At 36.3% G+C, this 53,705-nt stretch overlaps 9 protein-coding genes and 1 long non-coding RNA gene across 17 annotated transcripts; 6 read left to right on the top strand and 4 right to left on the bottom strand.

Annotated features, from left to right (window-relative positions):
- Positions 1–10,088: 10,088 nt before the first annotated feature.
- LOC103864252 (triosephosphate isomerase, chloroplastic) lies at positions 10,089–12,085 on the top strand. The gene is made up of 8 exons (XM_009142010.3): positions 10,089–10,413; positions 10,540–10,566; positions 10,655–10,724; positions 10,825–11,033; positions 11,120–11,252; positions 11,334–11,507; positions 11,588–11,670; positions 11,758–12,085. The coding sequence occupies exons 1-8, from the start codon at positions 10,228–10,230 to the stop codon at positions 11,812–11,814; spliced, it is 939 nt and encodes a 312-aa protein (XP_009140258.1). The 5' UTR covers positions 10,089–10,227; the 3' UTR covers positions 11,815–12,085.
- A 203-nt stretch (positions 12,086–12,288) lies between these two features.
- Positions 12,289–14,448, bottom strand: LOC103864251 (translocon-associated protein subunit alpha). 2 transcript variants are annotated; one of them, XM_009142009.3, is made up of 8 exons: positions 14,235–14,448; positions 13,594–13,758; positions 13,471–13,521; positions 13,288–13,376; positions 13,110–13,187; positions 12,823–13,026; positions 12,639–12,710; positions 12,289–12,550 (listed from the first exon to the last, which is right to left on the bottom strand). In XM_009142009.3, exons 1-8 carry the CDS (start codon positions 14,296–14,298, stop codon positions 12,497–12,499), a joined length of 777 nt encoding a protein of 258 aa, XP_009140257.1. In that variant the 5' UTR covers positions 14,299–14,448; the 3' UTR covers positions 12,289–12,496. The 2 variants fall into 2 exon arrangements, with proteins under 2 accessions (XP_009140257.1, XP_033145798.1); XM_033289907.1 differs by having other exon boundaries at positions 13,471–13,758.
- Positions 14,449–15,158: 710 nt separating this feature from the next.
- Positions 15,159–23,520, bottom strand: LOC103864250 (protein XAP5 CIRCADIAN TIMEKEEPER). Of its 7 annotated transcripts, XR_004457366.1 has the most exons (13): positions 22,219–23,491; positions 21,877–21,942; positions 21,732–21,796; positions 21,533–21,648; positions 21,261–21,324; positions 21,102–21,178; positions 20,957–21,018; positions 20,748–20,879; positions 17,814–17,875; positions 17,605–17,736; positions 16,050–16,103; positions 15,897–15,962; positions 15,750–15,793 (listed from the first exon to the last, which is right to left on the bottom strand). XR_004457366.1 is itself a non-coding variant. In XM_009142008.3 (12 exons), the coding sequence occupies exons 1-12, from the start codon at positions 22,387–22,389 to the stop codon at positions 15,520–15,522; spliced, it is 999 nt and encodes a 332-aa protein (XP_009140256.1). In that variant the 5' UTR covers positions 22,390–22,498; the 3' UTR covers positions 15,159–15,519. The 7 variants fall into 7 exon arrangements, 5 of the variants coding, with proteins under 5 accessions (XP_009140256.1, XP_033145795.1, XP_033145794.1 ...); XM_009142008.3 differs by lacking the exons at positions 17,605–17,736; positions 17,814–17,875 and adding an exon at positions 15,159–15,570 and having other exon boundaries at positions 15,719–15,793; positions 22,219–22,498; XR_004457367.1 differs by lacking the exons at positions 15,750–15,793; positions 15,897–15,962; positions 16,050–16,103 and adding an exon at positions 17,215–17,455 and having other exon boundaries at positions 22,219–23,494.
- A 2,431-nt stretch (positions 23,521–25,951) lies between these two features.
- On the top strand, positions 25,952–27,646 carry LOC103864248 (proline-rich protein 2). Its single transcript, XM_009142006.3, has 2 exons — positions 25,952–26,235; positions 26,528–27,646. The coding sequence occupies exons 1-2, from the start codon at positions 26,085–26,087 to the stop codon at positions 27,445–27,447; spliced, it is 1,071 nt and encodes a 356-aa protein (XP_009140254.1). The 5' UTR covers positions 25,952–26,084; the 3' UTR covers positions 27,448–27,646.
- A 292-nt stretch (positions 27,647–27,938) lies between these two features.
- LOC103864417 lies at positions 27,939–28,853 on the top strand. The gene has a single exon (XM_009142167.2). It carries the CDS (start codon positions 27,939–27,941, stop codon positions 28,851–28,853), a length of 915 nt encoding a protein of 304 aa, XP_009140415.1.
- Positions 28,854–30,599: 1,746 nt separating this feature from the next.
- Positions 30,600–32,572, top strand: LOC103864247 (probable magnesium transporter NIPA6). The gene is made up of 7 exons (XM_009142005.2): positions 30,600–30,996; positions 31,078–31,134; positions 31,267–31,646; positions 31,750–31,887; positions 31,954–32,046; positions 32,138–32,255; positions 32,334–32,572. Exons 1-7 carry the CDS (start codon positions 30,876–30,878, stop codon positions 32,429–32,431), a joined length of 1,005 nt encoding a protein of 334 aa, XP_009140253.1. The 5' UTR covers positions 30,600–30,875; the 3' UTR covers positions 32,432–32,572.
- Positions 32,573–32,594: 22 nt separating this feature from the next.
- On the bottom strand, positions 32,595–33,649 carry LOC117133567. Its single transcript, XR_004457444.1, has 2 exons — positions 33,438–33,649; positions 32,595–33,337 (listed from the first exon to the last, which is right to left on the bottom strand). It is a non-coding gene; the product is annotated as an uncharacterized LOC117133567 (long non-coding RNA).
- On the top strand, positions 33,451–38,860 carry LOC103864246 (pentatricopeptide repeat-containing protein At2g21090). The gene is made up of 3 exons (XM_033290054.1): positions 33,451–35,564; positions 35,672–35,753; positions 35,811–38,860. The coding sequence occupies exon 1, from the start codon at positions 33,674–33,676 to the stop codon at positions 35,462–35,464; it is 1,791 nt and encodes a 596-aa protein (XP_033145945.1). The 5' UTR covers positions 33,451–33,673; the 3' UTR covers positions 35,465–35,564; positions 35,672–35,753; positions 35,811–38,860.
- A 2,007-nt stretch (positions 38,861–40,867) lies between these two features.
- LOC103864245 (phenylalanine ammonia-lyase 3) lies at positions 40,868–44,295 on the top strand. The gene is made up of 3 exons (XM_033290053.1): positions 40,868–42,059; positions 42,304–42,957; positions 43,072–44,295. The coding sequence occupies exons 1-3, from the start codon at positions 41,692–41,694 to the stop codon at positions 44,144–44,146; spliced, it is 2,097 nt and encodes a 698-aa protein (XP_033145944.1). The 5' UTR covers positions 40,868–41,691; the 3' UTR covers positions 44,147–44,295.
- An 8-nt stretch (positions 44,296–44,303) lies between these two features.
- On the bottom strand, positions 44,304–48,255 carry LOC103864244 (RNA N6-adenosine-methyltransferase mettl16). The gene is made up of 5 exons (XM_009142000.3): positions 45,209–48,255; positions 45,021–45,128; positions 44,818–44,934; positions 44,663–44,732; positions 44,304–44,538 (listed from the first exon to the last, which is right to left on the bottom strand). The coding sequence occupies exons 1-5, from the start codon at positions 46,307–46,309 to the stop codon at positions 44,477–44,479; spliced, it is 1,458 nt and encodes a 485-aa protein (XP_009140248.1). The 5' UTR covers positions 46,310–48,255; the 3' UTR covers positions 44,304–44,476.
- Between the last annotated feature and the right edge of the window lie 5,450 nt (positions 48,256–53,705).

Raw genomic sequence — 53,705 nt, 5'->3', positions numbered from 1 at the left:
TTAAATGATGTATTTGTAGTATTTAAACAAAAATTTATATTGAAAATTAATCTTTGCAGTTTTAATAAAAATTAAAATTAAAAATTTAACAAAACATTATGATATAAATTTTATCCTAATTAAAATAATATAGAGGTGAGTCATAATTGTTTCCATTTTCAAAATTTTAGCATCCCTTAAAAACAAAGAAAATAAATTTATAAATACATAAGATATATAAACATATTTGGAACTATAATATCTACTAAAATAAATTTGTTAAAGAAAAATAATATTGCGCTGTTGTTGTTTATTTCTAGAGCTTGACACGTGACCGTATAAATATTTGCTTTCACTTTAAATTTTTTCTTTGTACTAATGGTATAATATATATTTGTAAATTAAAATGTATTACATAATTGTTAATATAACATTTTAAAGCATAACAATTTTATTTATTACTTTGAATAATTATATTTTGTGATTTTAATTGTCTATTATATCACAATGTGTCATATTTTTTTTTTTTTGTCATCAACTTTACAGACTCATGTTGACTCTGTAAACCAAACTGGGAGATCTTGATCCATGTGAACTACAAAAGACGTTTTCTTCCTAGCACTGCGGGCTAAGCTATCTGCCTTCTTGTTTTGCGTTCTTGGTACATAGATAATCTCTGCTCGGAAAAAATTCTCTTTCAGGCTGTTTATATCTTCCAAATAACTTGCAAATGCTGGCCATTCTTCTGGTTCTGAAACCATCTTCACCAATTGAGAACAATCCGTTGCAAACGTAACCTGAAATTGTCGTAAGTTTTTCATACATTCCATTGCCCATAATAAAGCTTCCATCTCCGCATGAAGAGGAGTAAGGGAAGCCCGAACATTTCTTGCACCCATCAAACCCGCAAATCCTTCTAGAGTATTGTACCATCCTTGACCTGAAAAAACCTCATTCTCTTTCCAGGATCCATCCGTAAAACACCATCTTCCTGAAATTGACGGAAGAATCGTAGCCTCTACCTGTGGACTCCTCTTATGATCAGTCAGTATTTGTGCCTCAGCCCAGAGTTTTGATTCTGTTTCTGCCAGTTTAAGGGTATCCAACGGATCCACATCCAAATTACTAAAGACTTTATTATTTCTTCCTTTCCATATATACCATAGTATCCATGCAAACTGATGATCCTCCATCTGTGGAACAATTCTCCAAAAGAGATGATCCATATTCACAAAGAGAGAACTTATTGGAAACATATCTGGATTTGTTGGAATCTTTGAAAGAGCCATGTCTGAAGTGCAGGAGGACATTCAAAGAATACATGGTTGATCGATTCCTCCTCAGCTCCACATCTTGCACAAATGATATCTCCGGGTATCCCTCGCTTATGCAGATTCTTCTTGACTGTTATACACCCTGTCACCAATTGCCATAGAAAATGCTTAATCTTTGGTGGGCACCGTATTTTCCAACAATATGCCTTCAACATATCCACTGTGGGTCCAAACACTAATTCTGGCTTTTCCTTATCTGGGTATATCCTTTCAACCTGATATCCAGATTTAACCGTGTATTTTCCATTATTTGTGAAATGCCATCCATCTTTGTCTGCCATCCGAGTTCTACTCAATGGTATACTTTCTATTAATTTCACATCCTGTGGGTCCACCAAAGCCTGAAGCACCGGCGAATTCCATCTTCGCAAATGAGGATCAATAAGATAATCCACTGTAAGGTCTGGGTAAAGATTGTGTTGATTTTTATTTGCTGGTCTCGGGCGAGTGGTTGTGAGCCAAGGATCATTCCATACGGATATAGAAGATCACAATGTGTCATATAAAAAATTCAATATTTATAACTAATTGGACTTATATTATGAAAGCACTATACTAATAATATATGAATAAAGTATTTTATATTTTACTTATATTTTATATAAATTGATTATGATGTGTAATTTTATTATTTTATTATTTATTACTAACAAATATTAAAAATATTTAATATGTTAATATAAAATATATTAGTAAATCCATTTTGGTTAACATTTGATTAAGCACATATACTATTTAAATTAGGAAAAAGATATTAAATGCTTAAATCTATTTTTTAAATTAAAAAAATACAAACATACTTAAATATATGTTCAATAAATATTACTATAGCATTTTAATGTAAATAAATGGTAAAATTAAGGGGTATTTTTATTTTGTACTTTTCTTTTAATAATATAGATAGTTTTATTAATAAGTGGAGTATGAGCATGAGCATTGAGTGAGTTACCATCACTGAAAACTTATGAGAGAGCTAAAGTACGACACCAACACGTCAATGGCGTTTTGTTGATTCACAAAGGTAGCGTTAATAATTGCTTATTTAAAATCATATTTAATTTTGACCCCCAAAAATTAATATTAACCATTATAATCCCACCATATATTTGGTCCAAACAACCACCTTATATAATATGCCAAGGTATTTAATATCTACTTTATAAATTTATAAGTATATGTATGGTTCTTGGTCTTTATAAATGTACATTTTTTGTTAACCGTAAACACGTAGTTAACCAATATTGTTTAAAAGCAATTTTTCTTTAAAAAGAACACGTAGACTACGTGTTTAGGAAATCACACAATTTAAGCTAAGTGGTTATTCCATGCTCCCTGTCACACATATCACCGCTCACCTATCACTTACTTACCATATCTCACTTATATATAGATCATAATATTATTTACATCTTGCATATCCCTTCATATACAATTCTACATCTTGCAAAGTAAAATCAAAATGCTCTTGAAAGACGAACTATGGTAAACTTACGGCCGGATGTTATATCCTTCAAAAAGCACGTCACAGTCTATAGGTTTGACATACATCTTTTGTTTGGGTATGTCAATTCCAATGTTGTGTCCCTGAAATGCGGTAATCTCGAATAAGTTTTCTCCGTCTGCTAGTCTTTCTTTTACTCTCAGACATAAGACGTAGGGGAGAACCCAAGCAGTAGCGGCCCTCAGCTCTCAGTCCCCCACGTCTTCTGTATGAACGTAAACGAAACACTAGCAGACAGATCAAATTTATTTGGGATTGCCGCATTTCAGGGACACAACACTGGAATTAACATACCTAAACAAAAGATGTATGTCAAATTATAGACTGTGACGTGCTTTTGAAGGATATAAGGACGAGCTAAGCCATCCAAATCCATAAATTTGATGTTCTTGTTTCTACAAAGGCTAATTTCTTATGTTTTTCTTCTTCTTAGTATCATCTTATTTTACTCGTTCCTTGAGTGAAATACAACCAATGTCTTTTCTACAAAGGCTAATTTATACGAAGACTAATTTCTTATGTAAATTTGATGTTCTTGTTTCTACGAAGGCTAATTTCTACAAAGACTAATTTCTTAGGCTTTTCTTCTTCTTAGTATCATGTCATTTAATGTTGATTTAATTTAATTTCATTTATGACATGGATCATTTAATGTCGTATAAATCAACATTAAACAAAACAAAAAAAAATCAAATATCATCAATTGGAATTTAACAAAACAAAATTTAATTTCATTTATGACATGGCTACTGAATTAATGTTGATTTAATTCAATTTAGCAAAATAAATATGACATGTATAATTTCATTTAATGTTGATTTATATTATTGGCAAACTTATTAGAATATGATAATAATTCATATATTACATTCAATATTTATATTTCTTTTTGGTAATTTTTTTTTAAATATGATAATAACTCATACATCATCTACAAAATAAATATATTCATAATAACATTTCAAATTTTGAAATATTATTATTTTTGTATAATTGTACAATTTGTATTACTAAAAATTTCAAAAATTTCTACAATTTAAAAAAATAATAATATCTAATCATAAGATCATTAGTTTCTTATATATCTACAAATTTTATAAATATTGTATAGGCTAAAATTTTGAAAATTATACAATTTTATATCATTTTTATTAGTTTCATACAAATTGATTTAATATATATCAAATCTATATTAAATATTAGTAAGAAAATAATAAAATCTATAATATTTAATAAAATTTATTTTTAAATATAAGTTAGATTTAAAAAAAAATTTACTGCACATGGTGCAGGAAAACACCTAGTTATTTGAAAGAAACTATAAAATAACAGATAGAATACTATGGTCCTTAAAATCTACTACTATCATTTTGTATATACCTCCGGCCCAACTACGAAGTATCCCTGCCAGCTTATAACTACCATTATACTTCAAAGAGAAAATCCTATTACAGCCTCCTATTAAAACACTTTAGTATTTTTTAATGAAGTCTGTGAAACACTCTTTGATCAAGCACAAGTCTTGTGGAAATTTATACAAAGACAATTACAAATTAGGGTTTAGTCTCAGGTGGAATGTTGAGCTGAGACAATCTCAAGTTACACAACTCCTGATGAAAGACGGAGAGTAAGCTAGCTTCCAAAAGCACAAGAAAAATGGTAGAGAAATCGTATACTAAACAAGAAAAAAAAACTCAAAAGGCTTGGGTTGCAGAAGCGTAAAAGTAATGAATGTTTGGACTACTTCTGATATTAGAACCATCGGTGCCCATACTCTGTAAACCATTTCTATTTTTGATATTCGTCAGAAATTTCTGTCTTGTTGGAAATTTGTATGTTGGAATTTCTTCGAAAATTTATCAGATAGCCTGAGAAAATTCCGACGAAATTCTTTCCCGACAAGATAGAACCGACGATCTTTTCAGTTGGAAATTTATTGAAAATAGATTTTTCAACAAATTTCCAACGAAATCCTCCATAATAATTAGTTTGTTTTCTTGAAGTGATATAAGAAGAATCTGTTTGGAGTGTTCTTCAAGGGAGATTAACCTTGGAGGCGGCTTAAGGGAAATATTGTAAAAGAAATAATCGACATTACGTAATAAGGGAGATTGATTTATTCGCTGAAGAATACAAAATGAAAGAATCTATTGTAGATTGTTGGGTCTAAGTTTTCCTCTAAAGTATAAAGAGGGTGTGGACATCGAATGTGTTGGTTAACACACAAAAAGAGCTTTTAGTTGAGAGAGTTTTGGTGAATCCTTTTTAGGTGAAGCTAAATACTAAGGGGTTGGAAGTGTGAGTGGTTCAAGAGACCTAATACTAGTCTTTGAACACAAGTGTCTAGTTCAACAAGTAAATGTTCGTATTGAACTTGATGAAGAATTGCTTTTACATGAAACTTGTATGTTCGAAATATTAATCTAGTCGTATTGAAATGAATTTTCATTGTGTTATTTTGTTTTCTAGTTCATGTATAAGATAACTCACATTTACATATGACCCTTCAACTTCTTACACATTTCTGCTTCTACAGATATTACTAAATTAGTTTATATTTTCATCCCTATTCAAAAACTCGCCCAAATCATTGATAAAAGAGACGATTATTCGTTCTTCGTTATCTCACCGTGGTGAATCAAAAGTGGGTAGACTTTGTTACTACCGTTGGAACCTTACCTCTTTATGATTAAATTGAAATTAATAATATGAAGTCAAATATGTAAAGGGAAAACATACACACCAAAAATAAAATTCCAAACAAAAAAATTACTCTCTCTCTAAAAGATATATAAGAATAGAGAGAGAGAGAGAGAGAGAGAGAGAGAGAGAGAGAGAGAGAGAGAGAAAGAGAGAGAGAGAGAGAGAGAGAGAGAGAGAGAGAGAGAGAGAGAGAGAGAGAGAGAGAGAGAGAGAGAGAGAGAGAGAGAGAGAAAGGGAGAGGGAGAGAGAGAGAGAGAAACTCACCTCTTTTTATTTAATCTCTTGTTTTTAAATAAAAAGAATATTTTCAGCACTAAACAAATATTATCTACTTCATATATTAAATAAGTTATTTGTATTTAGAATGCATCCCAAAATATTACTTATTTTGAGAATACTTTTAGAAAATTTATTACCCAGATCTTTCATTTAACTAATATATGTATTTAAAACATGCTAAAAGGTAAAAATTTGGATGTTATTTAGAGCATAGCGATTAGTCGCCAACCCAAACCGGATTCACTTTGATGACCTTTTACAAACCACAGACGGTATACAGTTAAATCAGGATATCATATGGAAAAGTTGTACCCTGATTTGGGAATGCAACAATATACTTTTGGACCGGACACAAAGACTCTTATAGCTTTCTCATGGAAACTTCAATGTTATCCGAAATTATAACACTTTGTTTGACAGGTTTTATCGGGCATTTTACCGGTTATAAAGAATATTTGGGCTCGGGGTATTGAATGTGATCACTCAGTGTCCAATTTGTGGAGACGAGGAAGAACCAGCAAGCAATGTGATTTTTGAGTGTCCAATAGCACTTCAAACCTGGGTGCTTTCAAATATCCATTTCATTCTAGGAATTTCTCGAGTCCCTCAGTCTTTACCAATATGGACTACTTATTTTGGAGGCTCCCAAATGAACCGAATTTAAGCTATTAGCCATGGATAATGTGTTATATTTGAAAAAAATTAAAATGATAAATTCTTTATAATAAAACAAAGACGCCACCAGAGAAATTCTACGTATAGCTGAGATTGAAAGGACATTGTGGACGGAAGCGCAAATCAAGGATTTTTCAGTTGTGAGAGAATATACCACTTCCTATGGGAGTCTTTAGTTCAGCAATGCGAATTAGTGCTATCTTGATGGATCCTGCAATCTATTCAGAACAAGGATGGTTTTGCAGGAAAAAAGGAGTAACCGAAACTATGATGGGTGGCATGAGCATGATTATCCGTAGGAGCTTATCACATTTACATGCAGAATGTGAAGCGTTGATTTGGACGATTGAGTGCATGAAGACCTTTTATATTTCAGAAGTGGTGTTTGCAACATATTGTTGTCCACTAGTGAAAATGGTGTCTACACCGATAGAATAGTCGGCCGTCATTACACATATGGAAGGATTTTTGTGATGTAAGACGTTCTTTCCTTCTTTTGATATCTGACATATTTCAAGGGCAATAACTACATTAGTGGACAAACTAGCATGCAGTGCTCAGAATCTGCCTTCTGCTATGGTTTATGTCAATTCATTTCTACCGTACTGGCCATCAAGCTTGGATTCTTTTTAGTGTAGAATAAATTAGCCTTTTGTTGCAAAAAAAATGAACACTCAAGGGAAGAAAAAACATTGATAAAATCCGCAAACTGTTATCTCTTTCTTATTAGTCCTACTATCTGATTTAATTATTTAAAATTCAACTGTACAATTGCATTTTAGTCTCAGACTTGTATGATGTATTTGTAAACTTTGATTCCTAGTTTTGAGAAACTCTGTCATATGTTTTTCCACAGCATACTATCTATAATTTATGTCTCCACCTATAAAGGAGCATCACAGTATTAGATGGGTTTGTGAATTAAGTCATATACATTCCTTAAATTATCTTTCAAACATAATCTCTCCTTTGTCATCCGTGTCTGAAATTATAGCCGTCAAACTAACTAAACTAACTAAATCAGAATATCAAGTGGAACGGATTTATCCAGACAGAGAACGGCCACCTTTACTGATTGGGCCAACGATTGATGTCTTGAAGGCTTACTGCTGGAAAATAAGGTGCCCACCAAAGCTAAAACATTTCTTATGGCAATTAGTGACAGGGTGCATAGCGGTACGGAAAAATTTACATGCAAGGGGAATGCAAGGGGATATTGGTTGTGTACGATGTGGAGCTCCCGAGGAATCTATAAACCATGTGTTTTTTGAATACCCTCCAGCTGTTCAAGTTTGGGCCCTTTCGAAAATACCATCAAATCGAGATGTTTTTCCAACGAACGCCCTCTTTACAAACATCGATCATCTATTCTCGAGAGTTTTTCCGCAGATGGAAGATCATCAGTTTGCATGGATACTTTGGTACATTTGGAAAGGTAGAAATAATAAGGTTTTCAGTAATTTGGACATGGATCCTATGGACACGCTAAAATTGGCTGAAACAGAATCCACATTGTGGGCTGAGGCACAAGTAAAGAATGACCAGAGGACACCATCACCATCAATAGCTACGGTACTGTCGTCGATCCCAGGAAGATGGTGTTTTACGGATGGCTCGTGGAAGGAGGGTGTTAATTTTTCAGGACAAGGTTGGTTCAGTACTTTGGAAGGTTTTGATGGTTTGTTGGGGGCTCGAAATGTGAGGGCTACTCTCTCGCCTCTCCATGCAGAAATGGAAGCATTATTATGGGCAATGGAATGTATGAAGAACTTGCGTCAATTTCAAGTTACGTTTGCAACGGATTGTTCTCAACTGGTGAAGATGGTTTCGGAACCAGAGGAATGGCCAGCTTTTGCAAATTATTTGGAAGATATCAAGATCCTGAAGGAGAGCTTCACCCGATCAGAGCTCATCTATGTACCACGGACGCACAATTCAAAGACGGATAGTCTAGCACACAGTGCTCGAAATCAACCGTCTTTCGTCGTTCACATGGATGCAGATCACCCAGTTTGGTTCACAGAGTCAGTATGAGTCTGTATTTTGATGACAAAAAAAAACTAACTAAACATATAATCAAGATTAATATATACAATCAGTTAAAAAATAAGTATAACAAAATATAATTTCAACTTGAAAAATAATATATAAAAAGTTAAAATTTAAAAAAGACAGGTTATCATATATACACAAATTTCAACTAAAACATGAGTGAGAAACATATACTAGGTGTTGTGCCAGCACATGCGAGCATAATTTTTTTATTGATACTTAATTATAATTTGTTATTAGTTTAAAAATAAAAAGGTCAATAAAACTTTAAATTTATAATATTTTATGAATATTTCAGTTTCTTAATTTTTATATTTCATTGATTTAAAAACATTATTTTAGGATAACAACATTATTGTTTTTTTTTATTTTAGATGTGTTTTTTTATTTTTAATCAATTTTTATTACATTAATTTACAAACAATTATCTAATCAAATAAACAAATATAATTTTGTTTAACAAATAATTATCAACAATATAAACAGTATATTATATTATAATAAACTGGTTTCCAAACAATATATTTTTATGATATTTATTTTAAAATAATTCATTCCCAATAAAAATATTTAGAAAAATAAAAACAAATAAATATTAAAATTTTCAACTTAAATAACAAATAAATGTTCTTGCAACCGAATAATATGAATTAAAAATAAAATACCACGAAAAATCACATTAAGAGACAAATATAAATCAAATTTATTTTTATTGCTTATATACCTCGTTTTAGTATTTTAATACTAAAATAAATTTACTAATTTTAAAAACTATGCCATGATGTATTGCGTCTATAAAAAAATTAAAAACTATTATTATATGCGCATATATATTACTAATTATAAAAATTAAAAAAAAATAAGAAAGAATATGTAGATAAACACAAAATAAATACAGGGAATTATCCTCTCTTTTTTTCCAAAAACGTTTTCTATTTTATTTTTTAAAGATAATTTGTATAATATTTAATTTATAATCAATTAAATAATAAATTATATAATTATTCATTAAAAATATCAAAAATTATTTAGTCTATATTAAAAATATAACTCAACCTAAAATCATGGAGAACATGACAAATAAGCAAATTCACTTCTCAAATAATAGTATAGATATGCATCTAAGTTGAAGCTCCATATCAAAGTCATATACTATCACAAGGATCAATTTTTAACACAAGCATACAGAAATACAAAACTTCATTTAGTTCAAGTAACAGCTTTGAATACACACAAAACATGACATCAAACCAATCCATTGTTATTACTGTGTAAAATTAATGAACACACAAATATTACAATCCACAACAGAACATATATAACACAATTCTTCTATAAGATATACAACAACAAACAAACACACTTAGATATCAAAGACCAACCACTAATAAAATAAATATAGGTTTAAAATGGATAAAAAATATTTTTTCCCTCTCAAAATGGGCCTATCGGGAAGGGCTTCCATCCGAATTGAAAGAGCGTGAGAGCCAGACGTCCTTAGGCGCATGTGACATGGATTCCAAACTCTAGAACAACTCTGGTTATTAATAAAAAGACAAAAGTAACCTTTCATGAGAAACGCAGGAGCACCACACCAACCCTCATCGCCGTCTATCTCTGTTCTGCTTGAGAGAGTCATAGTCTCGTCTCTATCGCCTTTCTTTCCAACTCACTACACGCCAAAGCTTAATACCTTCTCTCTCTATGGCTTCCTCTCTCACCGCCGCTGGTACTCAGCCCTCTGCTCCTTCTTTCTCCGGCCTCCGCCGCACTTGCCCCAAGCTCGACGCCGCCGTCTCCTTCTCCCACCGCGTCAACTCCTCTATCCGTCTCGTTTCCTCCTCGCAGCGGTCTCCTAGAGGCGTTGTCGCCATGGCCGGATCCGGAAAGGTGCTTTCATCTCTATAAAGAATCATATGATTCAATGCTTAGCTTTGGTTTCTCGAGAGAACATGTTTTAGTTTGCTATCATCATGTCTGATCCCTACTTGGTTTGGTTTCTCTCTTATGTTGCAGTTTTTCGTTGGAGGAAACTGGAAGTGTGTAAGTACAATTGTCCCTAAGGAATCTTTCATCTCTCTTTTCTCTCTCACTGAAACTAACAGTCTCTTGTGGCATGTATGTGTTCTAGAACGGGACTAAGGACACCATCACCAAGCTTGTCTCTGATCTCAACACTGCCACCTTGGAATCAGATGTTGGTGAGACTTTCTGCTCTACTCTTCCTTCCTATCATTTAAATCCCTATGTAATGTTATTTAATGGGAGGACCATTTGCTTTTTGTTAATGATATGTGGTAGATGTGGTTGTGTCGCCTCCATTTGTGTACATCGACCAAGTCAAATCTTCCTTGACGGACCGTATTGAAATATCTGGTCAGAACTCTTGGGTTGGTAAAGGTGGTGCCTTCACTGGTGAAATCAGCGTGGAACAGCTCAAAGACATTGGCTGCAAGTGGGTCATTCTTGGCCATTCCGAAAGGAGGCATGTCATCGGTGAAAAGGATGAGGTTAGTTAATAAAAATTTATAACTAGTTAGTTTGTTCATTTAAAAAAAGTTTTGTTAAGGCAATGTATGCTATGTTCTCTCAATAGTTTATCGGGAAGAAAGCTGCTTACGCGTTGAGTGAGGGTCTTGGAGTAATAGCTTGTATCGGGGAGAAGCTAGAAGAGAGGGAAGCAGGCAAGACTTTTGATGTTTGCTTCGACCAATTAAAGGCCTTTGCTGGTATTTTCACTCTCCTATTTTCCCTTTTTTTTGGTACTACTTTAATAATGTTTCATTTATATATTTGTGTGGGTTTTTCAGATGCAGTGCCTAGCTGGGACAAGGTAGTGGTTGCATACGAGCCAGTATGGGCAATTGGAACTGGCAAAGTTGCATCTCCTCAGCAAGCACAGGAAGTCCATGTAGCTGTCCGTGATTGGCTCAAGAAGAATGTCTCTGAAGAAGTCGCTTCCAAAACGAGGATCATATACGGAGGTGCGTTTTAGTTTAGTTTAGTTGTCCACCCCCATGAAGTCAAACTGTATGATCTGATTGTTTTCATTTACAACTGTCAGGTTCTGTCAATGGAGGCAACTGCGCAGAGCTTGCCAAAGAAGAAGACATTGATGGTTTTCTTGTCGGCGGTGCCTCCTTGAAGGTTAGTTAGTGTTAGTTTAGCTGTGAATACTGCGGTTGGTTGGTTGGTTGAATATAATGTAACCCCACGTTTGATGTGTGACTATAGGGACCTGAGTTTGCGACCATTGTGAACTCAGTCACGTCAAAGAAAGTTGCTGCTTGATTGAGACAACTTTCCGCACGTCTCCACGGAACGGATGAGATGATGAAATAAAAGGGAGGTTTGCGAGCTTGTCGTTGTTGTGTTCTCACTTGTTCTTGAACTAATAATGAAAACAAAAATTGATTCATGAGTTCTGGTTTGAAGGGAGTTTAGTTCTGCAACAGAGAAAAAAGGTCTTTGGTTTAAGATCTTGTAACTTATAAAGTGTTTAAATTATTTACTTGTGAATTTATTTTCTATAAAATCTTAAAAACAATTCTCAAGCCACACATTTAAAAGTGTAATAAGCCCTCTCAACGGAGGTCAGTGTTGAAGTCTTTTGTGATGAATCTTGATAGTTAAATTGTCTTCTCAAGAAGAATTGTATACAATCAATCCTTTTGTTAATGTTGTTTTCTTTTTTTTTTTTTTTTTTTTTTTGCAATTGTCTAGTGTTAAATTCAAACTAATGTGGTCCACTTCTTTCTTGTAAAGGGGAGATCTAATGACTAAATCATTGTAAGTTGAGCTGAGTAGAATACGTATGACAAGAAGAAAGATTGTCTAGATGGTACAATGCATGAACAAAAAAAAAAGTCTGTTTATAAACTCTAAACTTCCTCGAGACTGAACTTAAAACTCTCTCAAAACGCCCAAAAGACCGAGTCTATAGTAACTGCAAAGAGGCAAAAAGGCTCTTTTTCTAGTTCTTCTTGCTCTTTGATTTCCCAGACAATGACTTGGCCAAATGAGTTCCCTGAAGGCACAAACAACACACACACTTCAATCCCAACGAAGAGGAAACAAACTCTAAAAACGAGAGAGAGAAAGAGAGAGATGCAAACCTCGAGCCACTCGTCCATTGATGCGTCCGTAGACCTTGTTCCTACTTCCACCTTTGACACCTTTTTGGTTTTCTGGAAACAGAGGGAGATTTGTCAGATAAAATTCCACAAAATAAGATTAAACACACACAATTTGAAATGTTCAAAACAGGTTGTTGGGAATAGCATTGGTGATGGGTTTTACCTTGGTGAGACGCTGAACTTGGCTGTATGCCCATAGACCGAGGAGGAGGAGGAGAGCAATCCCAAGTGTTATGAGGAAGACAGACTCACCGCTGAGAAGACCTCCGGATTCAACAACCTCAATGGTTCCATTGTAGAAGACACTCTGGTATGGCTTCCCTTCCACGTCGTAGATGACATAACCCACCAGATCAAATGCTCCAGGCTGTGCAAAATTAAAGCAAGACGGAGTTAGTTTACTGTTATTTATTTAAAATGTGTGTTTAGTTGTGGGGGGTGTGTGTGTACCTGTAGGTACTGGCTAACAGCAAAGACGTAGGGGAATGTTGCTTGAACAGAAGTTGGGATGGAGGCATTGTTGTATCTCTGCAAAAATGAAAGGAGGTGGCGGCATGAGAAGATGGCAAATTATGTTGAAATTACAAAACAAGAAGAGACGAAAGGTGTTTTGGAAGAGGAAAGTTACCTGCAGGGTAAGATTCTGAACCAACAACTTGTGATCATAAGGAAGATGGACGCTAGCTCTAATTCCCATCACACCAACGGTAGGTTTCCCTGTAATGTCACACACACAGAGGCGATATTGGGTATATTTAGAAGATTGTTTTTGTTAACAAGCAACAGAAACACACAAAGGGGGAACAGGTACCATCGTTTTTGAGAGCAACAAGGAGCTCAGTCTCTTCACCCGCTGGAACCACTGCAGCAGGAGGAAAACAAATGGGAATTATCTTTAAGGAATCCCAATAAACAACGGGGGAAAATGTGTTACCTCTGGCACTGTTATGGGGGAAAACACAGACAGTTTCAACTCCTGGAGCTGAGGTCAAGTTGATATCCAAGTCCTGGTCATCTTCGTCAGCAGCAGAATCACTGTGTTCTCCGACAACATCGTCAACAAGACTGGAATGATCATCGTCCGCTTGACTTCTAGCAACTGTGAAACGGGATAGTAATAAGAAACAAAACGCATCAGGTCCATTCTATTAAAAAAAAAAAAGAAGAAGAATACAAATCATTGATCTAACGATATATCCTGATACATAGAAGAAGTTGTAATTCAAAACGTTACAGGTAATTAGAAAATTTTCGTGAATCAAAGACATGCAGCACGAATACACTATAATACAAAATCTTACGCTAATTGGCAATTCGATCTAAGATACATGTTAGATTTGTAAATATCTCAACGACAGTCTTGCGATTGGCAGCAGCAACACACATAGAACGACAGATTGTTATTATTGTTATAAGTCGCGAGCAATCGGATCAATAACTAGGATTCAGGATCTAGATCCGTTCAGGAACATCAGATCGGAACCAACCCCGAAACTAGAAGAATGCGACGATTTTTAAAAACGGATCTAGATCCACAACACAAGATAACCAATGAGAAAGAGAAGGAGGGGAGACCTTGGAGCAGAGGAGATGCGAGGAGAAGGAGAGCCAGAAACAAAACCCTAACATTCATCTTCATCTTCTTCTTCGCCTCTCTCTTTTTCTTTTTTCTTGTTTCCCTCTGGTCAACGGCAATTTCACAAGGAGAACAACAAACACTCGTCCTCGATCGATGATGCTATTTATGCTAATGCAACCAATAAGATAATTATTATTATTTCTGAATGAAAAAAATCACAACCATAGAAACTCGACGAAACGACAGCGTTTCCCCTTTTTTGTCTTTCATTTGAGGATTTGTTACTTTGTTTATAATAATATACATCACACAATTACTTATAACCAGAACGAGTCAGCTCTGGTGGTAAAGGGGTTGCGGCTGTAACTTCCGCCACCCGGGTTCGATTCGTGCTGGGAGGGACTATTTACATTGCTTGGGTTCCCGGCAAAGAGGTGAAAACATCACACAATTACTTGTTTCTCTTATGGATAATTACATAACTACGATGTTTATCTTCTAAAATATTGTAGGTCTTCTATATGGAGTGAGCTTGTTCTCCTTGGGTGCAAATATAATGGAGTATCGATTCGGGTAACGTAGGATCCATCTTTGTGTTCCTATATGATATTAAATTATTTTATTGTATGTGTAGTTTAATTTTCGTAAGATCAAAATCATGTAATTTCATTTGGTTAATGAAAGTTGTAGTTGAACCAAAAAAAAAAATATTGTAAGTCTTCATAAAATTATAACTTTAGGTTGTATCTTTAAAATATAAATTGGTTCATTACTCATGAAATAAACACACATAAATATATTATTTTTTCTCACAGCACGTTTCTCAGCCTTTGAAGCTTTCGATTTCCTTTGGTGCTCTTCATCTCAATCTCTCTAATCCTCTCGATTTCCATTAAGGAGGTGTTAGTAACTCACGCTTCTTAAATAAATATCAAATCTGTTACTTTATGTCAAAAGTATAATCATCTGAAACATTCTTTTAATATATGTGCATGCCCCCTCCCACTGTAAGTCTCTAATCACAACATCATCTCACACAAATACTATTATCATATATGAAAAAGAATAACAAAACTAAACAAGTTTTTTTTTTTTTTAAGTAATAAAGAGAGGTCATAAAGAAATGGTATCAAGGAGGAGCGACAATAAGCATTCTTAAAAAAAAAAAAAATAGCATTCCACTGCTACTACTATCTGATAATTCATCATCATGTGAACAAAGATTCCAAGTGATCCATTCATCCATCAATAAAAGCATATGTTTCTGCTCCAAATTATCAATCAATCCCCATGGACTGTGTACCGCTCCCATTTCTTCGCCGGGTCGTATATCTGCCCCCCAAATATTATTATTAGGAAGAAGAAACAAAAAGATTGTAAGCCAAGAATTTTGACTTTTAACATTCTCCAAGACATACATTATTATTATTATTATTATTATTATTATTATTAACCGAGAAAAGGGTTAGTAGTAGTTTACCTCCCATCTGGAAGCAGGAAATATATGTTTGTTCTTCTCGTACCAATGCCTCTCCACCACTTTACCCGCATGCGACTTCCAAGCACACATAATTTTTTTTACAGTGTTTTAGAAACCAGTAGTACTATCATCATCATCATCAAACTACTTTGTTTTCTCATGGAATTAGATCACATACCTCGTCTTTCTCGATCGTTGCATCTGCAATTGTTCTCACGTCTTCATGCACATCAAAGTGAAACAGCTATTAAGAAGAAGAGCACGAGGAGTCTTAGCTACTACAGTGTTTTCTAAATAAAACTTGATGAAAACATTGTGAACAAGGCATTACCGGTCCACTCTTCCCCCTAGCTTTGTTAATGATCAGCTCGTAGAAACTGTGTTGCTGCATTTTTGCAAATAAACACCAACACACAACATCCCCTTGTGTTATCTTTTATGTTCTAGATAATTGATGTTAGGAGTTTTCAAAGCTCTTAAGACAAATGATGTAGTATAAAAGATTGTCGAACCAGTTCTGAAAGATATCAAAGCATCGAGAATGCAAGTATTCACTTAATCTAAGTGCAACCAATGATTTAGATGGGTTTTAAGCTATGACTAAAACTAAAAAGCAATAACTGAATGATACTTTCTTGACTATGAGAAAAGAGAACTCATGGACATAGGGATTAGACCTTGGATGATCAAGTTTCGAACTAAGGATGGTAAACGATCAATCAAACTATCAACCTTAAGCTTAGACACAATCCTAAACAAATTCTATGTCTAGATGAATGTTCATTTACTAACACATTTCAAACATCAAATGTCTTTGGTTGAATAATATGAAAGCAATCATTACTAACAAGTCTAATGGCTATCTTAGCACCTTTAACAACAAATGCCTTTGGCAAAGTATGCTAAAAGCTTAGAAGAGTTGTCTCGGCCTCAAACACTTTTCGGGTGGAAAATGCCTAAGGGTCAACTTCTGAGAGACCAACTCAGAGGATGCATTATGAATACTCTACTAGCAAGGAATAAAATGATCTACACTAAAACATCCTAGCTCTAACCTAATCACCCTTAATCTCTCTAAACCATGAATTCAAAAGGTGATTACTTACTAATCTCCATGATTCCTCTTAAACTCATGTTAGATTTCAGATAAATCATGTAGAGAAATACAAAAAATAGATATAAGAACACAGAATTGCAATAACAAATTGATCAATTGATTCAAAAAGATAAACTTTCCAAAGGTTTTTGGTGATTTTCTTAAGAACAAAAGATAATCTCCTCTTGGTGGCTTACCAAGTATTAAAACATAGGTTTAGAAAGTAAAAACGTGCATAATGAAATGACCAAAAGGCCCTTGAGAAATCATAAGTTCGAGTAAAAATAAGACGCGCAGCGACCTCGGCTCGTCGCTCCGACAAGTCGCTCCGGGCTTCAGGAGCGACCTGGATGGGTCACTGCGAGAGGTCGCTCCGGGTCCAATTTCGTGTCTCCAAGAAGCAAAAGAGCGAGCGACTTCGGGGCGTCGCTCCAATGAGGTCGCTCTGAGAGGATAGCCACAGCGACTTCACAACGTCGCTCCGGTGAGGTCGCTCTGAGAAGATAGCCACATCGACTTCACAACGTCGCTCCGGTGAGGTCGCTCCCATGCACTGCTCGTCCCAAGATCACTTTAAACACTTCTTTTAAGCTCCAAATGTACCCAAATGTCTCCAAGAACTCCATGTGGTACTCCAATACCTGATAAGGACTCATGTATGCAAAATGCAACCTAAACATAGTTAAACTTTAATCTATATGATCAAAATGCACATGGGTAAATGAATAAAACAATGGAAATATGCAAGATATCAATAATCAAACTCGATATGCGTTAAAATGGTTCTCACATGTGGGATTATAAGATCTTCTTTTACGTATAGCAAATTCTCAACTGATGTCGTCCGGATCTCCCTGAAATCTGGGGCAAGCTGCTGTTGAACTGCCCTTAGAAAATTCCCAATTGCGTCACCCTTTCGGACCTGTATAAATCATAAAGGGTAAGAATATATGACCTAAGCTCAAACCAGCAAGACAAAAGATGTTAGCTTGTGCTTGCCTGGATAACTCGTCTATGGCCCGTCCCATCCCAGTAACTGTAAGTAATCTGAAGAGGCTCGTCTGAAAACACACACACACACACAAAAGTACTTGTTAGACAATCTTCCTTGAATAAAATATTATTAATGGAAATTGGGAACAACTTTTAATTTGCTCTTGTTCACGAGTCCACTGCTTCTTTAGCCTTTCGCGTTCAGCTTGTTCCTCTGCCTCCCGCTCACTGAAACAGCCACAGCTAAAGTTTAAGACTTGCCGCAAAAGAAGATAGGCCCACAGGTAAACAAGAGGGAACAAGATATCACCTGTCAGGCAGGAAATTGGTTTCGACTGAGGGGTCCTTGCCAAGTTTTCCGAAGCGCAAGTTAGCTGTCAAACCCCCAGCCTCCGCCTGATGCTCTTGGTTTCCCCCTCACTGCTGCGCAGCTTCAGCGTAAGTGGAGGAACCCACCCACTCAACCCTCCACCTCCGGTAACAAGTCCCCATCCCTCACTTCTTCTGATAGTGAGGTCGAGATTGACGAGGTTGAGAGCCAACCATGGTATGAATGCTACGGTTCAGCATCTGGCGGTTACTACACCACCTGACGACGACGATGCTGGGGCATCTGCCCCCACTTACTATCCGTACGAGGTACTTCTTTCTTTCCCTTGTATATACCATTTCATTTTTGCATATTAGTTTTTTTTCGGTATCTCTCTTTACTTGACAACACAGAGACTGTGTAACTCAAGTTTGGGGGAGGTACCAAGCATTTGATCATGTTTGATTTGATGTTGTTTCATGGAATCATACATTGCATACCTATTTGCATATATAAAAAAAAATCATTTAGTTTGCATCATTTGTATTTCTAGGAGAGTCTAGAGCATATATATGTTGCATTCACTTGCATTGGAAGCAATGATTTTAAATGCCTTGTAAAGAACACTACGTTGCACCTGAGTAGCTATGCACTTCTCAAAAAGACTTGTATGTTTCGAGCCTTGAAAACTCTTCTTGAAACTTGTTGATTGCAGAAACTCAGTTTTTGAAGCCAACTACAACCTTATTTGAACTGAATGAACTTAATGTTTCTTGCTCATAGTCCCTTGTGTACGGAGTCATGGCTATACACACTTGAGTTGTCACATCTTTTATGTCAATCTTTTTTTGACAAACTCTAGTGGTAGACCATTCTCAAAACCTTTCCTTCCTTTTAAGCTTTCATTGTTTGATGAGTGAGGTCTTCTTCGGAAAGTCTTACATGTGCATAATGTTGAGAGTATCGGGAACGACAATGTTTGATCTTCATTTTTGCTAGATTGAGCACTCTGTTGTCTAGCTATAGGTGGTGGGGTGAGTGTTGTGATTATGATTTGGGAGAAATGAAAAAGGAAAAGAATAGACTCTTTGTGCTTAAGTGAATTGTTTTATTGGGATAAGTAGAGAAGCCTCTAGCTCAAGTTATGAAAAGTCTTGGCCCCCAACCTAAAAAAAAGGGAAAAGAAAAACGAAAAAAAAAAAGAGAAAAGAAAGAAAAGGAGGCTAGCAAAGTTGTTAGGAGCTAAGAAATGTTTTGAGGTTGTGAAAAATCTCTTGTAGATTTCAAAGAGAAATAGCTGATGTTTTTAGAATCTTTTGGTGAGAGATGTGAGTTGGGTTTGACATTGGGGAATGATTGTGTAATTGTATGTTTGGGAAAATAGTAGAACAATAGAGATTGAGCATTGTATGCATGAGTTGATCATTTTCTTAGATATATTATGTGCAATGTCAAAGCTACTTGTTTCAAGAGTAAACCACCTTAAAAATCATATATTTTGAACCTCTTGACTCATTTGAATAAAAATCTTCCCTTACCTAACCAAATGACTTGGACCGACTGACTATTTGCAAGAATTCACCTGATGTTTTGTGATTAATGAATGTGAGAGTTGGTTGATTTGAATGTGTGGATGCTTGATGATAGGTGTAAAGGCAAAGAGAGTTGAGATAGGCCTAGAGAAGCTAGAGTGTAATAAGAGAGTGTGCTAGTTGTGTTTCTTTTGACTATGAGCTCCCACCTTCAAACATCTCTCCCTATGAGTTCTAGAAAGTTCACTTGTGGACAAGTAAAGAACAAGTTTGGGGGAGTTGATATCTTGCATATTTCCATTGTTTTATCCATTCACCCATGTGCATTTTGATAATATAGATTAGAGTTTAGCCATGTTTAGGTTGCATTTTGCATACATGAGTCCTTATCAGGTATTGGAGTACCACATGGAGTTCTTGGAGACATTTGAGTGCATTTGGAGCTTAAAATAAATGTTTAAAGTGATCTTGGGACGAGCAGTACATGGAAGCGACCTCACCGGAGCGACGTTGTGAAGTCGTTGTGGCTATCCTCTCAGAGCGACCTCACCGGAGCGACGTTGTGAAGTCGATGTGGCTATCCTCTCAGAGCGACCTCATTGGAGCGACGCCCCGAAGTCGCTCGCTCTTTTGCTTTTTGGAGACACGAAATCGGACCCGAAGCGACCTCTCGCAGCGACCCATCCATGTCGCTCCCGAAGCCCGAAGCGACTTGTTGGAGCGACGAACCGAGATCGCTCCAATGAGATCGCTCTGAGAGGATAGCCACAGCGACTTCACAACGTCGCTCCGGTGAGGTCGTTCTGAGAGGATAGCCACAGCGATTTCACAACGTCGCTCCAGTGAGGTCGCTCCCATGCACTGCTCATCCCAAGATCACTTTAAACATTTTTTTTAAGCTCCAAATGCACCCAAATGTCTCCAAGAACTCCATGCGGTACTCCAATACCTGATAAAGACTCATGTATGCAAAATGCAACTTAAACATAGTTAAACTTTAATCTATATGATCAAAATGCACATGGGTAAATGAATAAAACAATGGAAATATGCAAGATATCAATAATCAAACTCGATATGCGTTAAAATGGTTCTCACATGTGGGATTATAAGATCTTCTTTTACGTATAGCAAATTCTCAACTGATGTCGTCCGGATCTCCCTGAAATCTGGGGCAAGCTGCTGTTGAACTGCCCTTAGAAAATTCCCAATTGCGTCACCCTTTCGGACCTGTATAAATCATAAAGGGTAAGAATATATGACCTAAGCTCAAACCAGCAAGACAAAAGATGTTAGCTTGTGCTTGCCTGGATAACTCGTCTATGGCCCGTCCCATCCCAGTAACTGTAAGTAATCTGAAGAGGCTCGTCTGAAAACACACACACACACACAAAAGTACTTGTTAGACAATCTTCCTTGAATAAAGTATTATTAATGGAAATTGGGAACAACTTTTAATTTGCTCTTGTTCACGAGTCCACTGCTTCTTTAGCCTTTCGCGTTCAGCTTGTTCCTCTGCCTCCCGCTCACTGAAACAGCCACAGCTAAAGTTTAAGACTTGCCGCAAAAGAAGATAGGCCCACAGGTAAACAAGAGGGAACAAGATATCACCTGTCAGGCAGGAAATTGGTTTCGACTGAGGGGTCCTTGCCAAGTTTTCCGAAGCGCAAGTTAGCTGTCCCAGAAGTTACCAAATATGTTATAACTCAAAGAGGCTATGCAAGCAAGCTCTATTGCATGGAAAAAGCTCCAAGAAAGACTCAATCAACAATTCTAGAACTAAAGTCTCTAAAACATGATGAGATCGCAGAAGATAGGACAGTGGTTTTAACTTAGTGAAGAATTTAAACAAGTATCACTACCAACACGAGAATGTCACTTACTGTTTTCCCCATCATCTGCATCACTGTCATCGTCAAGATCTTCAGCAAAAGATAAGCGGGAGCTTCCCTTGATCTTTCTCTTCTTGTTACGCTTCTGTTGTTGAAGCTCCTCTTCCCTGAGTAGAAACAAAGTCGATGAAGCTTGATCTCATTATAAAAAAAAAAAAAGAATGGAGGTGTAGAAAGAAAGCAAACTAACTCTTGGAGTAGCTTCTGCAACTTCTCCTTCTCTTCTTCCTCGAACTTATTACGAATATTAACCCTCTACAGATAGAATGAACACCATAAGCTAGAGATGACTATGTCAATTATATAGAGAAGTGTATAAGTGGATAAGCCGTTACCTTCTCGACATATTCCTCTCTGGTGACTAAACCGACCGTTTCCTTCTTGAAAGCAGTGTCAAGAATCTAAAGTAACACACAAATTTATGTTAAAACAACTAACTAACTAGTAGCCACCAGCCCAAATATCACTTAAGGAAAAACATTTTGGCCAATCAGTGCACCTTCATTTTATCTAATTTGCAAGTAATGATTTTTCAAAATTTTCTTTATGTAAATATAATTCAGAGCCATAAGAAGATGTTAATTTAGTTCCTGCAACAATCTACCTACCATTGGGAAGAAGGAATAAAAGCAGATAATTAATTTAGAAATAGGGAAAGAAAAGAAAGAAGGAACCACCTCGCAAGAGCTGGAGCCGAATTGGAGAAGACCTGATTGCTCCTGCCCGGAGGCAGTCTTGCTCTTCAACTCCTGGATCTTACGTCGTTCAGCCTCTCTTTGCTTCTGCAGCCTCCGTATCCTCACCCCATCTTGCGACGTACCCACGTACCCGTCCCCCATTCCCGACATCTTCCTTCTCTCTCTCTCTCTTTCGCTACGAATTCAATTCTTCCCACTTCCGACCGCCATTGCTTGATGTTGAGTGAAAGCTATTTTATTTTATGTAAACTGCGTGTGCTCGTTTTGGGCTTTTAATGTTTTCTTTCGGGCCTTATAAATATCTATTGGGCCTATTAAGCCCAGACTATTTCTTTAATTTAGGATGTTTCTGTAATGCGTTTCTTTTAGTTTCAGTTGCCGACAGCCTCTGTCTATTGTGTTCGGAGCCTAGTCATCGTCTTCTGGTCCATTACCATGTTGACTTACCAGTTTTCATTTAGCTGATTATGTCATCTTGCATATTTGCTCTAGCTTTTGGTCCCTTTTGGATATCGCTGGGCTATATTTGTTTTTCTTATAGTTTTTTTTTTGGGCATTTAGCAACCATTGAGCTTCATAAGTAGGATAAGATCCAAGTTAACAACCTGTATCATTTGATCATTATTTACATTTCTAGCAAAAGAAAAAAAAAACAAAGAGAGCCGTAGCCGCGAACCTAACTTACAAGACTCTTATAATCTTGCTAGAAGTACTGAAATATGTATCAAAAGAATCTAACTAAATGTTGTCATTTTACAAGAAATTGATATGGATCATACTTTATTGTCGAAATTCAACACTTTAATACACGTTTAGTCTCTAACTACTAGGTAGTCATTTTTGCATTTGTCCATGTATGATGTTTTTGATCCTTGGCATTCTTACTACTATCCTGAAAAGATTGTATATTAAGCTTAAACAACCAAGACAATTATAATGTTCTCTTTAATTTTTTCATCGGAATATTTATGATTGCATGGTGCCCTTGCAAGAGACTGATTTGAACCTTAAAAAAATTTGTTACCTAATGAGAATTGGGGAGTATGGCAAGCATAATCTCCTACTATATAATAAATCTTATTTACAAGCAAATTTGGCCACAATTGTTATGATCAAGAAAGCTGCATAAGAAGCCGCACATGTAGCCTTTCAGCATATCTATGCAGTCTATACCGTAAATCACCTTCTCATCCTCACTTATAAGCTATGCACATGGAAACGGAAGCGGGTACGTGGAAGCGGAAGCGTAAAAAAGTGCAGAAGCGAGATTTTTTAAAATATTAGGAAGCGGGTACGTGTTGGAAGCGTATATCCATATATATATATATATATATATATATATAAGAATTTTAAAAAAAAAAATTAGGACTAAAAATTATATGATTTAAATTTGAAATAAAGCATTTATTCATTTATAATAATTTTGAAATGATTTTAAATTAAAACTGTAAAAATACACATAAATAAAGTTAACAAAAAAATATTATATTAATTATTTTTAATACTTCATAAATAATTTACACAATATATTTCAATATGTGTTATATCTTTAATAAAAACTCACAATGCATAAAGATAATTTATAGTATTAGTTTTAATATTTGTATATTTCTAACTCTATATTCATTGCTATTAATTTTTTTTATTTTATATAAAATAAAAACTATGGTTTTAAAGTTTATTGTTGTACATTGCATTTTTTTTAAACGAAAGTGTGGTTCCAAAACGGAATCGTAAGCTTCCAACGAGAAAATTTTAGAAGCGAGATTCCGCAAGCTTCCACAAAGTTCCGACTGTGATTCCGGTTCCGAAGCGGGAAGCGGACGTCCGATGAAGTTTACATGCAATGCAATGCAATGCAATGTAGCTTATAAGCAATTTTTGCACCAAACACAACTTTGTGAATCTAACGCATTATATCTGAGTATATTTATCAAATCTAGATAATGGTGATGCTGTTTACTGCTTTTGGACAATGAAACGTAAAAGAATAAAGGCTGGAAACTTTTGCTGATTCACGGAAAGGAGGAAAGTTATTTATAGCTCAATAACAAATCACATACTGTCTCTACATGATTTTTGAAGATTAATACACCATGGGGAAAAAAGACGAATGCAGTCTATACATTTTGATATGCTGTAAAAACATATAGTAGAACACCTCACATGATTAGCCCGGTTTACAAATAAACAACATTATTGTGAGCATGCTGCATGAACGACCCATTGATGCTGCCTGGTTGAGAGAATATTGCTGTCACAAACTATTTTTTATGTCACCACCAAACATTATAAATGTAAACTTATAAAAATAAGCTATTTAGTAGAGATTTAGTGGAGGATTTGTGGATCGCTGGAAAAGTAATGAACAATTTATGGTAGCCTTTAGGAGAAGATTGATTAGACACACCATCTACAAAATTATGCTATTTATTAAACGTTTGTTTAACGTTTGTTATATTCTTTAATTCATATTAGTTAGAAAATTGTCAATCCGCCCAACATTATAAGGCTATAGTCGCTCGTTATGTTGAAGCTATGGATCATGGGGATCATGACACATTTACCATATAAGGTTTGTTTACGTAGTAGTACTTTACGAGTTAGATAAAAATTAGCTTCACTTGGAACAGAAGATATGCTTCCCGAATTTGATGGACAATAGTGAAACCGATTATCCATTTGGGTTTCGAATGATTACAGGATAACAAATAGTGTAAAGCTATATAATAAATATGGTGTGTATATACACAACTCATATGAAGTAGTTGGGAGAATGTAGGTGGAAGAAGAATAACAGGCAATGCATTTGAGCTGGCTTTTTCTGTTAGAAGGAATAGTGGCTGAGGGGACTTGCCAGCTCCAAAAGACAATAAGAAAGTAATGTTGTTCATTTCTACCTTCTAACCAATAACCATATATTATTAATTGATTACAAAAAATCATCTCTAGCCAGTTTAAAACTATATGTTTTTTTGCATAAGATTTGTTACGGTTGTTTCTTAGATCATGCGCTCTACATGCCGGCGGCCTTTTAGCCATAGTGGTAAATACATGACTTTTCCATTTAAGCATTTGAGGTGTGGACGTACTTCCAACTACATTTATTCACATTATTACATCTCAAATTCTATATATATTTAATTACATTTTTCATATATTTACTATACTAATAGATATTAGTTAGAAATTCGTTTTTTTTGGTTAATCAACAAGTTATGGACCTAGTTTAGCTAGCGAGTTATTCATAGTATACCATCGGTTTAAAATTCGTAAATGGGTCTAGATTATTGCCTTTGCCTGACACCTGGTGCTCAAACTTAATTTATCTTAACTCACCACAAACTATATAACTTTTATCATTTTAATTTCTTCACAAATTAAGGTGATGAGTATAAAACGGAATGTGTTGAGTGTTGACATGCGTGAATCTCCCTATCTGTTATTTTTTTTTTGTGGAAATTATACTATCCTCTCATGTGATCGGGTTTAACTCGGGGTTGGTGGTACGTAGACACCTTTATACTCTCGTACTTATGTATGATCAGTGGACTTTTAGTCAAAATAAATTAAAATACCTAAACTGAGTACGAATCTAATTACAAAGATGATAAAGAAAAAAACTCGTACACTCACGTGGCAACGGTATACACACCAAGTATTTATTTGACTTGCAACTTTTAGCAGAAAAGAAAAACTTAATTAATAAATCATGGAGTTCAGTGCCATGTTCAGAAATGCTCCAGCTAAAGACCTATAAATAGACAAGAGACGATCTCACAGAATCATATCATCTATTATCTCCTCCAATAATAAGATATATCTTCTTCAATACGAATCCGATCATGAGGATACGACCGGGACGCGGGGGAGGTGCTTTCTGCCTCCTATTTGTGCTTGTTCTTTGTTCCGCGGTTCGTTCTCTCGGTCGTGACGTCGATGTCGTTGGCTACGCAGAAAGTAACAAAAAAATAAAGAGCGCCCATGCATACTCAGGTATTGTATTACACCTCTCTATAAACACATGATTGCTGCCTATCACGTGATGATATGTATGCTTTGTACAGAGTGCATGCTACTGTTATTCCGGTCGATAAATGTTCCTTCTCGGTCCACATATGTAATTGTTTGATGATTATTCATGAAAATGAAAAAAGTCAATATAACACATCTTTTTGATAATGAATATGGTATTCTTCTTAATTATTATTCAAATCTGAATGTTCGTTGCATTCGGAATCTTTAACCCTTCAGCTTACGGTTTTTGTTGGACTGAACTGGTGAATAGGACTCCGAGTAACCATAGAATGCAAGGCAGCTGAGACAAAAGATCACTTTGTTACAAGAGGAAGCGGAGAAGTTGACGAGACAGGAAAGTTTAGCCTCAATATTCCGCATGATGACATGGTTGGAGAGGACGGAAACCTAAAAGAAGCTTGCTATGCTCAGCTTCACAGCGCTTCCGGAAACCCTTGTCCAGCCAACGACGGCCTCGAGGCCGCTAAGATCGTGACTTTATCGAAGGATGGAGAAAAACACGTGTTGGGGATCAAACAAAATCTTAAATTCTCACCGGAACTTTGCTTCTCGAAGTTCTTGTGGGATATGCCTAAGTTCCCTTTGCCCCCACCACTTAAACTTCCTCCATTTCCTAAGATCAAAAAGCCTTGTCCCCCAAAGATAAAGCTTCCACCATTCCTCCCAATTTACAAGTCACCGGTGGTGATCCCCAAGAAGCCGTGCCCACCAAAGATCGCACACAAACCTTCAGTGCCCATTTACAAGCCGCCAGTACCTATCTACAAGCCACCGGTTCCTATTTACAAGCCGCCAGTAGTGATCCCAAAGAAACCATGTCCGCCACTTCCCAAGCCGATCTACAAGCCCCCAGTGCATATCTACAAGCCACCGGTGGTGATTCCAAAGAAGCCGTGTCCGCCAAAAGCTCCGGTGCATTACAAACCGATTTACAAGCCTCCGGTGCCCATCTACAAACCACCGGTGGTGATTCCAAAGAAGCCGTGTCCGCCTAAAGCTAAGGTGCCAATCTACAAGCCGCCGGTGCCCATATACAAACCAATCTACAAGCCACCAGTGGTGATTCCAAAGAAACCGTGTACACCACTTCCGAAGCTTCCGCCTTTCCCACCTAAATACATTCCACACCCTAAGTTTGGGAAATGGCCTCATTTCCCTTCTCATCCTTGAAGTGAATGATGCCAAAAAAATAATATTCCCTTGCATGTTGCTTTGTTTAATTCTACGTAGATGTTCCATGTTTCTATTTTTACGTTCCAGCCAAACAAGCTCTGTAATTTTTTCTCTATGTTTAAATAAAATATGTAATATCTCTTTGTGTCTTTTCTATTAAAGATCTTTGATGTACGAGAAGTATCAATTCCTTTTATTCTTTTATCGCAACAAATTGTTAATATTGTAGAATGTGGTAGGCTTAATCTAGGAGACGTGTATGAAGCTTCCATTTTAGCCGACCATTTTAACCCAGTATATCCTTTGTATCGACCGTCGACCTAAAGCTTATGAAATATAATAAGAGCTTTATAAAGAGTAACCAGACCAAAGCTCTTTGGGTAACCGGATCTCTTTGGGTAGCTTGGATAAAGGAACACATCATAGCTGATGGGATTTTTTGGGAAGCGAATTTTGACCAGTCAGGATCCTCAATTTGGCGCCAGTTGATGAAATTGAGGTCTGTAGCTCGTCCTTTTGTCTTCTGTCAGATTCACTCGGGTTCTCAAGCTCTCTTCTGGCATGATAATTGGACCGGTCTTGGCCCCTTGATCACCATATCGGGAGAAAATGGTCCCCGTGTCCTTGGCATTTCCATTACAGCCAGTGTTTCCGAAGCTATCTCAGGGGATTCTTGGCTTTTTCCAAGAGGTCGTCATAGGATTACTCAGCTCATCAGAGCTTGTTTACCCAGCAGTCCCCCATCTCTGTCACCGGATCTTCCTGATGTTTTCCTATGGCGGAACAGCCCAGCCTCGGAGCCTGGTCAATTTGCAGCCTCAAAAACATGGGAGACTTTGTATCCAGCTCCCCCTGCAGTTCCTTGGCACAAGACAATCTGGTTCAAAACGAGAATTCCTAAGCATGCCTTTCTCTCGTGGGTGGCGATCCTCAATAGGTTACCAACGAAAGACAGGCTGCAGCAGTGGGGAATGAATGTTTCTCCGTCATGTCTTCTCTGTAATGCTTCGGACGAGAATCGTGATCACATCTTCTTTGCTTGTCCTTATTCCCAAGAAGTATGGACCGAGTTTTTCAGTGCTCCTGCCTTTTCTCCTCCAGCTGATTTTGAAGGCATCATTTCTTGGTTACCTTCCGCAGCAGGTAATTCTAAAGTCAAAGATATTTGCTACCTCCTTGTCCAAGCTATTTTATATGTGTTGTGGAAAGAAATAAATCTGAGACTGCATACTTCAACTAGTAAACCATCCCATATTTTGGTCAAAGAGGTCAAGGTTCTTATTAAGGCAAAGTTGTTTGGTTTGGATCGGACAAGAAGTTCTTCCAGGCCTCAGCGATTGCAGCATTCTGCAGCACATTTGGAAACATACCTTCTTCTCTGGTTTCGCCACTTCGATTTATAGTCAAAGTCTGCTCCATGGAACTCATGATCGTCAAATCATAGCTTCACATGTGTTTCTTATATTTACTTAGCTACCCTTTCTGATTGTCCTTAATTAAGTTGCTTCAATTTCTTGTATTCAAAACAGTATCCCTTCTGGGAAGGAATAAAGAAGAAAAAAAAAAAAAAAGATGAGAAGGAGAAGAATGTTTTATAAAAAAAAAAAAAAATAATAATAAGAGCTTTATGTAAACGTGATGTAGTAACATTTTATTGGGAAAGTAAACCTTTTGTATGTACGTATATGTTCGTTTTGGCCAAAGAATAACATTTTTATTGGGAAGTAAACCTTCATGTAAACGTGGTGTAAACTTTTATGTAAACGCATTGCATAGAAATACATTAAGGTTTTCAGGCTAAACTAAGAAAATAGAAAAGTCAACAAAATCAACTCCAAATCAAATCGATGAAAATACAAGAAAAGCAAGTTCTAAATTAACGTAAATGTGATGAAAATGAATGCCAAAAAGAGGTCAAAATGCAAGACATCACAACCATCTAAATAACCAAGAGATTCAAGGGTCTAAAGCTCGTTTTTGAGCCATCACTTGGATAATGGATTCTTGGGTTTTTTGGTGGATTTGTGTTTAGTCTTCAAGTTTCTCTACCTCGATTACAGAACTACGGCTAAAACCAGAAGTCACGATTTTCGAATCAATATAAGAGATTCATTTGGCTTAAGAATCTTGATGTTGGGTCTGGAGAGAACAATAACACTAACGAAAATAATAGTTGGGTGCTTGACGGGAGTGGGAATAGTTTTGACGTGTTTGATGAGAAATGAGTTTGGGATGAATTGTATTCGTTGTATCAGTCCAAAGACTTTACGTCTACGATTTATCAGTTATTTGGGGTAAATCCTAATTCGTAATCTAAGTATCTGAATCCGTAAAACTATCCCATGGGTACGAACCCCTAAACTTAAATACAAGAAAATCCAAATACCCGATTCCGAGGCTTGGTGCACAAGCATTTTCATCTTTTTCTTGGGATTTCACTAACGCTTATCTCAATTTTCGTCTGTAATTGTTGGCTCGTTAGTAGCTTTTAATATTAAGGCCGACAAAAAAAGGAAGTTATGGTGGGCTTACTGGTTCCATTTGTAATTTTGTAACTCTGCCTAAGATAATTGACTTGAAGTTCAACAAATATTAAATTTGAAATGGGTGATGAAAGAGTAACAAATGTTGTAGAGTCGGCTCCGTATTATGTAGTTTTATTTCGGCATTTTAATACTCTCACTAGTCCACTAGGAACAACAGAGTCATCATATTAGTTGGCTAATTAGAAAATAGTTATACTAATAACTCACAAAGTCCCGGCGGCTAATGCTGCAGCCTTTATGATACGCATGTGCCTATTTATACAATAAAGAAAAAAATAGAAAGAAAAGTAAGTCATGGGAATAAAACCAAAACGAGTCGGCCAATCGAACCGATGTTTAGCCAAATCGGTTCACAGCACAAAACCGATCAGTAAACATATTGTTTTCAACCGACACTCAGTTTGGTTTGGTATTTATAAACCAATTGGTTTAAAACTCTTAACATATAAACTGAAATAACTTAAACCTATCAGACGGAAAAAAAAACTTATCAAGTTGGTCGATCTTTTAAAAATCAAATCGAAAGTAAACAAAAAATACAGCAAATAATAAATCAAAACTGAATTTGATTATTAGACCAAACCGCACAAATCAATTTACTCGGTATATTATCTTAAACCGAAATAAACCAAAGAAACGAAGATGGCGAGGTGTGTGAATAGACAAATCAAAGAGTAAAACGTGTGAAAGTTGAATAGAAGCCCAATACTCTTCTCTCTCATTTTGAAATTCATCAAGCAAATCGCACAAGTCGTCTGAGACGGCCGACGGCAGCGTTGCATCTTTCGTCATCCATTCTCTCTTTATTACCAACACCACTCCGCGATTGATCCTGAAACCAAACTAGAATCCTCTTCCGATTCGGAGAAAATAAAAAAAATGGAGTCGGACAATGGGAAGGGGTTGATACTAGCAGTAGCGTCTAGTGTCTTCATTGGCTCCAGCTTCATCGTTAAGAAGAAAGGTCTCAAGCGTGCTGCTGCCAACGGGACCCGTGCAGGTCTTCACTTGATAACAAACAAACTTGCCTATCTTGAATTTAAGGAAATCATATGTAATTGTGATTCACTTGATGTTGCAGGGTATGGAGGTTATACATACTTACTCGAGCCTCTTTGGTGGGCGGGCATGGTCACTAGTGAGTCTTTCTCATCTTATTTATATTAATATATTTTAGACAGGGCCGGTCCTGGGCAAAGTCGAATGAAACATTGACCGTATTGTTAGATCACAACATAGTCTAAACAAGATTGCTCAAAAATTGTTTTAGTGATTGTTGGAGAAGCTGCAAACTTTGTGGCCTACATCTATGCACCAGCTGTACTTGTCACTCCTCTTGGTGCTTTGAGTATAATCATCAGTGCTGTTTTGGCGCATTTCTTGTTAAAAGAAAAGCTTAAGAAAATGGGGGTTCTTGGATGTGTTTCTTGCATCGTCGGCTCCGTTGTTATTGTCATTCACGCTCCTAAGGAGCAGACTCCTGATTCCGTCCAAGAAATATGGAATCTGGCCACTCAGCCAGCTTTTCTAGTTTACGTAGCCATAACCATGTCGATTGTCCTTGCTTTGATTCTCCACTTTGAACCTCTCTGCGGCCAAACCAACATTCTGGTTTATATTGGAATCTGTTCACTAATGGGTGCTCTCACTGTAAGCTTGCTTCATCTGAGCATCTTAGCTTTAATCATACTTTGAGCTGTATTTCCCTTCTTCTTTTTTTGTCTCTAATGTCTTGTGATGATGTTTTAAACAGGTTATGAGCATAAAGGCCATTGGAATTGCGATAAAGTTAACAATGGAAGGAGTAAACCAGATCGGTTACCCACAGACATGGATTTTTCTCATGGTTGCAGCAACCTGTGTCGTTACACAATTAATTTATCTGAACAAGGTACATTGTTAATGCCCAGTGAAACTTTTGGCCTATGATTCGTTCTAATATGTATTGATTTGGCAGGCGTTGGATACATTCAATGCAGCAATTGTCTCTCCCGTGTACTATGTAATGTTCACAACCCTCACAATCGTTGCTAGTGCCATTATGTTCAAGGTACATTTTTAACTATATAGGGTCTCTCCATCAGCAATCTTGTTTTAAAATTTCGTTTTGTAAAGATGGCGTCCAATGCTGCTTCTAACAGGACTGGTCTGGGCAAGACGCAGCCAGTATAGCCTCTGAGATATGTGGATTCATCACTGTGCTCACAGGCACAATGATACTTCATGGGACCAAGGAAGAGGAACAGCAAGCTTCTTCAGGTAAAATAACAAAAAATAAAGTCTAATTTTACTTTTGGATATCATCCATTATATTTGATTCTTGTGGTGGCAATGCAGATTTGATATTTGGGTCTTCAGGAACAGTAAGATGGTACGAATCAAGAAAGAGCAGTAACGAAGAACACCTGATAACCCTGTACAGCCCTGAATACTAGAAAGAAGGTGCCTCGTGTAATGAAAGGATGATATGTTTGTTTTTGTTGTATATTCTTTGTACAGACAAAATTTTGTCTAATTGAAACTCAACACATTCTTTATCTCTTCTTAGTACACACACAGAACAGGTTCTTCTTCTTCTTCTTATATGGACTTTTGTCCCAATATATATGTATCTTCTTTTTTTCTAGGATAAATGAAATTATTTTGAAAGGAAAGAAGAAACAATAGGTTAAGGTTAGATCAGAATTAACAATTTTATCTCCTTTTCCTTTTTGATTTATAACCAATAGCTATAAAGAGAATTGATAATCTTACTATGATTAGGAAAGCTAAAAGATTCATATACTGCATAAGGAAAGGAGAATAGAATAGAGAAATTTTCTAAGATAGCTTTTTTTAGTTTATTTTCACAAAAATAGTTGACAAAAACTTTAAAAATGCTGTTTAGGAGAACTTTCCAAAGGAATAACAATGGATTTGATTTCCAAAGCCAACCAATTTCAGATTTTGTTGCTCTTATATATTCAGACCCACAATGCCCTTTGAAACACATCTTGTAATAAAAGCAGTAGTAATTCGTTTCCATAAAAGATGTCATATGTTTTTATAATTAAATGAAATCTGAATTCTTTTATTTTATCAATAAAATTTGTAGCTGCTCTCAGAAAAAAAAAAGAATTATGAACGAACATAAATAGCTTTTGTTTTCAATAAAAAATTGAAGATTAGTATTTATCAATTTAGAGAAAGTATAGAGATATACATAATTACATAATTTGATCAGACCAATTGGTTCGATCCCAAGACCGGTGATGCCATGGCTGGCTACAACGTTACCGACTTACCGTTATTCACTAGAAAGGCTTTTGTTTCATTAAACTCGGCATCAATCCTTCCCCCACCTAGTATACAACATTTTCAGTACTTTACATTCCTCAACCTGGTTTTGTCTTGACTAGGAGATAAATAAACGGATGTACATTTCCAACGAAATAAAGATACCTTAAAAACAGAGGCCCGTGGGCTGAAAAAGCCCAAAAGTGAAAAAGGATGGTCTTTGTTTGTATGGTCCAATACCAAAACCAGATCCGGTTTTCTAATCCGATCCGACGGCCGAAACATTCGTCATATGATTTCGTACCGGCGAATCTCGCCGCCGTTAAACCTCTCAGACTTGTATTCGCCGGTGGACATCCAAGGAGTCAAGTCTCCTCCTCCCATGGTGGTTTCTCCCTCCAATGCCCATCAGTAACCCTCAGAAACGGCCCATCTGTGTCGCGCGATCGTTTCTCAGCAGCCACGCCGCCAAGGAAGAGCTCTCTCAAGCGGTGTCTCGTCTCGAGTCCCTCACGAAGCAAGGGATTCGCTTACCCTTCCAAGTCCTCGCCTCTCTCCTCCAGCGCTGCGGAGACACGAGGTCCTTGAGACAAGGCAAATGGATTCATCGCCACTTGAAGATCACCGGATTCAAGACCACCCCCAACACGCTTTTATCCAATCATCTGATCGGAATGTACATGAAATGCGGTAAACCCGTAGACGCACGCAAAGTGTTCGACAAAATGCATTTCAGAAACTTGTACTCGTGGAACAATATGATCTCCGGGTACGTTAAATCGGGGATGTTGACTCGTGCGCGGGTGGTGTTCGACGGTATGCCTGAGAGGGATGTCGTCTCGTGGAACACGATGGTGATTGGTTACGCTCAGAGTGGGAATCTGAACGAGGCTCTGTGGTTTTATAGAGAGCTGAGGAGATCTGGGATCAAGTTCAACGAGTTCAGCTTCGCGGGGGTTTTGACTGCTTGTGTGAAATCGAGGGAGCTCGGGCTTAACAGGCAAGCTCACGGGCAGGTTCTTGTTGCTGGGTTTTTATCAAATGTGGTGCTTTCGTGTTCTATCATCGATGCTTATGCTAAATGTGGTCAGATGGAGAGCGCTAGGAGACGTTTCGATGAGATGGTAGTGAAGGATAATTATATTTGGACTACTCTCATCTCCGGATATGCCAAACTAGGTGATATGGAATCAGCTAACGAGTTATTCACGAAAATGCCAGAGAAAAATCCTGTTTCTTGGACAGCATTAATTGCTGGATATGTTAGACAAGGCTCAGGGGACCACGCGCTCGACTTGTTTAGAAAAATGATTGCTTTGAGGGTTAAACCAGAGCAGTTTACTTTCAGCAGCTGTCTCTGCGCCTCTGCGTCTCTTAGACACGGGAAGCAGATTCATGGGTACATGATCCGTACGAATGTTGTACCCAATGCGATTGTTGTCAGTTCTTTGATCGATATGTACTCCAGATCAGGGAGTTTAGAGTCCAGCGAGCGAGTTTTCAATCTTTACGGTGATGACAAGCGAGACTGTGTCCTGTGGAACACGATGATCTCTGCGTTAGCGCATCACGGGCTTGGCCACAAGGCCTTGCGCATGGTTGATGAGATGATCAAGATCGGAGTTAATCCGAACCGGACGACTCTGGTTGTGATTCTCAGTGCCTGCAGTCACTCAGGTCTGGTGGAGGAAGGAGTCAGGTGGTTTGATTCAATGACTGTTGATTACGGGATCGTTCCCGACCAAGAGCATTACGCTTGTCTGATAGATCTCCTAGGTCGTGCCGGTTGTTTTAAAGAGTTGATGAGCAGGATGGAGAAAATGCCTTTTAAACCGGAGGAGCATATATGGAATGCGATCCTTGGGGTATCCAGGATCCATGGGAATGTAGAATTGGGAAAGAGAGCAGCGGAAGAGCTGATCAGACTGGACCCTGAGTCGTCTGCGCCATACGTATTACTGTCCAGCATTCACGCAGATCAGGGAAACTGGGAACCAGTAGAGAAGCTGAGAGGGATTATGAAGAAGAGAAGGGTGAACAAAGAGAAAGCTCGTAGTTGGATTGGAATCGGGGAGAAAGTTGAAACTTTCACAGTCTCAGACGGGTGGCATCATCCTCGTAAAGAAGAGATCTACTCTGTTCTGCACAATCTGGCTGCTCTAATGGAAAAAGAAGAGGCTTCAAGAACATGATCCACTCTAACAAGAAGGGAGGATTGTACACTGTTAAAGCCTGCAAAAGCAGGGGAGTTATACGTGTTGTGATGATTTGATTTTTAGCTTCAAAAGTTTTGTAAGTCTAGCAGAGCTAACAACTACATTGTTCTTTCTTTTTTGGTCTTCCTCCAGATTTATTGTTTAATAAAAGAATCAAAATGGAATAGATTTACGTTTCTGCAGGCAGTTTGATTCGTATTGGCTGAGTTATTACAAAAGAATGGAGATGTCAGGTGAGCAAGAAATGAGACTAAATAAAAGACGAGCGACCAATACTTGTGATGTCTCCATAGAATTTATGGCAACCAAACAATACCACAAGCCAATAACCCGGTTTTGTCTAAGCGACCAATACTTGTGATGTCTTCATGGACCAATGTGTTATGCAATTTACAAACCGGAGATTCTCTGGTCCATGCGATTGCTTGCGAGTATCATCCTATTAAAGTGAATTCCAGCCCAACCATGAAACTTCTTCCCCCAAAACCAAATGTGAACCACAATACGGGTCTTTTAGCTTTCCAACAAGCCTACAACCAGAAGAAATGTCCATGGAAATTTCATGTTATGAACCATTTCCCAAAACCGATCAAATCATCTCTCAACTTGCCTTATTCGGAAGTTCATGAGTTCAAACAATTCCAAATCAGATCATGGCGACCAGGAGAGATATCTAAGAATATAGAAGACACATCTAAACATTTAGGAGGGTCAGACACCATCCTACCATGAACCAGCAACTGTGGGATTAAAAGGATCTTCACATTTGTAAACTTGCCGTTTTTTGAAAGCATTCACATTTGCAAGGTCTGAAGACCAAAACTTCATCACTTCCACCACAGCCTTCTGATGAACATGGACGTCCTAAGATATCATGAATTCATGCCCAAGCTTTCCAAATTCAATCAAATCATCAAGTTCCCCTATTTTGGCCAAAATTCTATTATTCTCTTTGACGACTAGTTTTTCATTTCCTATGATTTTTTTTTTCTTCTTGAGTTAGACCATTGTATCTGAGCATATAATCTCTTATAGTCATCATGTAATATTCACCTTTCAATCAAGCAAAATAAATATAAGTTGTTTCCGTTTTTATCAAAGGGTGTTCCTGTGATTAATTAGTGATTCATAGGTTTTTGTGTGATTCAGCAGCCACTGAACATGACAGATTGAGAGAGTCAATCAACCCACCAGATTGAGTGGCCAATCCTTATCCATTGACCTTCTTAAAGAGTGTCGTACGCAAGTTGAGATTGTCCCAATCATCCATCGACCATCCATCATTATCCTCGACCATTCCATATTATCTCTTGACCTTTCTCTATTTTAGTAGTCTTTATCGTCATCTCATTTGTATTCTCTCTGTTTTCAGGTTCTCGTTCAGTTCACCAAGACACCCATCCAACCACCTATCGACCACCTTCGTTCGTCTGACCACCAACCTCCATCGACCCGAGCTTTATGTCATGCATCACTTCCAAGAGAGAAAGTGAACTCAAAATAACTACACCCACGTGCAAAGAAACACATACTTCCATGATCGGTATGTTTCTTGCTTTTGAAGCAACTATTTTCTTGCTTCTAAAGTATGTGTTTTAGTTCTCCTTTGTAATTAGATCTGCTAACATTTTTTGTTGGAACTAACAGTTACGCGCTGCGAACATCACCACAGTGGCTAGGACTGCAAATCAAGGTGATTAGAACCACGACTAAAATGATTGAGGGAGAGACAAACAGTGTCAATGGATACGCTTTGATAAATGTATCACGGAACAAAGCTATCCACGGTGGGACCTTCCAAAGGACACCGATAGGTGTGTCCATGAACACCATTCGTCTAGCCCGCGCGCGGTTTGATCATGAAACTAATGTGTAACATTCCGAATTGTGATATATGGAAATGCTTAAGAGAATTGATTTGGTTATCTATGTCACCAAAATTGACTTACCTTTTCCGCCACACATCTGTTTAAAACTCCAAAATTAAATGTGCTTGAGCTGAAGTAGTGGAAGGATGGATGACATATAGGGAAGTGATTCGCAATACCGTGTGAGTGAGGCCAAAGCACGAAGAAAGGTTATGTGGTGATTGTAGGGTCAGTAAACAATGATTTCGAGCTTTGAATAAATTAATGTACCGACCGTTGGAACGGGATGGGGCCCACGGCCGAAAAAGCGGGCGTGGGTGGCCCATTAGCCGTGGACGGGTCGGGCGTTATAAGTGGTATCAGAGCTGGTTAGCCATCTCGGTTCTGACCCGAGAGGCATCTTGAGACCTGTCGTGGGGCGCAACGAGGACGTTGCGTTCTTTGAGAGGGGTGAATTGTAACATCCCGAGTTGTGATATATGGAAAGGCTTAAGAGAATTGATTTGACTATCTATGTCACCAAAGTTCACTTAGCTTTTTCATCACATATCCGTTTAGAACTCTAGAGTTAAGCGTGCTTGAGCTGGAATAGTGGAACGATGGGTGACCTATCGGAAAGTGATTCGCGATACCATGTAAGTGAGGCAAAGCACGGGGAAAGGTCATGTGGTAATTGCAGGGTCAGTAAACAATGATTTCGAGCTTCCGAAAAATTAATGCACCGACCGTTGGAACAGGATGAGGTCCACAGACCGAGAGAGCGGGCGTGGATGGCCCATTAGCCGTGGGCGGGTCGGAGCGTTATATAATGTTTGCGAAATTCAAAAAACTCGTCAATACTTTCTACAACAACGGCTTGCCTTCTAATTTATCCGGTGGGAGAAACCCTAGTCTTGATTACGGGTTAAAAGGTGCAGAAGTCGCCATGGCTAGCTTCTTAGTGTTCTGAGCTTAAGTTCTTAGCTAATCATGTGACAAATCATGTTGAAAACGCTTATCAATACAAACAAAATGTTTAACTCTCTTGGACTAATATTTATCTGCAAGACTGCAGAAGCTGTAATATTCTCACATTTAGTAAACTACTTATTTGGTAGCTTTGTGCCAAGCCTTCGATTTAAGACATCTTGAATAAAATATCAAGAAAACAGTTAAGGCGGTTGTGGACCAAACCGCTAAACGTGTACATTCTGTCGACGAACGATTCCTCAAACAAAACATCCTCCAAGTTTTCGATTAGGAATACTTCTTTTCCTGTGTGACCCAAACAGCCTCGTTAACGTATTAATAATATGCTAAGCTCACACTTAAAAATTAATTCAAAGTGGAGAATTGCCACGTCACACATAGCATCTCCATCTCCATTCCATATTTTATTCCAACAATAAAATAGAAAACAGAATAAATGAACAAAACATAAAAGTATTATTTATTTCATTTTGGAGTAACTCTAACTGGTAACATTAAAGGAATATGATGAATAAAAAGAAAAAGAATGAAAGAATAAAATAAGAGGAAAAACTAATCCTCTCCTAATTTGATAAGAAATTATTATAGTCTATTATTCTTTAAATGTTAAAGTCTAAAAGAATCATAGGAACAAATATTCCTTGTAAATAGTGTAAATTGTAAGGAATGATAAGAAATTTACTATTTCCACTCATTTTTTTGGTCACCATTTAGAGCCATATAGTGGAAATAAAGATGCCCTAAAGATTTTATTATGCCTGATGTAGGATTTTAATAGGTCTCCTTGAAATGTAGATGAGAAATGATCCAATGAAACAGTTCAAACCTAACTTTTCAGAAATACCATAATAAGACAGCAGCATTTTTACAGACAATAGATAAAAAAAAACTGTCTATGTGAAAAAAATATATGCGTTGCCAAACCTAGCTGTGGTAATATATGCGTTGCCAAACCTAGCTATGTTAATATATCAGTAATAGGCTTAGCTTACACCAAACATTATCTTTTTTTTTTATGTTACACCAAACATTATCTTAAGAGTAAAGAATTGTCATATCGCTTATATGTTGCCCAAATAATTTTACTATGCCTGATGTGGGACTCTAATCAGAACCGGCTCTTTGTCCCAAGCCAAAAAGGCATGTATTTCCGGCCGTTTTATTTATAAAAGAAAAAAAAAACATTTCGGCTGCAAATTTTCAAATTTTTCCTTTGGTTTAACTAGTGTATAATCTCAAGTTTTTAATCTTCCCCTGCTTAATCTAGCTTCGACTCGTAATATGCACATTTTCTTTTATTTAATTTTTCAGATTGTGGCCAATTTTCTTTATTGGTTCTAGTTTTGGGCCTCCTATACCAGGACTGACACTAATATAACCCTCTAATGCAGAAGCTGAGACACGTTCGTTTTTACCACGCTTTAGCAGAACCATAACATGAAATATATACAAGTTTTCGAAAACTCTGAGAGTTAGAAACAAAGATGAAATACTCATAGACCCCCTGTTTGGATGTCTGAAAGATTGGAACGGAGCTCCACTTCCAATCTTTTAAACATTAATTATGTCTCAACTCCATATCAAGAATAAATATTCTTACGCATTTTTCACTTTTATATGTTTTTGTTTATTGAACGCCTATATTAGATGTATGTTATAACGTGGCAAGGAATATATGCTTTTAATAAAGGGCCAGGCATGCAAATGCATCGACCACCCACTTCATATATAAACATATACAATGGCATAACTAACATGTGCAATTAACTATCCACATAATTTATTATCTAGTCCTTAATATGCTTTGTCAACTAACTTTTTTTTACTTTAAAGAGAATTTTGTTTACTAAAAAAAATCATAGATTTCCAACTCGAAATAAATTGGTAACCATAGATTGATTCATATATTTTGTTCCAAATGGGAAGTGAACGAAGTTATGTATATGGAAACACATAAGGAGTTCAAATGTATACTGGAAAAGAGGACGGGAAAACACACACACGTGACACGCAGGACCGTCTTAAACTATTTTATAGCCTTGGGCGAAATTTGAAATATGGACCCTTTCTATAAAACATTTTTTCATTCCATTGCCTTGATCGTGATCAATTCTTTGACGAGTATCGTGCCCATTCATTTTTATGACCTGAAACAATAAACTAAGAGTAAAAGATATAGATGTAATCAATTAAACAAACCTCTACTTTGAAATGAGATCTCACTAACTGATCAGTGAATAGAATATATATTTTGGTTTGATTTGTGTTGTTCACTTTTGCTGGATTCGAGAGCTTCTCTTTTACCATCAACGGTAAGATTAGAAAATAGGAAGCGTAAAGAAATTTTTCTTGTTTTGTCTTTTTGTAGGCTAATTAGGTTTAGCTGATTACTTTTTATTATAGATTTATTAAACTATTTGATCCTTTAACAAACTAAAATGGACCTTTTACAATTAGTCAAATTACATTCAAAAAAATTTTGGACCCTTGGGCCCAGGGCCATTGCCCCACTTGCCGTAGTCCAAAGCCGGGACTGGTGACACGTCTGCACTGCCACCTCCATCCGTGCCGTCTCAGTTTGATTTATAGTCTCGAACACTGTCACACTGAAGGAGGTTGATGGATTAAGGACAGAGATCATTCTCGCCTCCACGTGATCTCGATATTTTCTTAATTGTTTTGGTTTTATTTATATTTTCTAGTTATGATAAAACACCGTTTTCATCTTGATTTTTTATTTGGATCTTTGCAATCCTACACTAAATGGATCTGGATTTGGATATCATGTAAGTTGTATAGATTTTCAACTTAAAACTAATTGAAAATGAATAGATTAATCGTAATCTTTATATATTCCAGCTAATATTTGTTCCTGGTACGGAGGCAGTTTTTTTCCTGCTGGGGTTAAATTAACAACAACTACATTTTATGGGGTCAGTTAGTAAACTTATTCATATTTCATCTGATTTTAGAAAGAAAATACAAGTAAATTTCATTTTTTTAATCATATGGGTCATGTGACCCCCACCACTGCCTGGTACCCATTAATAAACTAGTTTCTGAATGGATGAAACCAATAATATTCCATGGAAAATGATTTTGCATCGGCCACTAATATATAACAACCCACTCCCTACATAAAATAATATCCACAACCCCCACTCAACCACTGTTTACAAATTATTTGCTTACACTAACGAATCTTAACATACAAATAATTCATGGAGCTAGCTCGATCTACAACTAAATAAGTGACACTGGTAATGGTAGTTTTGGCATCAGTACTTGAAAGCAACAAAGGTTACTACACTGTCTAATACATTTTTATCGGCTTTCCAAAAACAAAGCAAAACTCTTGTTGTGATCATGGAATTTTGTCAACCAAACAAAAACAACGGAAGTGCGTCTAGTGATCCACTTAATTGGAACGTAGCGGCCGAGGCTTTGAAAGGGAGCCACGTGGAGGATGTGAAGAAGATGGTGGAGGATTATAGGAAAGGAACGGTGCGGCTCGGTGGAGAGACGCTGACTATCGGTCAGGTTGCGGCCGTTGCGAGCAAAGGGACGACGGTGGAGCTTTTGGAGGAGGCTCGTGCCGGCGTGAAGGCTAGTAGTGAGTGGGTGATGGAAAGCATTAACCGTGGCACGGACACTTATGGAATCACCACTGGATTTGGTTCTTCTTCTCGTAGGAGGACCAATCAAGGTGCTGCTCTTCAAAAAGAGCTTATTAGGTAAGTAAAAAAATGTGTCAATTTGTTTTATAACATATTATATTTGACCATGTTTAAAAACGCAAAATTATTTTGTTTCTAAAACTTTATTTAATAGAAATTATAATTACATGATTTATCTATTCAAGTTTTATTTAATTTTATTTAAATTTGTGTACATTATTATTTTAATTAGTTTTTTGAATTGTCGCTTATTGATGTAATATGTCATGCACCGACAAATCAATACACAAAAAAAAAACAGGTACTTGAACACCGGAATATTCGCTACAGGCGACGAAGATGACGTTTTGTCAAACATTCTTCCTCGTCCGGCAACAAGAGCGGCGATGCTCATCCGTGTCAACACACTCCTCCAAGGCTACTCCGGTATACGCTTTGAAATCCTTGAAGCCATCACAAAGTTCCTCAACCACAAAATCACACCGCGCCTCCCTCTCCGAGGCACCATCACCGCCTCTGGTGACCTCGTTCCTCTATCGTACATCGCCGGTCTCCTCACCGGACGGCCCAACTCCCGATCCGTGGGTCCATCCGATGAGATCCTTACTGCCTTAGAGGCCTTCAAGCTAGCTGGAATATCTTCTCCTTTTGAGCTCCGGCCTAAAGAAGGGCTTGCGCTCGTGAACGGCACCGCGGTTGGGTCCGCTATGGCCTCAATAGTACTATACGAGGCCAACGTTCTGGCAGTTTTTTCTGAAGTTGCTTCCGCCATGTTTGTTGAGGTTATGCATGGGAAACCCGAGTTTACCGATCATCTTGTGCATAAACTCAAGCACCATCCTGGTCAGATCGAAGCCGCGGCAATCATGGAACATATCTTAGACGGAAGCTCTTTTGTCAAAGAAGCTATACGTCTCCATGAGATTGATCCGCTCCAAAAACCTAAACAAGATCGGTAAGTTTCTTGCCTTTCAAGCAACTTGTTTCTTGCCTCTCAAGTATATGTGTGTTTGGTTTTCTTTTGAGAATAAATTGGGCTAGCTAATAGCTTTTCGTTTGGAATTAACAGCTACGCTCTGCGAACATCGCCACAGTGGCTTGGACCGCAGATTGAGGTGATCAGAGCCGCGACGAAAATGATTGAACGAGAGATAAACTCTGTCAACGATAACCCTTTAATCGATGTGCTGCGGAATAAAGCTATCCACGGTGGGAATTTCCAGGGGACACCAATAGGTGTCGCCATGGACAACGCCCGTCTAGCCATTGGTTCCATCAGGAAACTAATATTTGCGCAATTCACGGAACTCGTCAATGATTTCTACAACAACGGTCTACCTTCGAATCTATCCGGTGGGAGAAACCCTAGCCTTGACTACGGGTTCAAAGGCGCGGAAGTCCCCATGGCTGCTTATTGTTCCGAGCTTCAGTTCTTAGCTAATCCCGTGACAAACCATGTCCAAAGCACTGAGCAACACAATCAAGATGTTAACTCTCTTGGTTTGATCTCCAGCCACAAGACTGTGGAAGCTGTGAATATCCTCAAGCTTATGTCAGCTACTTACTTAGTAGCTTTATGCCAAGCCTATGATCTAAGACATCTTGAAGACAATCTCAAGGAAACGATTAAGGCGGTTGTGAACCAAACCGCCAAAAAACACGCATTCACTCTCAGCAAACTGTTCCTCGAACAGAACATCCTCGGAGTTATCGACCGCGGATATGTCTTTTCATATGTTTATGACCTAAGCAGCCTCACTAACCCTCTAATGCAGAAGCTGAGAAGCGTTCTTTTCGACCATGCTTTAGCTGAACCGGAACATGAGACGGATTCGGGTTTTCGAAAAATAGGAACATTCGAAACAGAGCTGAAATCTCTTCTACCTAACGAAGTTGAAAGAGTGTGGACCGAGTGCGAAAAGGGTAACTTTGTTGTGGCTAACCGGATCAAAGAGTGTAGATCGTATCCGTTGTACCGGTTTGTACGGGAGGAGCTAGAGACGAGGCTACTAACCGGAGGGAGTGTCAGGACACCAGGAGAAGATTTCGACGAAGTTTTTAAAGCCATATCTAAGGGAAAACTCATAGATCCTCTGTTTGAATGCCTCAAGGAATGGAACGGAGCTCCAATCCCAATCTCGTAAAATGTTATGTCTCCTCGCCAAGAAATAATTCTTACGCATTTGGCACTAACCTTATGTTAATAACTGTACTATTTAGATATATGTGAATTTACATATATCATAATGTGATATTTGGAATTTGAGCAATCAATGTCAGATCATTGTTATCCTTTGTAAATTCCACAAAATGAACTATTATCTAACAAAATAGATTAGTAGATTACAATATGAATATCGATTATCCATTGGTATGTAAGAACATGTTACATATGTCTGAGATGGAAGCTTTATAATTCAATTTGATATAGTTATACAAGATGCCATTCTTCAAGTGAGTACAGTACTAATTGTTTACCTACAAAATTTGGACTTCATACTTTCTTCCAAGGAACCAAAAACCACAGAGAACAACCCTGCAAATGCAAAATTACACGACCTATTCAGTTGTATTCCAACATCGGAAGTTTTGGTATTTGATAATTTTGGTGAGATTCATGAACCAAAAAAGTGAACGATTTGCCAGCAAATCCGACTAACCTGAGAGAGGACTATCTTTATGCTGCAATGATCCTTTTATAAGCAACGTTCCTGGCATCTGCTGGAACACCTGCACCAGACATACATTTCTCCATCAAACACCAATTGAAAAAAAGCAAAAGGCAGTAATACTAAAATCAAATCTCCAAACAAACCAAGATGCGGAAAGACAGGTCATCTTGAGGGCCTTGCAAACTGGAGCCATGGCTTCTCACACTATCCACATCATCCCTATTAGTGATTGTGTTGCACTGCTCACTGGACGCAACAATCTGCATAACAACAATACAAGGGAGAACTCTCTTGAGCTTGAGATATTGCAGAAAACAAAAGATCAGATGCCAAAGACAAAACGTACGTCAACAGAAAAGGTATTCGAGTTTAATTTGGACGAGGCATCAGAGCTCTTGAAGAACTCTTCAACTGACTGCAGCACATCCGCTGCACTGTACTGCCGTTTAATGCCCTACCAAAAATTCACAACGCTCTTTATATACTTACGCAGCAAAAACAAGATGAAAAAAAAAGGTTAAAAGATATAACTACCTCAAGCATAAAAGAAAGAAGGCTGCTTTTGGATACAGGAGTTGGCGCTATAATCTTCCTAGTAGCTGGGGGAACGAAGGACCAGGCGAGTCCCCAACGCGAAGTTTGGCCTTGTACAAACTCAGTGGTCTTAACAACAGTAACCCCCACTTCCCAAAGCTTCGATATCAAGAGCTTGAGGTTAGCCTTCTTCCCAAGCATAGAAGTGTACCACCTGAATCTTTCCCTGAGTACAGCGCTATCTTGTATAATACGGGAGACAAAAGCTTGCTCCCCACCAACGCAAACCATCTCCTCATGAGTTCCACCGCATGAGGTTTTCGGGTTAAGCCCAGCTTCCTCAAATGTTTCGAAAAATGGAGGGTTGCACATACAGAAGTCAAACGTTTCAGACTCCTTGACAACGCCCAGGAGTACCATAGTGACGTCATCTTCAGATGGAATGATTCGAGAGCGTCTGATCTCGATAAGGTCTGAAACGTGGGGGTTGCTTTGAACATTCTTCTCAGCCCACTCTAGAGCTACATCGGTAATGTCTGAGCCGACAAAACTCCAGCCGAAAAGGGAAGCACCGAGGAGAGGATAAATGCAATTAGCGCCAGTACCAATGTCAAAGCCCTTTACTTTATTGTTGCCACGTGAGCTTGGAATGATCTGGGAGGAGAGGAGGTCGTTGATCCAGTGGATGTAGTTGGACCTGTTGGGAACAGTTGGGCAGAGCTGCCCGTCGGGAATCCACCAGCTGAGGCCGTGGTCGTGGAGGAGGAGGACGCGAGTGAGCTCTCGTGTGGCGTTGTAGTCGGTCCAGTCGATGCGGGGTCGAGAGCCTCCGGAGAAAAAGACGAAGGGCTTGAAGGAAGGGTAGAGAGAGGCCAGCGAGGCGAAATCGGGAGGGTTGTCTGAGTATTTGTTCTTGGGATGGGCGGTGGAGCCTGGGGTCTCGGACCTTGCTCTCTTCTTCCCGTTACGGCGCATCGACATGGGAAATTGAAAAGCTCTTTGTTGAGTCGCAATCAGATTGATTAACGAAGAATCGTAGCGAGAGGCGGCAAGCAACAAAATCAAGCAGGTTTGGAAGTGCAAAAAGAGAACCAATCTCATCTACTTCCAATGGGCTTTTCATTCTTCTATTGGTTTGATTAGAGTGGGCCTTTGTATAACAACAATAGGGGGCTCTTTTTCTTTCTTCACCAATATTTTGTTTTGCTTATTTTATGTTAACCATCACAAAATTCACTTCAAACAAGATTCTCTGTACCTATAAAATATATGAACAATTTTTGTTATAAATTCAGCGTCTCCTATTGTGTTTATAAAGTTAGCATCAAGCATTTTCATCGTTAGTTAATCATGTATTTTTCATTTGATCAAAACCTAGGGAATAGCTTTCTTTGCATTACATTATGAAAAAATTACACGTAAACGTACTTTTTACTTATCTATTTACATCCACACATACTTTCAGCATGTGAAGTACTTCTTCCTTGTAAATTTCCCAAAAAGCCTTTATAACCTGAAATTTATTTTTCCATTGACTCATCAAATTTTAATCAGCCGCATCTACTATCTTCTCCAATGATTACAGTTTTCACCACCGACGTTTTACACAACATAATAAGAGCTGTTAATGGGAGAGAAAAAGCTGGAGGTGGAGATGCTAGTGGAGAAGAAAAGGTGGAGACATGGTTACAGTGGAAAACATAATGTTTATGGTGGTCATGCTAGTGGCAACGGTAGGGGTCGGGTCTTATGGTGGTGGTGAAGGAGGAAGAGCTGGACGTGGAGCCGTGGATGTGGATCAAAAGTTGGAAGGTATGGAGGAGGTGGCGGTGGAGGAGCTAATGGCTTAAGTGGAACTTGTGTAATTGGATATGAAAATTGTGGTGGTGAAAGAAGTGGTTAGCAGTCATGGAGCCGGTGGAGGGTCTTATTGTGGTAGTGCTTACGTAGGCAGGTAGTGGAGGAGCTAATGGTGTTAGTGGAGCTTACAAATGTGGATATGAAAGTTGTGTTTGCTGGTCAGCGGTCATGGAGGCGGTTGAAGGTTTTATGGTGTTGGTTCTTAATTACGAAGGCTGAATGAAGAGGAACCAGAGGCGGGAAAGATCAACAATTATACCCTCTAGTGGTGGTAGAGGAAGTGGTGGTGGAGAAGCTTATGGCGGAGGTGGAGTCTATAGCGGGATAGTTATGGAAGTGATGGTGGTGAAGGAGATGGTATGGTGGTACAAAAGAAAGATATTTCAGTGATGGTTAAGGAGATAGTTATGGATAGTCCACAATTTGAAATCGGTTTCATGACCACACTTTCTCTGACCACATGAACAAAATTAAATGAAGGTTATAATAGATATTTTACTCCACCTTTTGCTGCACAAAATACACCTCCAGCTTGAAGTATGTCAAAGTGTAATACAACACCTTTAAAGTATGTCGGTTGATAAAGCTCTCTTACATTATCACATTCAGATTTTTCTTCTTCTGGCACTTCACAATGATTTTTTTTGTCAGCTACTTCACAATGCTTAGATCATCTTTTTCATCTTTCATATAATAAATAAAATAGTGTTTATTGTTTTTTTTCACCTACATACAACGTTAGATGAGATTCAAGAGAATAATATACAAATGATACATATATAAATAACTTTTGTGTGAATTAATTTTCTTTTATATTTTATAATTTTAGAGTTTGGAATTAAAATTCATATTATAATCCTCTTAAAATTAACTATAATTATGTTATAGAAATCATATGATATTAAGTTAAATTTATAAATGCTTTGACAAAGATTTAAAATATCTAAATAAATCATATATCTTAGATTGTAAATGAATTTAAAAAAATCTAACCTATTTGAAATCTAATAGAGTTTATTTCAACTTATATAACCAGTAACACCCCTTAATGCCTAATCATAAATCACTTAATCTAACACTTGAATTATTAGTTAGACAACCTAAATATTTAGAAATTATCACAATATACTAAAGAAATATTATATATTATATAAATATTTTGATTTAAAATAATAAATTTATTTTATTAAATTTTATACTATAGTATATTACTCATTATAATTTATAATTCCTTAATCATTCTAATTTATAAGTAAATATCTATAAATAGTTAACTAATAATAATTAGTTAATATTTTAATTTCAATTATTTATAAGTTTTAAATCATTTTATAATCTATATGTATGTATAAAAATAAATAGAATATTGTGTTCAAATCATTATACTATTATACTATCCACATTTTTTATTTATATTATAGTAATTTAGATATCAATTTATATAGGTATTAGTGTATATGGGTGTCTAGTTGGATTTGGTTCGGGTTCAGTCGGTTCTTTAGTGGCATATATGAAAGTTAGCTTTATTTGGATATTTTAAAAGTTAATTTCAGGTTTTATAAGACATAGAAAACCCCGTTGAACCCTTTTTAATTTGAGTTTCAGTTATTTAAATACTTGTCAGTGACTCAAAAATATGCACTTTAGTTCATAAATATGACAAAGATTAAACAATTTGTGCTAACAAATTATTTTGACATGATTCAGAAGTGGTTGTTAAGAGAAGAGAAACATAAACAAGTTACTAAAAACTCTATAAACATAAGAAATGTTATTTAAACTTTTAAAATAAAGTAGCATTGTTAAAATTCTCAAACAATATTTTTCATAGCCAAAATTTAAATACAGATGGGAGTTTTGAGTTGATTAAATATAAAATATTTGACCAAATCAAAATACAATTTTCATAGCCAAACTTCAAGTACATAAAAATAATTAAATATTTGACCAAATCAAAAGTGAGTTTTGAGTTGATTATTCACGTGACAAGTACTTATTTATGTACAAATTGGAAATTTTTAAGTATTTTGGTATTTATTCATAATTTATATTTATGCCAAATACCATGAAACAAAATCCAGTCATATATTTATGTCAAATTTGATTTGGGTAAAATCCAAAACCCAAAACCCAAGGTGAGCAATACCAAATGTATATGAAGACTATTTGAAAATACTGTATTAATAAAGTATTTATATTGAAATATTTACGGAGAAAAATGTAACGATAAATACTAAAATATGATATAAAATATTATTCATTGAATTGTTAAACAAATAGTATAATTATTGGGGAAATTACATATTTACCACTTTCATGGTACCACTTTTCATTTTTACCACCACTAATAAGACATTTTCAAAAATACCTTCTTCATTAAGTGGCAAAAGACTCTTATGCTCTTGTTATTTATATATATAATAAATTATTATTTAAACAAAAAAATTAAAAAAAAAAAACAAAAATAAAAAAATAAAAAAATGTAATTTTTTTTATGTTTTCGAATTATACTTTTTCAAATTCGAACTTTTTTATAAAAAGAAAAATTTTGAATTTTTTATTTATTTATTTTTTTCAAATTTCTTTTTGAAAACCGAAAATTATGTTTGAAACTATTTTTTAAAATTTTTTATATATATTTTTAAGTATTTATATATTTATTAGAATCATAAATTTCACATTCCAAAAACCCTACCCCACCCCTCAACTCTAAACCTTACGTTTAGATTAATTAACCCTAAGGGTATAATTGTATTTTACCCTTCATTAAAATTGAGGGTAAAAATAGTTAATGTAAACATAAAAAGTGGTACTATGAATGTAGTATTTGTGGTAATTTCCCTTAATTATTAGTACTAAATTATAAATAAATAGTACTCCAAAAAGATAAAAATCAGTTGTAAATCAAAACTTCTAAAAAGAGATAATAGACTATTGAGTCGATTACCATTTAGGACACTTTTTTTTATCTTTTTTAACACTTTAAGACACAATCCGCTGGAGGGACACTTTCTTTGAGTCTGAGAGCTGTTTTAGACAGAAATGCCCTTGCTCAGAAGAAACGGAAGATGCGCTTCTGTTTGGGTAAGTATAAATTGTAACTTGTTTTTTTTATTTCTCTTAATGTTTCATTAACTTTTATTTCAAATTCTAAAATATATAAAACAAAAATAATTATCACATTAAATTATGTATAAAATTCTCTATCTTTTAACATCCATTTTCATATATATATATATATATATATATATACTAATATATACAAAAAAAGTATGGACATGGATACCATAGTGTGGATAATATAGTTATAAATTAATTGTAGACATGGACACAAAACCATATTGATTCATACACTATTTCAGTTTCTGATTAAATAAATATATAATAACCATATAAAACATGTTTTTTTCTTATTATTTTGATATCCATATATATATTTTATATTTTAATGTCTAACTAAATTGCTAAATTATAATTTATTGGACATATGTTTTATGGATGTGGACACAATATTTTTTTTTTACAAAATTCTATGTTTTGTTTTCTATTTTTTATTTAAAGATGTATATGACCAAAAAAATTAGTATAACAAAGTGATATATATTTGTTATTTAATGATATATACTTTTATTGTTTTATCTAATTTTCTATATATATTTTTTATATATAACTTATAAGAATGTATGGATATGGATGATAAAAGTGTGAACGTAAGATATGTGGACATGGATATAAATGTGTAAAAGAGAATATCTAGACATATTTGTATGACACACAAGTTGTATCCACATCAAAGTTTCTGAAAGAGATCATGTTAAATGATGTCCATTATCGATTATTTGTGAGCTAGTAGGTGTGGACATGGATTAGGATATGTTTATATGGTAATCATGAAGAACATAATTGCATAAAACATGTCTGTGGTGTATACTTGAATATTTTGATACTAATTAGAATACAAATCTGCACATTTAAAAATTGAGGGTGAAAACAAATACTTACATAAATATAAGGACCAAATATGTAAATTCATCATTCTTATTGCAGATCTGATCGAGCTTTCATCCATGGCGATACCAAGCTCAAACCACTGCAGCTTCACCTATATAATGGATGAGACTTCGGAAATGAGTTGAGCAAGGCGAGGAGTCAACTTGAGCAGCAGATCTCGTGGTGGCGGAGGATTTCGACGAGCTCGAACCCCCATGGCTTCACTGAGCCACCGAGCTCACCGACGCGATGTTGAGCTCGAAATCCATGTTGAGGCGTTTTTCCTTTCTCCTTTTTATCCGTGGATTCTGTCATGATTTGTAATAAAAAGATAGAAAAACAGACAAAAAATAGAGATAGACAAAGGAATAAGAAAAAGTTGAGAAGAAGGAGACAAGCCAAGAGGATTAAGAATTAATTGTTTCTTTGATTTGATGAAGGAGAGTGTATCGTGATTATTGGATTTGACTATGCGTTATGAAAATAAATAAAAAGAAAAATAGAGTTTAATAAAAGTGAATCTGAACTTTAATTTCGAAATTCTAAAATAAATAAATTTTTGAATGATTTAATAAAAAGACTTTTGGATTTAGTTAGAGTTGTTAGTTAATGTCTTTCTAGTTATTGTTAGATAAGGCTGAGGGCATCTAGGACATTGCACATAGAAATTGTGTGCTTCCAGCAACTAGTGTCTAAATAGGCAATTCCAAAGACATAATGTGTCCTATAATGTAAAAAATTCTAGACTATTTGATCTCTTAAATAAACCAAATTCAAAAATTCAAACCGAACTCGGTCCGGTAAAAATGAAAATGAACTAATTCGAATCTAGCATAAATGTTGAATGAGGCTTGTTTTATGGTATTTTAGGTTATGAGTTTTATCTGAACCAAACTCGAATCTGAATGGATATCCCAAAAACCCTGAAAATTTCAAAATTCCATAAACATACTCATACCAACCCGAACTCAATCCCGAATAAGTACTTAAAATATTCTAAGACTTCGTTGAATACCTAAAATAAGTATTTATTACATAACTAATTAATTTAAATACTTAGTTTAATATATTTTTGTATTTGATGTTTTTCCTTCTTCCGTATAGTCGAGTGTATCGGGTTCAATATGTTTTCACTTCTGGTTTTTCAGATATTATGTGTTAGCACATAATTTTTAATTTTGTTCTTTAATTTCTTCGATCTCTAATTTCACTTATCAAAGATTACAATGGAATCTAAAAGTTTTATGAGAAGAGAATTTGTAAATTTTAATTTTTGGTCTTTGTTTCATTTGATCTTTGTTTGGTTTTCAGGCCTAACTAAGTACTCTCTCCGTTTCATATCATTTATCATTTTAGAGTAAAATTTTTGTTTCATTTTAAGTGTCATTTTATGTTTTCAGTGTAAAATTTAATAGATATATTCTTTATTTTATTTTTATATTGATTAAAATATGGTTAAGTGTATAACTAATGTTTTTTAATTTTGAGAATATGCAAAATTAAATGTTTTCTAAATATGTGTGCAAAAAGTTAAAGTGGCAACTAAAGTGAAACATAAAGAATATATAACAAATTTTGGAGTCGAAAACTCGATTAAGATCTGAAACTCGAATTATATTGGATTTAACCGGTTTTTTAGAAATGTTACTTAATTCTAACTGAACTCGAGTACACTCCAACCAAATATGAATCAAACTTTTATGATATCCCAAACAAGATGAAATTTATAAACTTAAAATCCGAAAACCGATTAAACGTGAACCAAAATCTGATTGGTCTCCCGAATACTCAACCCTACTCTTAACGCATCACTTGAATCTAATTCACAAACTGATTACAAGACCAACAACTTTTCTTATTGTCACATGGTTAAAGGAAGCATTGACATGTCCCATCGTCATGTCAAATGGACAAAAAGACGTTAGACTTTTGACCACTGCCTTTGACTGAAAACAATAGAAAACTATGGGGAGAATCTGTAAAAAAGTTAAATTTTGGGTCTGACTGGTTCAAACGTAGGGGTTGCGGTTGCGGGAGTTTATGGATGCGGACGGTTGCGGTTTCTAACGGTTTTAAGAGATTTGTATGACTGGTACTGCAGTTAAAAATTGATGTGTTTGCGGGTGATTTATGACTGGTTAACTACCAAATGCGGTAACAGTCAAATAATAAATTAATAATATTTACATTTAATATAATTATAAAAATATCAAAAATCATAAAGCTATAATAAATATAAAATTTATATTTAGAAAGTTATAATTTTAATTTTTTGAAAATTTATTGAAACTGTTTTTATTATAAAATTTTATAATATTAATTAAAATATAATAGATATATTTTAATATTTTCATAATTTCAATTTTTAAATTTTTTATCAAAATGTTTTACTTTTGTATATATATTGTTTTAAAAAAAGAAAAAAAAATTTACACTCCCGCAACCGCAAACGCTAGCTGGAGCCAGCTTTTGAATTTATGAGATTCAAAGCGGTTTGAAGCCGTTTAAAGCGATTTGAGTGATTGTTGCAGACCGTCGACAACCGCTACCAACCGCAAAAGCTGTGTTTGTTGGTGGTAGCGGGAAAACCAGTCGTCCCTTTACTTGTCCGAGAAAAAAAAAAGAAATCACGTAGTTTACGTTCCCA

The sequence above is a fragment of the Brassica rapa genome, chromosome A04 (assembly GCF_000309985.2).
Source record: "Brassica rapa cultivar Chiifu-401-42 chromosome A04, CAAS_Brap_v3.01, whole genome shotgun sequence".
Classification (NCBI taxonomy): Eukaryota; Viridiplantae; Streptophyta; class Magnoliopsida; order Brassicales; family Brassicaceae; genus Brassica; species Brassica rapa.
Note: the sequence above shows the minus strand (reverse complement) of the source record. Positions and strands in the feature narration are given on the sequence as shown.

Bases quoted from the DNA above. Each gene is read 5' to 3' on its own strand.
- LOC103864252 (XM_009142010.3), top strand. From the start codon at position 10,228: ATGGCTTCCTCTCTCACCGCCGCTGGTACTCAGCCCTCTGCTCCTTCT. The intron at 10,725-10,824 runs GTGAGACTTTCT...GATATGTGGTAG, and splicing joins CACCTTGGAATCAGATGTTG to ATGTGGTTGTGTCGCCTCCA. The intron at 11,508-11,587 runs GTGCGTTTTAGT...TACAACTGTCAG, and splicing joins AACGAGGATCATATACGGAG to GTTCTGTCAATGGAGGCAAC.
- LOC103864251 (XM_033289907.1), bottom strand. From the start codon at position 14,298: ATGAAGATGAATGTTAGGGTTTTGTTTCTGGCTCTCCTTCTCCTCGCA. The intron at 13,377-13,470 runs GTACCTGTTCCC...GTGACATTACAG, and splicing joins TGTTGCTCTCAAAAACGATG to GGAAACCTACCGTTGGTGTG. The intron at 13,188-13,287 runs GTAACTTTCCTC...TCATTTTTGCAG, and splicing joins TTCAGAATCTTACCCTGCAG to AGATACAACAATGCCTCCAT.
- LOC103864250 (XM_009142007.3), bottom strand. From the start codon at position 22,389: ATGTCGGGAATGGGGGACGGGTACGTGGGTACGTCGCAAGATGGGGTG. The intron at 21,943-22,218 runs GTGGTTCCTTCT...GTGTTACTTTAG, and splicing joins TCGGCTCCAGCTCTTGCGAG to ATTCTTGACACTGCTTTCAA. The intron at 21,019-21,101 runs GTTGTTCCCAAT...GTGTGTTTTCAG, and splicing joins TGAACAAGAGCAAATTAAAA to ACGAGCCTCTTCAGATTACT.
- LOC103864248 (XM_009142006.3), top strand. From the start codon at position 26,085: ATGAGGATACGACCGGGACGCGGGGGAGGTGCTTTCTGCCTCCTATTT. The intron at 26,236-26,527 runs GTATTGTATTAC...ACTGGTGAATAG, and splicing joins GAGCGCCCATGCATACTCAG to GACTCCGAGTAACCATAGAA.
- LOC103864417 (XM_009142167.2), top strand. From the start codon at position 27,939: ATGAAATTGAGGTCTGTAGCTCGTCCTTTTGTCTTCTGTCAGATTCAC.
- LOC103864247 (XM_009142005.2), top strand. From the start codon at position 30,876: ATGGAGTCGGACAATGGGAAGGGGTTGATACTAGCAGTAGCGTCTAGT. The intron at 31,888-31,953 runs GTACATTGTTAA...TTGATTTGGCAG, and splicing joins AATTAATTTATCTGAACAAG to GCGTTGGATACATTCAATGC. The intron at 32,047-32,137 runs GTACATTTTTAA...TGCTTCTAACAG, and splicing joins CTAGTGCCATTATGTTCAAG to GACTGGTCTGGGCAAGACGC.
- LOC103864246 (XM_033290054.1), top strand. From the start codon at position 33,674: ATGCCCATCAGTAACCCTCAGAAACGGCCCATCTGTGTCGCGCGATCG.
- LOC103864245 (XM_033290053.1), top strand. From the start codon at position 41,692: ATGGAATTTTGTCAACCAAACAAAAACAACGGAAGTGCGTCTAGTGAT. The intron at 42,060-42,303 runs GTAAGTAAAAAA...AAAAAAAAACAG, and splicing joins CTTCAAAAAGAGCTTATTAG to GTACTTGAACACCGGAATAT. The intron at 42,958-43,071 runs GTAAGTTTCTTG...TGGAATTAACAG, and splicing joins CAAAAACCTAAACAAGATCG to CTACGCTCTGCGAACATCGC.
- LOC103864244 (XM_009142000.3), bottom strand. From the start codon at position 46,309: ATGAGATTGGTTCTCTTTTTGCACTTCCAAACCTGCTTGATTTTGTTG. The intron at 45,129-45,208 runs GTAGTTATATCT...AATTTTTGGTAG, and splicing joins TTCTTTCTTTTATGCTTGAG to GGCATTAAACGGCAGTACAG. The intron at 44,733-44,817 runs GTTTGTTTGGAG...TGTCTGGTGCAG, and splicing joins ACCTGTCTTTCCGCATCTTG to GTGTTCCAGCAGATGCCAGG.